Source organism: Drosophila takahashii, chromosome 3L (assembly GCF_030179915.1).
Source record: "Drosophila takahashii strain IR98-3 E-12201 chromosome 3L, DtakHiC1v2, whole genome shotgun sequence".
In the NCBI taxonomy this organism is placed as follows: Eukaryota; Metazoa; Arthropoda; class Insecta; order Diptera; family Drosophilidae; genus Drosophila; species Drosophila takahashii.
Genome location: NC_091680.1, coordinates 13,446,788 through 13,518,365, shown reverse-complemented (window position 1 = coordinate 13,518,365; position 71,578 = coordinate 13,446,788). Strand labels below are relative to the sequence as shown.

The 71,578-nt window shown below is 38.2% G+C and overlaps 7 protein-coding genes and 1 non-coding gene across 9 annotated transcripts; 4 read left to right on the top strand and 4 right to left on the bottom strand.

Moving 5' to 3' along the window:
- Positions 1-33,795: 33,795 nt before the first annotated feature.
- LOC108057307 (uncharacterized) lies at positions 33,796-36,227 on the top strand. The gene is made up of 4 exons (XM_070215733.1): positions 33,796-34,364; positions 34,427-35,961; positions 36,013-36,045; positions 36,112-36,227. Exons 1-4 carry the CDS (start codon positions 33,857-33,859, stop codon positions 36,187-36,189), a joined length of 2,154 nt encoding a protein of 717 aa, XP_070071834.1. The 5' UTR covers positions 33,796-33,856; the 3' UTR covers positions 36,190-36,227.
- Positions 36,228-46,888: 10,661 nt separating this feature from the next.
- LOC108057330 (uncharacterized) lies at positions 46,889-49,039 on the top strand. The gene is made up of 3 exons (XR_011418699.1): positions 46,889-47,410; positions 47,475-47,697; positions 48,736-49,039. It is a non-coding gene; the product is annotated as an uncharacterized protein (transcript).
- Positions 49,040-50,317: 1,278 nt separating this feature from the next.
- LOC123002354 (uncharacterized) lies at positions 50,318-51,032 on the top strand. The gene has a single exon (XM_044395960.2). The coding sequence runs from the start codon at positions 50,318-50,320 to the stop codon at positions 50,870-50,872; it is 555 nt and encodes a 184-aa protein (XP_044251895.2). The 3' UTR covers positions 50,873-51,032.
- A 153-nt stretch (positions 51,033-51,185) lies between these two features.
- On the top strand, positions 51,186-52,620 carry LOC108057332 (uncharacterized). Its single transcript, XM_017141545.3, has 2 exons — positions 51,186-51,838; positions 51,902-52,620. Exons 1-2 carry the CDS (start codon positions 51,376-51,378, stop codon positions 52,576-52,578), a joined length of 1,140 nt encoding a protein of 379 aa, XP_016997034.3. The 5' UTR covers positions 51,186-51,375; the 3' UTR covers positions 52,579-52,620.
- An 8,733-nt stretch (positions 52,621-61,353) lies between these two features.
- Positions 61,354-63,942, bottom strand: LOC108057311 (uncharacterized). The gene is made up of 2 exons (XM_017141512.3): positions 63,767-63,942; positions 61,354-62,611 (listed from the first exon to the last, which is right to left on the bottom strand). Exons 1-2 carry the CDS (start codon positions 63,912-63,914, stop codon positions 61,428-61,430), a joined length of 1,332 nt encoding a protein of 443 aa, XP_016997001.3. The 5' UTR covers positions 63,915-63,942; the 3' UTR covers positions 61,354-61,427.
- A 545-nt stretch (positions 63,943-64,487) lies between these two features.
- LOC108057308 (uncharacterized) lies at positions 64,488-65,063 on the bottom strand. Its single transcript, XM_017141507.3, has one exon. The coding sequence runs from the start codon at positions 65,061-65,063 to the stop codon at positions 64,488-64,490; it is 576 nt and encodes a 191-aa protein (XP_016996996.3).
- A 93-nt stretch (positions 65,064-65,156) lies between these two features.
- On the bottom strand, positions 65,157-66,469 carry LOC108057318 (uncharacterized). 2 transcript variants are annotated; one of them, XM_070215819.1, is made up of 3 exons: positions 66,390-66,469; positions 66,208-66,336; positions 65,157-65,524 (listed from the first exon to the last, which is right to left on the bottom strand). In XM_070215819.1, exons 1-3 carry the CDS (start codon positions 66,451-66,453, stop codon positions 65,157-65,159), a joined length of 561 nt encoding a protein of 186 aa, XP_070071920.1. In that variant the 5' UTR covers positions 66,454-66,469. The 2 variants fall into 2 exon arrangements, with proteins under 2 accessions (XP_070071920.1, XP_016997008.3); XM_017141519.3 differs by lacking the exon at positions 65,157-65,524 and adding an exon at positions 65,601-66,124.
- Positions 66,470-67,354: 885 nt separating this feature from the next.
- LOC108057320 (uncharacterized) lies at positions 67,355-71,365 on the bottom strand. The gene has a single exon (XM_017141524.3). It carries the CDS (start codon positions 71,357-71,359, stop codon positions 67,409-67,411), a length of 3,951 nt encoding a protein of 1,316 aa, XP_016997013.3. The 5' UTR covers positions 71,360-71,365; the 3' UTR covers positions 67,355-67,408.
- Positions 71,366-71,578: the final 213 nt, after the last annotated feature.

Sequence of the window (71,578 nt, the reverse complement as noted above, 5' to 3'; positions counted from 1 at the left end):
CGGCCAATGCGGCAAACGTTGCAAACAAAAGTTTTCTCTTTATGAGTGTGTGTGTGATTGTGAAATCACGTATGTGTTGGTGAGTGCGTGTGTGTGATTGTGCAAGGGGGCCATAAAACAGAAATTAGTTGCAATTGGAGTTTGCGCTTTGCTTTTGCGTTTTGGTTTTGTTCCGGTTGGATTGGTCTGACCGTCGTCATGTTGCATCCAACTGTCCCACTTCCCACTTCCTCCTTTCTCCACTTTCCCCCCTTTTCCAGCTGCAGCTTTCGTTTCCGGTTTGGCTGGGCCAAAGGGCAAACTATCCCAAATATCACATACTAATTTACAGACTTTTTCGCCAGCTGAAATTCGTTTTATTCTTCCTTTTATATTCCCGCAACATCAACAAAAAAAGGGGGTCAAAACAAAAGAAAAAAAAAAATATTGAACATAGATTTTTGTGGGTTTCAAACTTGCACATGCTTGAATATGAATGCGCCGGAAATGTGTGTTAATAGAACGGAAACGGAAGTGCCAATCCAACGTTCGGTCTCGAATTCAATTTGAGTGGCATAATTGCCATAAAACGTATTGAATATTCTTGTGTAATTGATATCGTTAATTGGCAGCCAGTTAATTAGCAAAGCTCATTTTTAATTAAATTATTGGTTATTAATGTGATTGCATAGAACATGTAAAATCTTAATTGTTTTCTGACTTTGATTGAATACAACATTTTCTTTAAAATATTTCAAGCGACATAAGGTTCAAAAATAAATCGCCAACTTAATTTCAAAGGAGATTTATTCAACAAATTTAGGTAATTTTCATTGTCACGGCTTTAGGCGAATTATGATATTTTTGATATTATCAGGTGTAATTGGTTTACATGTGGCATTTGGCCTAATTACAAACACTATACCAAAAATGTAATTAAGTCTGTCAATACTGAAGATTAGGGATTAAATTGAATTTCGTTTAGATATTTGCAAACATGTTTCGCGATCTCATCTTATTGGTTTTATATGGCCACTGAAGTCCTAATACATATATTGTCCAGCATATCTATTCACTTCTGGTTGAGTGGCGAATCAATAAAACCAGAATAAAAAAGTAAACGGCCGTCATACCGCAAAAAAAAAATACATATGCCCCACATTGCAATCAATAAAATTGAACAAATATTTTCTACGCCATTTTAAATTGACACAATCAACAAATCAGAAACGGTGTCCATCAATACGATGTTTACAGTATGCAAAAAATAGAAAACAATTTTGGCCCTAAATTTGTTGCTCTTCCATTTGCCTAAAATATGAATAAATCAAAAACGGCTGCTATGCGATTCACTGTGCCAAAAAATAGGCCATCTTTCTTGTCATTTTTTTTTACCTTATATCACAACCGGATCTTGATTTGTGTTTGTGTGCTCCTCACACAGATGCAGGCGAATTTCGAATCCTTTTCGTTTATTTTGTGCGTGGTTATTTTATATCTGTTGGTAATATGCACCTGTGCTCACTTTTCGACCGTATTTTATTTATATATTTTATATTTATTCAATATACGTTTTACTTTGTTTTATGACTTGACAACTGGCAGGTGGACCAATTAGTTGGCCTGTTTTTTTGGGCAAAATATTTGTGCAATATTTAAATCATTTTCGAACGCCCAGAATTGATTTATGTGCGCAATTATTGCTTCAATTGAATTCTGGGTCACCTGGACTCAAAGCCAAATAAAAACCAAAAGTATGAGTGACAAAGAAAAATAAATGAAAAGAATTGTCAAGGTATTTATTCATCAATCCCAATTCAAATTCATTTTCGCATTATAATTTAAATACTTTTGTATCTCTGCAATCACTTTGTTAAATCCTTGTGGCCATTTCGTAAATATTATTTATTGTTTGACTACATTTTAGTTTATTTTTATTTTTACATAAGCCTGGTTTATGGTTAAAAAAATCAGGCTTTTGATGGTGGCCGCTTATCTTGTTTTGTTACCGTTCAATTCCATGCGGAAATCAGCTTAAAATATTAGCAAAAATATGTACAGAATTGTATATACATAAATATGAATGGCCATCGGGCAGAGCTGGCTTTCAATATGCATTGCAAACAAACCGTCATAAAAAGCGTTTTATATAAATAAATAAAAACGCGCTTAAGAGCTTAGCGTTTTAGCTGTATCCCAAACCAATACTTTTTCCTCAATGTTTACTGTTTGGTTTCCTTTTTTGATTTCGAACACACTGTACAAATAAATCGAAAGCTTCTTAAAGTTTTTAACAGTTGATGGCAAACTCAATAGCAGGTGGCATTTAGAAGTACTTTTTAATGGATTCAAAATTGTGCAGTCCATTTAACAGCATTTTGATTGTTTATAAACAAATTTTATTTAAATTAAATAGTTCAGTCGAAAGCCGTTCCCTTTATAAATTTTATTTAAAAGCATTCTATTTCAGTTAATAATTTATTTGTATTTGTTTACAGAAAACTTTCCTTAAACAAATTTATTTCATTAAATACTCCCATTACGTGTGTTTGCTCATAAAATAATTCACGCTTATTAACTCATTATATAAACCTTTTGCCTTTCAATATGTTTGCTTTTCTGGCACTTTAGTTTCTCTACCGCTTTGTGTCAATAGTGAACTTGGCTCACACGGAATATCCCTTTATAAGTGGTTACCTACACTTCTGAACTTTATTTAACTCATTTAAAAAGGGCGTTCTGCATTGTTTGCATAGATAAAAACGTCTTTTTCACCCTGAGCTTGCACTATTTAAGTGTACCCACATAAATGAATAAAATGAATACGGCCGCCGCAGCATTTTGTGCAACTAATTTAATTTCGCTGCGGTTTTTTTCTACTTTTCCTCCTGTTTTCCTCTTTCCACTTTCCACGCTTTCCACTCCACAAATGACGCTCGCTTATGATGTTGATTTAACTCATTTTCCCTGTTGACTTTCATGCGCGTAATTTTTATGTCAACAACCCGCATGATGTGGGCTTTCCACTGCGCCCTCTGCTCGTTTCACGGCTTTTCCACTGGTTTTCGCCAGCTAAGCGGGTTTTAATGAATGAGCCACAAATTGGCTAAAAGCTGCGGCATGATTATTTTACGCTCCTTTCTCCTTTCACCTTCCAACTATTGGCTAGGGCCAAAGGTCAAGAGTTGTGACGTCAACTTTCGCCTTGTGTAATTAGCATAGGTGCTTCAAAACTTTTAAGATCAAAGTCTTGATTTTCGAGGGTGACATATTTAACTGGCTGAGCATGTGAGCAGGTGTTCACGTTCACTTCGCTTGCATATTAATGAGAAATTTAATTGGATTTGGAAGCAATGAATTTTTAATATCCAGCTACGCAAGTACTTCAAAGTAAATAAACAAAGCACACGCATTCTCAGTGAAAATAATAAAGTACGTTAATAATCAGAGAAAAAATAGAGGAATGAAGTAACCCCAAGCTCAACTTGCTCCGATTAATTAGAAAACTAATTAAAACTACGGTGTACCCTTAAGGGGTGAAAAGGAAATAACAAAATAATTGCAACTATGAGTATAAGGAAATATTACTAGTGGTCGACATATGTTAAGAATTAAATCGGAAAATTAAATAGAAGATAGCTCCTTTTACCCGATCGAAGTATGTGCAAATAACACAAGAAGGTGTTTTTATTACGCATTAAAATTCCATTCCATAAACCCTATTATTAATAGCTTCCTCAGCACATTTTCCATTTAATAAAATTCATCAAAAAGAGAACGATTTCCCACACCTATTAACTGTTGCTCCTAGTGATAATATCCCAAAGCAGAAGCTTTTCCTGTTTATGACAAACATATTTATTAAATGTGGGCTCACGTATACATATATATGAGCGAATAATGAGAGCAGCGTTCTGAGCTCGTTTGCAATTTGATATTTACAGGAAACGCAATGGAAAATTGTCAAGTGGCACAAAATCAAAGCACGCACAAAATTATAATTATTTTATGTGTGGAAAATGTGATGCATACCTAAATAGAAAACAACGATATAAAGTGGCGGAACGAGGTGGGTTATTAGAATTTCAGGCTTACTCTGAATTCTTAATATTAACTATAAAAAAATTTAAAATTTAAAACTGTAATAAATTTAAGTGGATATAAAAAGTAAAATTAACTGCTTTAAAGATTCGAGTTTTATCATTTTTTCTTGAACAGGTAAAAATATATTTAATTTTGAAATATCTTTATTTATGTTTTTATAATCAAATGCTATTAAAATTAAATAAAAGAGTTTGATTACCGGTGCGTTTAACCATTTGACAGCCCTCGCAGCTCTGTTGTGGCTTTAATTTTATGAAAATTACCGGAGTGTGGAGCGTTTCTGTCCCACACAAAACAGGATGCGAATACGTGTGTGCGGAATGGAATGGAATGGCCGGTCCCGGGCTCTCGCACACCCACACATCTGCAGCAATTATCTACCAAAAGCAATTGTTGTGCGATGCCGCTCTCGTGCATCTAGTGCATGTAGGCTTAATTGCTGCTTTTGCTTTTGATATGCAAAATTATGCACAGTTTATCAACGCTGCGATGCGTGCTTTTCCCCATCTCCCTCCCCCCAAAATCCCATGCCGCACTCTTTGAGCCTTCATTTCCACTTTTATGGCTCGGCCATTTTCCGCTCACGCAAATTCAAATATTGTTTTCCGTCATTTCAGAAAAACACGACAATGGAACCGAAACTGAAACTGTCATCGCAAATGCATTTTGGGCGTTGGTCTCCTAGATTTTAATTGAAAATTACGCATACGCCACGCTGGGCATGGAGAACCCTGTGTGTCGGCCGATTGTGCATTCGAAATTATTTGTCGTAAATCTGATTTCGGTGATTTTAAATATTCCACTTCACCGTTTATGTAGCGTGTAGTTGAGAATCAATTGCCCAGTTTTTGTACAATAATTAATTTAAAACGCAATCACTAAAAAAGTTTGCTTTGATGATAGTGCAACGAAATATGAAGAATAAAGTGTATTACAACGTTGTATATTTAGCAGTTAATAAATTTAAGAAACAAAAAAGCTAGAAGAAAAAATATATTTGTACTTGGTTTGTCATGCATGCATTTTTTCAAATAGGAAGTATTTTTTGCGTTGTAAATTGGCTAAAATTAAGCCCCGTGAAAAATATTAAAATCGTAATATTAAATTTTTATAAAATATAGAATATACGATTAAATGTTTCGTCTAAAGTGGTTTATATTTTTTATGTTTGTTTTTTTAGCTTTCAGGAGCATTATTTTGTTTTAAAAAAATCTGGGATAAAGTTTTTTGTAGAGATGGTTAATTTTGGAGAGGAATGTATAAAACTTTCAATTGAATAAATTTCCAAATGGTAAGTTAAAGCAACATTTTAAAGAAAAGGCAATGAAACGAAGGAGCCAATAGCACTTAACCACAACTTTCCATTTCGAACGGAGCACTATGATCAGGGCTAAAACTCCGTGATGCAACAAGTAACCGAGGGCTATAAAATCGTTACGGAAAATTAAACAACTTATTGCGGTTTCTTTTTTGCCCGCTACACTTTCCCTGGAAGAAGAACTGTTGGCAGTGCTGACTCTGCGCTCTTTAATTTATGCAAATTTCATGCTACGCGTGGCGCACCACCCAGCCACCCCAGAAAAAAGAAAGCACCCGAAACCCCACTGGGCGGTGGGCGCTGTGTGTGACACAATTTTATGCCACTCAACATGTGGCAGGGACGCAGGAAAAGCAAAAGTCACATTCAGCTGCAACAATGCCACCGCTGAAAGCTGCTCAAGTGCCAAATGTCTTTGGACTTCAAGTTCTGGCTCCCTTTTTTCGCCACTGTAATTTGCTGCAATTGCGGGGTGCTCAAAAAATGTATATTAGTTGAAATTTAATTTTCTGTTTGCTAAGTTGACTTTACTTTTTTTACCCCAGCGCTGCAGCACTCGTATTCTCTTTGTTTGTGTGGCGAAAGTTTGGCAAGTGGAAATTATGCAAAATGCGTGGGGAGCTGCAAAATAATATTACGCATACGCCAGGTGGGTGCTGCTAGCGAGCTGCATGCCTGCCATGTGCCGGCTGAAAGTTTCCCGCTATGCTGCATGCAGTTTTGCGGCTGTGGCTTTGCCGTGCAATAACTTCAATTTCATTTCGCAGCACATTTTTCATGTAATGGATGGCCCGGGGGGTCTGGGTGTGGATCTAGGATCCAACTTCTGCTTATAATTCAATTTTTGAGAATTTCTGCCAAAGAAGGTCCGGATGCCGATCGTGTGCGTGTCTTCATTAGCACCAAAGTTGATAGAAGTGGATAAACAGTGAATTGCAATAAGGAAAATATTACTGCTGAAGGGATGAAATAAAAACTGACAGTATAATGAGGAATGATATAAATGATAATGGGAAACAGAAAATGGCATAGTAAAAATAAATATCTGCATATTGAATTCAAAGATTCCTATTAAATATTTAATTGTATGGTTTAAATTGAAATAGAAGAGTTTCATATAAAACATTATTATTTTAAATTTTAAATTTCATATTTTCATATTTAAAATAAATAAAAACCGCACTAAATGAAAAACATACTGAAAAATATTTAAATTTCATATAAAATCGTTGGACTTAATACTTATTTTTTTAGCAATGTATAAATAAGATATTTGAGTGCTGCTTTCAATTTCCAAGTCTCGTTAAAAATTATATTGCCACCTTAATTACTTTACGTTCAGATTGTCCCATTCCCGAAATCTGCGATTACCTGCCTCATAAGTCAAACGCGTTTATTGGCTCTTCCCTCGTTTACGACCTCTAATCTAACGACTTTATTAATGCACCAACATCGCGCACAGACAATTGAACAATTTTGAAAAAGTTCGAGCCCCGGCTTACAAGGGATTGCTTCAAGTTCGTTAATTGTTAATTTGCCAACGCCAAGAAATGCAAACAAGAGACTTCATTTCGCCGTGCTTGATATATGAGCACGATGGGTGTAATGACTTTCTTCGAGTCTCCGCCGGGGCTTTGTTCGCCTAGATGAGGATCTCGAGATTGAGAGATATCAAATTAAGTGCCCAAATGTTGCTTTATAACATTTTAATGGCCCGGCCTGCCCGGCCCCAAGTTTTAAAATGTCATAAAATTTTCAACAAGTCCTTTAACTTTTCCTTTTTGGGCTGGGTGCTCCTAAGTGCATTGGGTTCAATTTGGAAACTGCTTCGTCGGCGATAAGCGCCCAAGCACTTAAAATGCTTTATTTCCACTTCAGCTACAAAGCAATTTTATTAGCTTTAGGAAATTACAACAAAGTCGCCTCCATTCTCCGTTCCCGACGACGTCAGCAGCTGCAGCACAAAATTATGATGACTTTTTAATTAAGCAACGCGAGCACAGACAACAACGAAACAAAAAAACACAAAATTGTCGCCAAGTGAAAAAGCTAAAATTTCTGACGAAATGAATGAGTTGAGGGGGGATGGGGTTGGTTTTCCAAGGATGATAATGAAAGTGTGGGGCTCCAGACATCTGCCATTTGGCTACTTGGCTGCGTTGTCGGCCCCATTGTTTTGTCAGTGCCACGTGATGCGAAAACTCACAAACAACGGCCAACCGAGCTGGTCAAGAGCAGAACCAACAGCATCAGTGGACCATTTCGATCCAGATTACAGCCCGGATTCAGCAGGAGGGCGGACCACTGAAGATGCAGATGCACTAGTGCAAATTCAAACCCAAACCCAAATGCCGAGCTGCACTCGAATGTCTGGGGACGGAAACGCGCCAGATAATGCCCGACCGACCGTCCTTGTCATTGTCCTGTAAAATAACTCTATAATCCCCAGTCTCGTTGCTCGTCTCGAACAACAATCATTGCCAGCTGTAAGTAGTTGCACAAACGCCGCCTCCTTCTCTATGAAGTCAAACAATGAACATTCATTTGATGTTCGCTCTTGTCGTTTTGTCGAAGTGAAGAGAACTTCTGGCCGGCTTTTTCCAGCTTTTTTAGCCATTTTAAGGCAATTCACTGCAGTAATAATTCAAACAAGAAATATACAAATTGCTGGAAGATTGTATACTAAAGAATTTCGCCTTGAGCAGTTAATGAAAGGGCATATCAAAGCAAGAAATTGGAGCAAGATGTTTTCGTCTTTTCTTTTGATAGGGAAATTAAAATCATCTCAGTAGAAAATTCGTTAGGATTTTAATTGCTTGTTTATATATTTGATATTTTAATGAAACGAGAAATCACTTAGGTCAAATAAAAATGTTTTATTCGAAAAGTGAATGTTCAAAGTATGAGTTTTGTTCTACCCGAAATGTGCAAATAATGAAAAGCAAGAGTTGCTTTGCTGCTTGCACATATCCATCTTTTTTGCACTTATGTAAGCTGAGTTGTTTTTTAATGCTTTTTGGATGTAATAAAATCAAATAAAAACACCTCTTAACGAGGTAAAAAACTAGTGACGATCGCACCTTCAACATACAAAAGTTCTGATATCAACATTTGTGACGAAAAATTATTACACTCGTCATTAAATAGACTTTCTAATATTTTTTTATTCGGCCCGCCCTAGCAGACTATTCCAGCCTTTTTCCCTTCACAGGCATTTTCTATTGCAGCGTGCCGAATAAAAAAATATTAGAAAGTCTATTTAATGACGAGTGTAATAATTTTTCGTCACAAATGTTGATATCAGAACTTTTGTATGTTGAAGGTGCGATCGTCACTAGTTTTTTACCTCGTTAAGAGGTGTTTTTATTTGATATCAGAAGTTTTTGTTTGCTTACATTTGCTCTCATAGGAGCTAATATATACATTTAAATTTAAATTGGTCAATCATAATTTGTAAGACATTGTATTTAAACAAATTAAGTTAAAAAGGCGTTTAAGTATTTCAAAATACCTTTTAAACGAGGTATAGCACATGTCGGTACCTTTAGTAGTGTAGAACTTACAAACTAACGAAATTTAGCTATTTTTAGCTTTTTCCCGCTAAAGTAGCGGCTTTTTCCAAAAGTCGTAGAACAAAAGATTCCTATATGGAAGTCTTAAGTGCAAATTTACTGATTCCATGACCCTAAAATACAGTTCGGATACCCTCCCACAAAATTCAATACTCAGGGAGCGTTAATTGTTCGAGCTGGCAACAGTGGCTATTTTCGTATAAAAATAACTTTTAAACGTGACTTTTTACAGTAATGTGTTATATACCAAAATTTAAGGAATCTCAAGGGCTACACAGTTTAAGGTTTTAAAGAAAATCGTTAGAGCCGTTTTTGAGAAAAATAAAAAAAGCTAAAAAAAAAAGGTTTAAAAAATTGTCTTTTGTTCATATTTTTTTAACTATTACATTTACACAAATTGCATATAGAAGGCGTTTATAGCATTTCAAAATACCTTTCAAACGAGATGCAAGCACAAGTCTGTAGCTTTAGTAGTATAGAAGTTACGGCTTTCCAAATTTTAGCTATTTATAGCTGTTTTCCCGCTAAACTAGCGAGTTTTTCCAAAAGTGGTAGAAGAAAAGTTTTTTATATCGATGTGATGAACGTCATATCAAATTTTCAAAACTTAAAAAATCATTTGATTTTATTTCAAATCATTTGAATTGATTTGATTTGATTTGAATCATGATTTGAAATCAAATGAATCATGATTTGAATCAAATGATTTGAAATCAAATCAATTCAAATCAAATCAAATCAATGATTCAATGATTTCAAATCATGATTCAAATCAAATCAATTCAAAGATTTCAAATCATGATTCAAATCAAATCAAATTTGAATCACGAATCAAATTCAAATGATTTGAAATCAAATCAATTCAAATCAAATTCAATTGATTTGAATCATGATTTGAATTTGATTTTATTTGAATCATGATTTGAAATCAAATGAATCATGATTTGATTGAAATCATGATTCAAATCAAATTCAAATGATTTGAAATAAAATCAAATGATTTGAATCATGATTCAAATCAATCAAATGATTTGAAATCAAATCAATTCAAATCAATTCAATTGATTTGAATCATGATGTGAAATCAAATTTGATTTGATTTGAATCATGATTTGAAATCAAATTTGATTTGATTTGAATCATGATTTGAAATCAAATTTGATTTGATTTGAATCATGATTTGAAATCATTGAATCATTGATTTGATTTGAAATCAAATTTGATTTGATTTGATTTTAAATCATGATTCAAATCAAATCAAATCAATTCAAATGATTTGAAATAAAATCAAATGATTTGAATCATGATTCATGATTCAAATCAAATCAAATCAATTCAAATGATTTGAAATAAAATCAAATGATTTGAATCATGATTCAAATCAATCAAATGATTTGAAATCAAATCAATTCAATTAATTTGAATCATGATTTGAAATCAAATTTCAAATTTGAATCATGATTCAAATCATTTGATTTTATTTCAAATCATTTGAATTGATTTGATTTGATTCATGATTCAATGATTTCAAATCATGATTCAAATCATCATTTGATTTTATTTCAAATCATTTGAATTGATTTGATTTGATTTGATTTGATTTGATTCATGATTCAATGATTTCAAATCATGATTCAAAATCATGAATCATGATTTGATCAAATGAATCAATCAAATGATTTGAAATCAAATCAATTCAAATCAAATTCAATTGATTTGAATCATGATTTGAATTTGATTTTATTTGAATCATGATTTGAAATTCAATTGATTTGAATCATGATTTGAATTTGATTTTATTTGAATCATGATTTGAAATCAAATAAATCATGATTTGATTGATTCATTTAATTTCAAATCATGATTCAAATCAAATTCAAATGATTTGAATCATGATTTGATTTGAATCAAATGAATCATGATTTGAAATCAAATGATTTGAAATCAAATCAATGATTCAATGATTTCAAATCATAATTCAAATCAAATCAAATTTGATTTCAAATCATGATTCAAATTAATTTCAAATTTCATATCATGATTCAAATAAAATCAAATTCAAATCATGATTTCAAATCATTTGATTTATTTGAATCATGATTCAAATCATTTGATTTTATTTCAAATCATTTGAATTTGATTTGAATCATGATTTGAAATCAAATGAATCAATCAAATCATGATTCATTTGATTTCAAATCATGATTCAAATAAAATCAAATTCAAATCATGATTCAAATCAATTGAATTTGATTTGAATTGATTTGATTTCAAATCATTTGATTGATTCATTTGATCAAATCATGATTCATGATTTTGAATCATGATTTGAAATCATTGAATCATGAATCAAATCAAATCAAATCAAATCAATTCAAATGATTTGAAATAAAATCAAATGATTTGAATTATGATTCAAATTTGAATTCAAATCATGATTCAAATCAATTGAATTGATTTGATTTGAATTGATTTGATTTCAAATCATTTGATTGATTTGAATCATGATTCAAATCATTTGATTTTATTTCAAATCATTTGAATTTGATTTGAATCATGATTTGAAAGATTTAAAAGCTATAAACGCCTTCTATATGCAATTTGTGTAAATGTAATAATTAAAAAAATATGAACAAAAGACAATTTTTTTTAAATTTTTTTTTTTAGCTTTTTTTTATTTTTCTCAAAAACGGCTCTAACGATTTTCTTGAAAACTTTAAACTGTATAGCCCTTGAGATTCCTTAAATTTTGGTATATAACACATTACTGTAAAAAGTCACGTTTAAAAGTTATTTTTATACGAAAATAGCCACTTTTGCCAGCTCGAACAACTAAAGCTTCCTGGGTATTGAATTTTGTGTGAGGGTATCCGAACTGTATTTTAGGGTCATGGAATCAGTAAATTTGCACTTAAGAGTTCCATATAGGAATCTTTTGTTCTACGACTTTTGGAAAAAGCCGCTACTTTAGCGGGAAAAAGCTAAAAATAGCTAAATTTCGTTAGTTTGTAAGTTCTACACTACTAAAGGTACCGACATGTGCTATACCTCGTTTAAAAGGTATTTTGAAATACTTAAACGCCTTTTTAACTTAATTTGTTTAAATACAATGGCTTACAAATTATGATTGACCAATTTTAATTTAAATGTATATATTAGCTCAATCAAATCATGATTCATTTGATTTCAAATCATGATTCAAATAAAATCAAATTCAAATCATGATTCAAATCAATTGAATTTGATTTCAATTGATTTGATTTCAAATCATTTGAATTTGATTTGAATCATGATTTGAAATCATTGAATCATTGATTTGATTTGATTTGAATTGATTTGATTTCAAATCAATGATTCAATGATTTCAAATCATGATTCAAATCATGATTCAAATCAAATCAAATCATTTGATTGATTCATTTGATTTCAAATCATGATTCATGATTCAAATCAATTCAAATGATTTGAAATAAAATCAAATCAATCAAATGATTTGAAATCAAATCAATTCAAATCAAATTCAATTGATTTGAATCATGAATTATGAATTTGATCAAAAATCAATTGATTTGAATCATGAATCAAATTCAAATGATTTGAAATCAAATCAATTCAAATCAAATTCAATTGATTTGAATCATGATTTGAATTTGATTTTATTTGAATCATGATTTGAAATCAAATGAATCATGATTTGATTGAAATCATGATTCAAATCAAATTCAAATGATTTGAAATAAAATCAAATGATTTGAATCATGATTTAAATCAATCAAATGATTTGAAATCAAATCAATTCAAATCAAATCAATTCAATTGATTTGAATCATGATTTGAAATCAAATTTGATTTGATTTGAAATCATTGAATCATTGATTTGATTTGAAAACAAATTTGATTTGATTTGAATTATGATTTGAAATCATTGAATCATTGATTTGATTTCAAATCATTTGATTTCAAATCATGATTCATTTGATTTCAAATCATGATTCAAATCAAATCAAATCAATTCAAATAATTTGAAATAAAATCAAATGATTTGAATCATGATTCAAATCAATCAAATGATTTGAAATCAAATCAATTCAATTAATTTGAATCATGATTTGAAATCAAATTTCAATCAAATCATGATTCATTTGATTTCAAATCATGATTCAAATAAAATCAAATTCAAATCATGATTCAAATCAATTGAATTTGATTTGAATTGATTTGATTTCAAATCATTTGATTGATTCATTTGATCAAATCATGATTCATGATTTTGAATCATGATTTGAAATCATTGAATCATGTATCAAATCAAATCAAATCAAATCAATTCAAATGATTTGAAATAAAATCAAATGATGATTTGAATCATGATTTGAAATCATTGAATCATGAATCAAATCAAATCAAATCAATTCAAATGATTTGAAATAAAATCAAATGATTTGAATCATGATTCAAATCAATCAAATGATTTGAAATCAAATCAATTCAATTAATTTGAATCATGATTTGAAATCAAATTTCAAATTTGAATCATGATTCAAATCATTTGATTTTATTTCAAATCATTTGAATTGATTTGATTTGATTTGATTCATGATTCAATGATTTCAAATCATGATTCAAATCATCATTTGATTTTATTTCAAATCATTTGAATTGATTTGATTTGATTTGATTCATGATTGAATCATGATTTGATCAAATGAATCAATCAAATGATTTGAAATCAAATCAATTCAAATCAAATTCAATTGATTTGAATAATGATTTGAATTTGATTTTATTTGAATCATGATTTGAAATTCAATTGATTTGAATCATGATTTGAATTTGATTTTATTTGAATTATGATTTGAAATCATGATTCAAATCAAATTCAAATGATTTGAATCATGATTTGAAATCAAATGAATCATGATTTGAAATCAAATGATTTGAAATCAAATCAATGATTCAATGATTTCAAATCATAATTCAAATCAAATCAAATTTGATTTCAAATCATGATTCAAATTAATTTCAAATTTCATATCATGATTCAAATAAAATCAAATTCAAATCATGATTTCAAATCATTTGATTTATTTGAATCATGATTCAAATCATTTGATTTTATTTCAAATCATTTGAATTTGATTTGAATCATGATTTGAAATCAAATGAATCAATCAAATCATGATTCATTTGATTTCAAATCATGATTCAAATAAAATCAAATTCAAATCATGATTCAAATCAATTGAATTTGATTTGAATTGATTTGATTTCAAATCATTTGATTGATTCATTTGATCAAATCATGATTCATGATTTTGAATCATGATTTGAAATCATTGAATCATGAATCAAATCAAATCAAATCAAATCAATTCAAATGATTTGAAATAAAATCAAATGATTTGAATCATGATTCAAATTTGAATTCAAATCATGATTCAAATCAATTGAATTGAATTGATTTGAATTGATTTGATTTCAAATCATTTGATTGATTTGAATCATGATTCAAATCATTTGATTTTATTTCAAATCATTTGAATTTGATTTGAATCATGGTTTGAAATCAAATGAATCAATCAAATCATGATTTGAAATTTGATTTCAAATCATGATTCAAATTAATTGAATTGATTTGATTTCAAATCATTTGATTGATTTGAATCATGATTCAAATCATTTGATTTTATTTCAAATTATTTGAATTGATTTGATTTGATTTGAATCATGATTTGAAATCAAATGAATCATGATTTGAAATCAAATGATTTGAAATCAAATCAATGATTCAATAATTTCAAATCATAATTCAAATCAAATCAAATTTGAAATCAAATCAAATCAATGATTCAATGATTTCAAATCAAATCAAATTTGATTTCAAATCATGATTCAAATCAATTGAATTGATTTGATTTGAATTGATTTGATTTCAAATCATTTGATTGATTTGAATCATGATTCAAATCATTTGATTTTATTTCAAATCATTTGAATTTGATTTGAATCATGATTTCAATCAAATCATGATTCATTTGATTTCAAATCATGATTCAAATAAAATCAAATTCAAATCATGATTCAAATCAATTGAATTGGATTTGAATTGATTTGATTTCAAATCATTTGAATTTGATTCATGATTCAAATCAATTGATTTTTGATCAAATTCAAATTCATGATTCAAATCAATTGAATTTGATTTGAATTGATTTGATTTCAAATCATTTGATTGATTTGATTTTATTTCAAATCATTTGAATTGATTTGAATCATGAATCATGATTTGAAATCAAATGAATCAATCAAATGATTTGATTTGATTTGAATCATGATTTGAATCATGATTTGAAATCTAATTTGATTTTATTTGAATCATGATTTGAAATCATTGAATCATTGATTTGAAATCAAATCAATTCAAATCAAATCAAATCAATGATTCAATGATTTCAAATCATGATTCAAATCAAATTCAAATGATTTGAAATCAAATCAATTCAAATCAAATTCAATTGATTTGAATCATGATTTGAATTTGATTTTATTTGAATCATGATTTGAAATCAAATGAATCATGATTTGATTGATTCATTTGATTTCAAATCATGATTCAAATCAAATTCAAATGATTTGAAATAGAATAGAACAAAAGTTCTGATATCAACATTTGTGACGAAAAATTATTACACTCTTCATTAAATAGACTTTCTAATATTTTCTTATTCGGCACGCTGCAATAGAAAATGCCTGTGAAGGGAAAAAGGCTGGAATAGTTTGCTAGGGCGGGCCGAATGAGAAAATATTAGAAAGTCTATTTAATGAAGAGTGTAATAATTTTTCGTCACAAATGTTGATATCAGAACTTTTGTATGTTGAAGGTGCGATCGTCACTAGTTTTTTACCTCGTTAAGAGGTGTTTTTATTTGATATCAGAAGTTTTTGTTTGTTTACATTTGCTTTCATAGGAGCTAATATATACATTTAAATTAAAATTGGTCAATCATAATTTGTAAGCCATTGTATTTAAACAAATTAAGTTAAAAAGGCGTTTAAGTATTTCAAAATACCTTTTAAACGAGGTATAGCACATGTCGGTACCTTTAGTAGTGTAGAACTTACAAACTAACGAAATTTAGCTATTTTTAGCTTTTTCCCGCTAAAGTAGCGGCTTTTTCCAAAAGTCGTAGAACAAAAGATTCCTATATGGAAGCTCTTAAGTGCAAATTTACTGATTCCATGACCCTAAAATACAGTTCGGATACCCTCACACAAAATTCAATACTCAGGGAAGCGTTAATTGTTCGAGCTGGCAAAAGTGGCTATTTTCGTATAAAAATAACTTTTAAACGTGACTTTTTACAGTAATGTGTTATATACCAAAATTTAAGGAATCTCAAGGGCTATACAGTTTAAAGTTTTCAAGAAAATCGTTAGAGCCGTTTTTGAGAAAAATAAAAAAAAGCTAAAAAAAAAAATTTAAAAAAAATTGTCTTTTGTTCATATCTTTTTAATTATTACATTTACACAAATTGCATATAGAAGGCGTTTATAGCTTTTAAAAATACCTTTCAAACAAGATGCAGCACAAGTCTGTAGCTTTAGTAGTATAGAAGTTACGGTTTTCCGAATTTTAGCTATTTATAGCTGTTTTCCCGCTAAACTAGCGAGTTTTTCCAAAAGTGGTAGAACAAAAGTTTTTTATATCGATGGGATGAACGTCATATTAAATTTTCAAAACTTAAGAAACATGTTTTGGACAAACTGACAAACTGACAAACTGACAAACTGACAAACAGAATTAAATTTTCATTTTGGGAAGAAGAAGGAAATCTTATTTTGGCTATAACTTTTGAACGGAGCGTCGGATTTTGACAAATGACCCCTCATTCGACGGGTATTTTCAAAAGGAATACAAATAAAATATTGCGAGGGGGAATTTATCCCCACCGGCCCCAACAGCTCCAAATTTCGAAATTTTCATTTTTTCACTTTCACCGCTCTCTCTCCCAAGCCAATTGATTTTCTTAAAGTCTTGGTATGCAATCCTTTAAGTTATTGCAATACCTTTCGATTGGTGTATTACTCATTACGATCGGACTATCACAGCAGATTTTCAATTTTGCGGCTATATAATAGTAGTCGCCTTCGCACACTCTCCTGGTGCGCTTCGTCACTACATGGACTGCCGTCCATAGTGATTAAGAGACAAACTTATTTATCAAATAAATTTCAAAGGAAGTGATTTTAATATTTTCAAAATAAAAACTGGGTTAGTTTTTATTTTTTGTTAACGTTTTTCGTAATAATTCAACCGAAGTCCCTTGTCAAATGAGTCGGCAATAATATTTTAAGCTACCAAAAGCTGCGTTTCTTTTTTGCCAGATTTTTCCGGAGGCTCGGGTGCGAGAAAACTGGCAAACGGAGCAAAAGTTTTTCGCAAGTTGCCTTCGCATCGGCCCATCCCCATTTCTATCCCCAACCCCATTGCGATGTGGCCAAAAAGCGCTGCGAAGCGGAAATGTCAATGCAACGGCACTTGCACTTCCGCTGCCTACTTTCACAACTTTGCCTGCCGATCCTGATTCGGATTCGGAGTCGGAATCTGTGTCTCCATTGTTCCAGAGCGTTCGACCTGCTGACGTTAGCACAAAATGGAAACAAATGGAGGCTTTCCCTTCGCCCGACCCCCCAACCTTCTGCCCATCTGTCTGCTTAGCAAATTTTCGATGATGATAAATGTGACTGGCGAGAAGGGAAAAACCCTATATTGATAACTTTTGTCTTAGTTTCCCAGTCACCAACGCTCCGTCGCCTCCTTCGATACAGTTTAAAATTGTCAACTTGGCTTTTTCACGCATCATCAATTGGCGTTTATTTAGTAGCCTGCTGGGAGGAGGATGGTCTGCATAGTTTTCTTAGCGCCCCCGGGCAGCTGTCTTTTGTTTGTAGGCCATAAATTCAGCTCGACCAACTGCATAAATTATGGCCAGAGGGGCAGAGGGGCGGAGGGGGTGGTTGGGTGCGTGAGGCGCACTTTATTTTATCACCATCACCAGCAACGGCAACAGATTCTACTTGTGCTCCCGCTCCTCATCCTCTTTTTTTCTCCTCCAGCTGGCAAACGACGATGTCCGTAAGCTGCTTGTGCAATTGCCGCATACTTAAGGTAATCTCGGCGAGCGCTGCGCTTACTTCAAATGGCCATTCATCAGACTCGTTGAATGCAAACGGCAAATAAATGGCAACTGTCGCAACTTCCCGCCCATTTCGCCTGATCCTCTGGCTTCCAGCTCCTCCTCCTTTCCAGCATTTCACCCAACAATGGCTGACTAGCCAACAATTGTCATAGAAAACTGTCGACTCAACATCGCCGGGGCTGCGAGTCAAAGGGTCGAAAGGTCGGCGGGGCAGAGCAATTGTAATTGTAATTGTATGTAGTTGCCCACTTAGCGCTCCTTTGCCTTAATGTCGACTTTTCTTTGGACCTGCACAAATACCATTGTTGCCATTGAAATGTGTTCGAAAACTATTTTCATCTAACATCAAATTGTTTTTTCAAACAATAGCTTAGGGTGAATGCCGCTTAGCTGAAGGAAATTAAATAAAAGGTGCTAAGTCTTGGGATTTTATCGCAGCTTGTTTACTTTTAATTACTTGGTATTTTAATGAATTCTTTTAAGAATTGATGGGCCTTCAATGAAAGCAGTTTAATATTAGTCTTGGGTTTACTTATTCTAAAACATACTTATATGATATATCCTTGGCAATATAAATGTGTCTTAAAATATAATCCCTACTCAATATAAATAGTTTGCAGTATTTGTTCTGAACTCCTTTATGCAAATGTCTTGCGAATGCTTCCTCGAGAAGACGGAAATTGAAGTTCCCCATCCACATGCCAAACTTGGCTACTTTAAAACTTTCACCCCGAGCCAAAGAATACCCCCTCCGGCCAGACAAAAGGTTGCGATAGCCAAATAACCTTGCCACTTTTCAGCAAGTACAGCATATGTGTCTGCCAAGAAAGCGACTCGGGCCAGACTTCGGGCATTAAGCCAGCAAAGCAAACAAGTTTAATCACTCTTTGATGGCCATAATTCAAATTAGTCAACTGGCAAATGGGCAGAGGGGCAAGTGGTTGCCTTTAAGCGGGCTTTAAGTTGACCAAAATTTGGGTCGCCCTTTTGCAGGAGGAGAGTAGGGGATGATGGACCAAAGATGGTGGAGGGGATGGGAAATGGAGACAGAGGGACAATGGGTGCGCGTCTGGCGGAAAACGGAAGCGAGCAATGGCGAACTGCGGCCTAATGTACAGCGCTCAGTGGGTGTGAGCGTTCTGGGTGGGTGGTTGGATGGGTGGATGGCCGCCCACCAAATGGCCTTTCCATTGGGCCGGGCCCAAAGCGGAAGCTTTCAATTTCAAGCTGCAGTGGAGCGGTGGAGAGAGAGAGAGAGAGAGCAGAGCAAGTCGCAGGCAAGTGGCCCAGTATCGGGACGAAGGACCAAGGACGAAGGACGAAGCCAGAGTCTCGGACTGCAGCTCAAAGCAGAAAAAGTAATTTATTTCGTATTGCGGTTTTTAACCACATTTTCCACTTTGTACAACAGCAACGACAGCCGAAAACTGCAGCCACCATCTTCATTCCTATCTCCATGGCTATATAAATTTTACCCAGCTCTTCCATTCCACCCACCCCCACCCCTTTTTGTGCCTGCTCCACTTTCTGCTCGATAAAAAGGGCTCAAATGCGGTTCCGTTTTTCTTTTGCCGTTCGTCGCCTCCTTTTCAGCACATTCCCAGGCATTTTCTTTTTAGCTCCGCACAAAATTTCACCGTTCAAATTGCATTTGACCCAACCTACAAAGAAAAAAAAATTGCAAAGAAGGAAAGAAAAAACCAAACAGAAGAAAAGTGGCTAAGAGGAAAAAGAAGTATTTTCTGTTTCTGGTTTTTGTTGGCCACTTTTTTGCACCTTGCCACGCAAATTGCATTACCATGAAGTTATGAGCGACAAGTGTGCGAATGTGAATCTTTGAGGGCGAGATAGGAAACGGAGTGGTTCGCTAAGCAAGATATATGTGTATTTTTGTATTTTTGCGGCTATATTCCGAATGCCTTCCAAGGACACGGACAACTTGTTTACTGCGATGCTCGACCATAAATGATGCCCACTTCTCTCCCCTGGGTGAACTCTGTCAATTTTGGTTATTTTGTGGATTTATGGAGTGGTTTTTATTTCCACATTTTGTCATATTCAAGAACTGACTAGAAATAAAGTGAGCGAAAACCTTTTCACCACCGAATTTTACATAAATCATATAGGAGTACTTTGAGTATGCTATTAAATTATTAAATTATCTAATTTTCACTTTGGAAGTGTTCCTAAACAAAGCAACATTCAACCATATTGAGCCCTAATTTCCCTTTCATTGCAGACAATGGCTTATCTATTTGGCTGGCGAACAAGAAAACCCCAATCAATCGCCGGTTCAATTGTGGACAGAGCCAGAACAAAGGAAAAGAAAGTAAAATTATTTCCCACGATAATTACATTTGGTCATGTAGAAGACAACAAAGCAGCAAACGGAAACAAATGAAGAAAACAGTGCAGCAGGAAAATCAAACAAAGCTGTGAAAAACTAGGGAAATCAAGAAGCGAGGGGGTTGGGTTTTCCTACCCATTGATTTCAGTGTGAGTGAGCTCGAGGAGGAGCTTTCGCCTGAGTGGAGCTTTTGCCATCGAGCCATTTAATGTGCAGTTAGCAGCAAAGTGGAGCGCAGCGACTTGCGACTTAAGCGCCATCAAAATCGCAGCCACCGCCCCCTCCACACCGGGGGGGCGTGGCAGGTTACACAGCGGGTGGGTGGTAAAGCAAATTCAATTGCCACTGACACGGATGCTGCCAAAACAAGGCCCTCGATGGAATGGGATCGATTTCACGCTTCAAACAGACCGCCAGACGTGCCTTTGGGGTTCTGCCAGCTTTTGTTGCCGCCACCTGACTCCTGGCTCCTGGCTGCTAACCTTGGAGGACCAAGGACCAGGAGCTGGAGTCCTACACGGTCCACTCGAGTGCATTAAGTCCACGCCCGTAATGCACACTCGGCTCCTTTTGCCTTTTGCCACCGGCTTACTTTGTCCCCGGGACTAACTTTGTTGCTTGATTAGCAACACCTTTTCGGTGTATATGGTGTATGGTGCATGCCTCAGCTGCCTGCAGTTCGCCAAAACGGGGTCACACCAAAGTAGCACTTTAGTAATGGAAAATTCCCAAAGTTCAATGGGTACTAGGCAAAATACAAGGGTATTCTCGATTTCTACAACAACCCATCTATGAAGAATATTTTTAACAGGTTTCTGGAATGTATTTTTGGTGTACATTTGAAATGAAAGTGTTAAAAAGAGCTAAAACATTTTTTTAGATTTTATTTTTATAAAAATATTTGAGTACATAGGGGGTGCCAGAAATAGTCAGAATATGTGCCAAAAAGTATGCAGTGGATAAAGGATAGTCGTCTTCCTATATGAATTCATATCATTTTTGGACTAAAAATATATTGCTGCATACTTTTAGGCACCTATGTTTCACCAGCGTTGGTTTCGCTCCCTAAGTATTTAAGGTGCTATCTAATACAAATCCCTTTAAAGTTTTGCCTTCTTTTGTACTTAATGTTGCTTATAAGACTGGAGGCTTCACATAGGTCTTAAGTTCACACAATATAACAAGCTACAAATCAATGCCTAGACCCTGCCCCAAAAACTTTATCCAGCTTCACTCGAGCTATCCAAATTAAGTAAATGCAAATTTGAATTTGGCTTATCAGAAAAGATTGGGCCAACAAAAACAAAGGCGAAAGGGGGGAAATCCCCAAGCAAACCAAAAGGGGAATCCCCCCAAACGAGGCAAAACAGAGGAGAGGAGAACAAATGCAGGCGGGTTTTTAGCCGAGTCAAAAATGTACGCTCTCTCTCTCTCTCAAATATTTGCATATTAATGCAGGCATATTGCGTATACGTACGGGTGTTTCGGGTGTGTGTGCTATGTTTGTGTGAACTGCTGACCCCTTTTGCAATTTCCACCGCTGTTGTTGCTGCTGTAGTTGTTCATCCTTGTGGCACTCGTGCAGACAGTTCAAACATTTACATACAAAAGTAAAAAGCAAAATAAAAACAAAATACAAGCAACAAAAAACGAAAAACGAAGCGAAAGGGATAAAGCAAGGCAACGCATCTGCATTAGGGATGTGAAGAGAGTCACGACTTCGGGCCTGCAAAGGCGTGACCAACTCACACCTGCGTTAATTCAGACGATAAGTGCGGCTGGGCCCTTAGTAAGATTTCTCAAATTTCACTTTAAATTGCTTGGCAGCACTGTGGAAATTGGGTCAGCTGGCGACAGGACATGCGAGGTCCTTCTTCAGTTACTAATTTGCATGAGACGTGACTTTCTGGCGTTTGCCTCGATCAAATCACAGACTTACGGCCATCTCCAGTGCGAATCCTTTGCCGTTTGTGTGTTCGGCCGCATCCCTTTTGGCATATCCTTTTGTAAATTGTTACATTTTCGCACGTGTGAATGTTTTTTTCCCGAGCCGGACCTCTGCCTAATGCGTGTGTGTCGGTGAGCGAGTGTAAATTGAGGAGCTTTGGCTCACCTTTTTCCAGTTTTCCATTTTTCCCCAGCTCGTCCTCAAACATTTTTGCATCTCCAGGTGTGTGTTTGCCACGTTGGCCATTAGGACACTGGCCCGAAAATGTATTTTCATGTGTTTTAATGGACTTTTCGGGTTAAGTCGGATATCATTTTTCCTTTTGCGAAAGCCGAAATGGAACTCATCTTAATTGGTTCGGCCTTTGGAATGGAATTAGAGGTGGATTAGCCAAAAATAAACTTCAATGCGAATCTTTTCGGGAAATATTTAAGACTTTAAAGAAGAAGTTGAGTAAGTACGATGTAGAACCGAAAACAAAGCCATTTCAGAACGCATAAAAAGGGCTTACCATATCTTTTACTTATACGCAGGAAATAAAATTATTTACAAAATTAAAAACATTTTTTTACACAGTATTTACCCAATTAAAAATATATTTAAGTTAATAGAGGCTCACCCTATCACTCAAAAAGTATATGTACCAGTAATCCCAGACAATAGCTTCTTCTCTAGATCGCCCATGAATAAAACATGTCGAATTGCCCTCGAGGCGAACATTTTAATATTCTTCCGCCCTAGGAAATATTTAGAAAATCAGTATTTCTCTGGTCTGAGCCGGTAGACAATATTTCGAATTTCCATAAAACAGATACGAGAAATCCTAGACTCTATCGACGGTGGGGCCATTTTCCAAATATGCAAACTAAGTGCAGAGTCCCCAGACGGGAAATGCTTGCCTATGCAAATGGGAGGGTCGAGGAACAACCCTAGCAAATCAAGCATCCTGAACAACGGCGCCTTCCCTCTCCCAGAACGAACTTTAGTGGCGACCCTCGGCGGGTTGGGGAGGCAGAGGCCCTCAGATAAAAGTCAACCCAGTAAACAATTGAAACCATAGTTCATTCTACTCTTTTCCCCACAGGTATAAGGGCTGGAATTAAAATCGAGCGGAGAGCAAAAAAATATGAATGAACAAAGGATAGGACTGGAGTGGCGTCATGAAAGTAAACTAATTAAAATGTAATGAATTCGAAAAGTTCTTCGGCATTCGGGGCTATAATTCACCATTAATGCAGCCAACAAAATTCACTTGCAGTTGTGGTTGTCCTGCTGGCTGCTGGCTGGTTGCTTCTTGCTGAATTTACGACCGCAATAAAAGTCATGGAAATAATCCTAAATTCGAGTGATAAAAACATGCGAGTCGCCGGTCGAATGGCATAATGTTGTGCTAAAATTTTAAACAGCCAGCGCATTTATTTATGCGTGCTAATGTGCAATTTTATATCCAGCTGGGCGTGTCTCGGCCTCGAAACAATCGACTGTCAACGCCCAATGGGCCCATAAATTCGAAATAAAATTTCAATATTCAATAACATTATTTTTTGGCAATTGATTACCGAGCGTTTTGTCAGCCTGCATGTTTGTGACACATAACCTAATGGCAAAGCAATTTAAGTCGGATTTAACAAGAAAGGAAGCTAGCTTCGGCCAGCCGAAGCTTATATACCCTTGCAGATCATTCCTATTAATTAACAAATCGCAAAAATGTTCAATTTTCTAATATTTCTCATTAATTTTCCGATCGTTCCTATGGCAGCTATATGATATAGTCGTCCGATTTTGATCAAATTAAAATTGAAATTCGGAAATATTTAAAAAGAGTCATATCCTAGAGTAGAAGATAATACAATAAAAACCAAAGAAGCTAGAATTTATTTCCTATTACTTTTCCATTAATTTTCCGATCGTTCCTATGGCAGCTATATGATATAGTCGTCCGATTTTGATTAAATTAAAATTGAAATTCGAAAATATTTAAAAAGAGTCATATCCTAGAGTAGAAGATAATACAATAAAAACCAAAGAAGCTAGAATTTATTTCCTATTACTTTTCCATTAATTTTCCGATCGTTCCTATGGCAGCTATATGATATAGTCGTCCGATTTTGATTAAATTAAAATTGAAATTCGAAAATATTTAAAAAGAGTCATATCCTAGAGTAGAAGATAATACAATAAAAACCAAAGAAGCTAGAATTTATTTCCTATTACTTTTCCATTATTTTTCCGATCGTTCCTATGGCAGCTATATGATATAGTAGCCCGATTTTTTAAATAATTAATTCGAAATTCAGAAATATTTAAAAAATAACATCCCCAAAAGTAGAAGGTAATATTTCAAAAAACACCGAAGCTAGAATTTTTTAAAGTTTTTTTTTTCCGATTGTTCCTATGGGAGCTATAAGATATAGTTGTCCGATCCGGTCGGCTCCGACATATATACTACCTGCAATAGAAAGAAGACTTTTGCGAAAGTTTTGTCCCGATAGCTCAAAAACTGAGAGACTAGTTTGCGTAGAAACAGACAGACGGACAGACGGACAGACGGACAGACGGACAGACGGACGGACAGACGGACATGGCTAGATCGACTCGTCTTGTGATGCTGATCAAGAATATATATACTTTATGGGGTCGGAAACGTCTCCTTCACTGCGTTGCAAACTTCTGACTGAAATCATAATACCCTCTGCAAGGGTATAAAAGGGCAAGTTTTTTGAAAGAATTAAATTATTCCAAATAACTACTAATCGTGAAACAATTTTAGTGAAACAAAACTGAAAATTAACATCGAATTTTCCGTTTTCAATTGTTTGCCAAATTATCATGCATGTTTGTTGTCTCAGTGTTAATTCTGTTGAACGTTAAACATGAGCCACTTCAGTGGTTTCACTTAACCCTCTTAGTTGCCTTGGCTAACATCGATGTCGAAGTGTCAAGTGTACATGTTCAGCAAATATTAACATGCCCATGTGCTTCTAATTAATGCATTTCATTTTGTTGGTGGACACGCTGTTCCCCTTTCCACAAAAGTAAAATTTTGTTAGATAAGTTAGATAAGATGGTAAAAGTTTTGTGGATAGGATATTTCATTTCTAGTTATCCACCCAGCGATAAATGTGCCAACATATCATACATGACCAAATTATGCCCTATGGTCAAAAATTTTGCTCGTTTGCGGTTCCCAGCAATATTATAAATAATTAATTTATCCATGCAGCCCAATCGCCCCAAGCCATTCGTGATAATTATTTTGCCAGCTTACAGGCAAAGTGTAAACAGAACGTCAGCACTCCAGTTTAAATTAAATGGGTTATCTGTTGGTCCAGCGGTTGAATATTTAAACTGTAATGTTAAGTAAATTTCAGTTAAAGTCTTTAAGAAATTTAGTCTGATAATTTAATCAAATTCTTAGTTTTCCTGCCAAGATTTAATATTTTATTGTAGCTGGAAACCATTTTAAATTAATTCTCGCCTTCATAAATATTTCACTTTCCTGAGGAGAAATACCTTTTTGCTGGCTGCAAACTTTAGTCTCTTCTTGTTTCTTTTCAGGCCAGGCCATTTGATTCAATATTTTTTTTCCCCAATTTCTGTACGTCTTTTTTGCTGCAAACACTTTTTAATCAATTTCTACTTTGATAAATATTTTCTTGGACAATTGCAGTGTTGTTGCCCGAGGCAACTGCAACACTTGAGTGTTATTCTGCCTTTTTTCCCATTTCTTTCTTGGCTCACACTTTTTAGCCTTCGTTTTTCCCCGCTCTCCTGCTTCTCCTGCTTCTCCTGCCACCACAACATCCAGCTAATCCAGACGATCCAAGTGAGCTGGCACTTTCCGAGTGCCGCAGCCTCTTTGGCATCCACTTCTGCTGCTCCCCCAGCATCTTCCCATCTTCCCCAACGCACATTGTCACAAAATATGACAGTTGGGATGGCACAACGTATATCACAATCGCAGGAGGTGGAGATGGCGGACATATTCCCTGGCACACTTTTTGCGGGTGTGGGTTTTTTTCAGGGGAATGGGGGAAACAAAAAGCGCAAGTAGCCATGGCCAAGTGGAGAAATAAAAAAATTCTACCCACTGCAGAGAATGTGATAAACTATGACAGTGTTCTTCTCGGGTTCATTGGATCACTTTTGGGGTTGGGTCCACGTTTTCGGGGGCTGCACAGATAGCAGAAATAGAGGACAATTGCTGTGAATTTGTCACGTTTCTCTTTGGTCTGACGTTGCGAGTTTGTAGGCTTAATGTGGTGGCTTTAAGGTCTGCGAGGAGTAAATAAATTTTGATGTATTTTTAAGGTGATTTAAAAAAGTATTTTAAATTTATTTGATTATATTAATGGTTATATTGCAATGGTAAATTCAAAATTAAGCATTTTCATTGTTCTTCGTACTTATTCCTGAATCCTGATAGCTTAATTACCTTGTAAGCCAATCCTAACCAGCTTTAACTACCCAATTGAGTTAAGTCACCTTCTCCCTCCGCCCTCTCTGGTGTAAATTCCAAGCATATTCAGCATTCTTATGGGATGAGATGGAAGTTAAGCGTCACTAAGACCCCCATACGCAATACTCCACCGACATCATCATCCTCCTCGGAGTCTGTTGCATTTCGTGATTGCATGATTTGAATTGCTTGGGACAAAGGCGCTGGGAAAAGGGGCCACAACAATTGGGGCAATGCCGATGCTCAAAGGAGTCCCTCCTGCCGACCCACTTGGCCATGGAATATAGCCAAACTAAGCGGTTTCTAATTTGCCATTGCCAGCGCTCAGGCATTCAAGCAAATTGTAATACAATTAGCGTCATTTACATGCCATTTTGCAACGCAGCACACACACACACAAGCAGCTTAGGCCACAGGACACTAGACTCTGAAGCTCACAGGATATTCCTATCCCCATCTCCCCGTCCATCCCCCCATTTCCGCTGCGAAATGTCCTGCTCTGCTGGTATTTTCCCCGCCCTGACGCTTTGTGGCGTTTTAATCAGCTGTCAGCTTATTAAATAATTATTTCCCAAGACGTGAGTGCCAAGATACAAATTGATTTGGATTATATCCTACACAGAAACAAATTGATCTATGTGTATACATTTAATCGTTTTCTGCTTACAATTAAATCGGTTGGTCTTAAAATAAATCCAAAGTAATTACAAAATAAGATCAAAATCTGAGTTGGAAGATTTTTTATAATAAATAAAATATCTTAAAAAAAACAATTAATTAAAAAATAATTTTAATAATGTAAATAATTAGAAATAATTAGGTTAACAAGATTTATATTAATTTATTTTAAGCCTGCAATCTGAATGCCACTGCAGAGAAACCCCGCTTTAGCCCCGAATTCCCATGAGTGCGAGAATTTAACTCCCATCACTTTGGCTTAAAGTGTTTACGGCTTATAAAAAATAGATGCACTTACGTCCACTGACCACCGACATTCTGCAGAGTTCGTTGCATGGTGGGTTTAAGGAGCAAAGGCAGCTGCAGCCTGCAGAATGCCAACTCATTGTGGTGCGGTGGCTGACGAGAAGTCCTCGTTGCTGTTAATCCCTCATTCTCACATGGCATTAGGCCACATCTGCACCGGGTAGCCTTAAAGCGGCCAAATTGCAGTTAGCTTGCTCTTGGCCAGCCTGTCACACAAAAGGCAATGCAGATGCTTCGAAGACCGAAAAAAAAGAATTAAGGGGAAAATCTCTCCATGTGCGAGAGTGTGGAGATAAACAAAAACCGAATTAGTCGTGAAAAGCAGAGTGGCAAAACATTTATTTTTTCCTTTTTTTCCCACAGCTGTTGTGCTTCTGCCTTGCTTCTGGCCAAAAAGCCACAAAACCTCAATGGCTTTCAGGCTCGGACAGCTGCTGTTCACTTTCCTTTCTGCTCGCTTACTGACGTTACTTTCAAGTCAAATTGAGTGCCCCGTAAAAAATACAAAGAAGAAGTGCCACCCCTGGCTGACGGGAAAAACATTTAATTTAATTAGAAAGTGAGGAGAATCTGAAGATTGGGCAAGGAGCATCTTTTTTTTTTAGCTAATAAGCGGCATTACATTCTCCTGCTGTGCGGCACAATCTAATCAAAATCACGTCAAATTCCGAGACTCCCGCAAAGTTTCCACTTGTGTTTATGCAAATCGCTGCAAACTAATTTAAGGTTGGCATGACAGCCGCAAATTAATTCAAATTGAGTGATCACCATAAAGCAAACAGCACCGTAGTGTCCGCCACGTAGGGACAATGCTGCATGGACCACGGACCGCAATCCAATGGCAGACTAATATATGCCGCAATATATATTCCATAATATATTCAATTGTGTGGCACTCACAGAGTCACAGTTTCGCAGGCAGGGGACGGCTTTCGGGGTCACGCCACGTTCAGTGGGTCAGGTGAGGTCACATAAGCTGGAGGACCACAGAGCTCGGCAATGCCATAAATAATATACATACATCATTCAAAAATTCAGCGAGCCATTCTATTTTACGGCATTCAGTTGAATGCACTTTAAAACTATAAGTGATTTTATTGCCTTTTCAGGCGTGGAGATAAAAAAAGAATGGTTTGGTTAGAAAGTCTCGAAGTATGAGTCCAAAAAATACAAATAATGTGCACTCAGTAGAATTAATTTTATATGCAATATTATAATTTTAATATTTTGTAGTTTCATTTCTATACCGAAAAGACTTTTAAAAGTATAAATTTAATACTCATCTTATTAATGCAAAATTTTACACTCAATAGTGTAGAATTCATGTAACAATAGTTTCGTTTCTGTGACTATTGTTTTTTTGGGTGTGATTAAAATATTTTCAAATATTTATTCTGAGATTTAAAAATTACCTAATCTATTTCTTACTTAATAAATTAGTAATATTCAATACAAAGTTAGGAACTTCGTTCAGTTTTTATTAAATATTTGTTGCAGTAATATTTGATATTTAGTAAACTTAATTATTCTTCTAAGAGAAAATACCTGTAAGCATTCCTAGAGCCGTAAAACTTTTTCACATGACAAATTATTCTCTTTTTCAGTCGGACCGTATCAGTCTGTCGCTTGACATTTCCTGCCTTTCTAAGGACCCTCCACCAGACATTATTGATTCCAGCCAAACGAACTGAGTTCCATGTGTCAAATTCGACTTAACTGTTGCTATTGGCCAGCTGTTCGCCCGCTGGCCTCCTCTATTGAGTCCGATGATGGACGTCGACAGACATCTTACAGGAAGCATTTGTCAGCACACTGGCTGCGTGTCAGAGGTTCTGTTTCTGTGTCTGGCGCGCAATTTGTGTCACGCACATCTCGGCGACAGTTTCGGCCACCCAAATCCAACCTGGAGGCACTGCTAGTGGAGTATATAGACCCGACTCACGGCAGCTGGACGATAATCAGTCAAGCTATTGAGCCGCCGTGACTTTTGTCGTCCATATCTTTTCCCGGCTACTTCTGCTCGCCAGTCACGTAGCCCAAAGTCGCCATTTTTGTTTGATTTATTTACCTGCCCAGCTGGGCAACTGTTAACTGTCATCTCCGGGCAGCCATTATCCAGACGCCATCGCTGTAGCGATGATGATGATGATGTAGCCATGTAGCCATGTGGGGAGCGTCTGAGTCGGGATTTGGCCAACAGCAGCTGCGTCCAGGCTGCGGACCTGTTTTTGCCATTCGCTGTCACTCGCCACGCATGCCAAAAATATCTAAGCGTCATGGCTCACTGAACGTGGTCGTCAGGTGAGCGAGTGATGTGTAAAGGGTGTACTCTTTTTTAGGAGTTTTTTACAAAACTAAGTTTTACCCTAAAAATCAAACGTATATTTAAAAAAATAAAACTCAATTCGGAAAAGTTAGCATAATTTTTATAGTACTCTTTTTTAGGAGCTTTTTTTCGAAAAACTAAGATTAACCATAAACATCAAATGTATATTTTAAAAAATAAAATTCGATGCGGGATAGTACTGTGGATGAGACGACTGTAGAATTTTTATAGCAAACTTTTAAAAATGTTATAAATAATTTTAAAACGTTTTAAAAAAAATTCGCATTCCTCCTCATTTATTTAAATTTACTATTTAGAATAAACCAACTTATTAAATAAATGATTTAAATAAATCTTAAAAAAAAATAACTGCAAATATCTACCCAAGTGTATTAAAAGGTGCGAGACTGCCTGTTCGTTTTCCCATCACTACAGGTGAGCGATTGGATGAGTGGGCGGGTGAGTGATTTTTTGCGCTGTCCGGTGTCTTGGTTATCCACTGACATGCATGTGGGTTTTGTGGCTTTGCGTACCACACGGCGTATGCGTGTCGTCTATTTGTTATGCTCTTTTAGGGCGCAAATTCAATTTGTGTCCTAACCTCACTTGCCACAGATGTTTGTTTATTCAATGACCCGCCCCGGACAACAACATCTGCTTCGTGCTCCTGCGACGCAGGGACTCTTCTGAAGGATCGATCCAGGATTCGGCGGTTGATATGGGACTGGACATGCATTTTTAAAGAGCCCGGTGTCCAAGTTGGCCGCAGAGATAATATTTGGGGACTTCGAGAACCTTTTCGTTGAATTAAAAGGAATTGAAAACTTTGGTCCTCTCTCAATTTATGAGTTTGCTGAGGAATTTATTCTATTAATTGGCACGTGCTGCCTGCATAATGCGACTAAAAATTAAGTATACGCCATGCGGTGCCTTGTGGCCATCTCTGAAGAGTGTCCGAGCCTTTTGGGCCATTTGCATGATGGGAACAGCTGGCTCGCGCGCTGATTGCAGCAACAAATTGCAAAGTTATTAAGTTTATTAAAAACCGAGGCAAATACAAAACAACACACAATGGCAACAAAGACATCGGCGAGCAAGTTGTGAAAGGCAATGTAAATTCCATTTTGCTGGGCGCTTAACTTTTGCTTCGGCTTTGGCTATTCAGTTCTGTTCTGCAGCAATTCTGCATAATTTACTCGAAGCATTTTGCAAACAATGCAATGCTGACCCTTCCTGCAGAAGTAGAACTTGATTCAGTCGCAGGCGTCTGCAAGTTGCAACTTGCAAGTTTTTCGCTGATGCTCGTTAATGTTTGGCCAGCTTCCGAAAACCCCCTCACCTCCGCCCCTGGACATCAGTCGCTTTCATTACGAACTAAAACAACGGCAAGCAGAAACAACTGCGAAAGGAGCAGCACCAGCATCCTTTGGGCGTCCCTAGCTCGTTGTCACTTGCTACTGTTTCGAGCCATTCGTGGCGCATGTCTGGCCCTTTCTGATCACGGGCGTAGTCCAAAATATTCCAAATAATCTAGCTTAATTTTATCTTAAATATTTTATAGCATACAAATATGAAAAATTATTTAGTTTAAAATAAAATATTAAACACGAAACAGAAATTACAAAATTAATAGATAGTAGGGTTTATTAATATTCGCTTATTTTATACAATTTGTATAAAAATCATATTTTTTAAAATTTATTAAGGAATTTTATTTGTATTTTTCTGAGATTTTCCCTTTGCTCCGTCTATGTTCCAGTTTTCCTCGTTATGAATTTTGCCAATTTGTTGCTGTGACTGCTGCTGCCTTGCAATTTTCAGCTACACTCCCACCCCCGTTTGCCGCGCCATTGTCTCGGCTATTTTCGCTTTTAAAATGTCCTCAAGTTTTTTGGTGTAAAACTTTTCTGTGATGTTTGTTTTAAATTATTTTTAATGACTCACTATTTTCGCCAATTTGTTGCGCTTTTTGTTGCTTTTCATAATTGCTTGTGCAATCGATGCCTCCAAATGCTGACAAGTTTGTACATTTGCAATTAGGTCAACGTGTTTTTGTTAAAGCCCTTTTAAACTGTCAGGTTAACAAATGAACTGCAACTTAAGACAAAGTTTTAAAAATGATTTCTCAGCCCCAAGTAAATATGCAGGCGACGGGCTCCGTTTTCAATTTGCAATGTCCCGTTTTGCAAATTGCTGCAGCGCAGGACGAAGGACTAAACGCCTGGATGCTGGCATAAAGCCGGCTGGATGAAGTAAAAATGCGAAAGCTGATGCCACGGTCTCTTCTATAGTTTTCCAGGTAAATTTCTGCTCACATTTTCTACATTAGTCAGCATTAAAAATTTATTTGCCTTGAGTAGATTACACGCACCCACCACAACACTACGGGGTACGTAAGGATTTGTCGGGGGGTTGGGACAACAAGGAGTAACGGCTTCTAAAGTTTCTCCATTTCTTTTTTTTCGTTTTGTTCCATATTCCCTCCTAACCGCGTACCATAAGATAGAGATGTAGGGAGTACGAGAAAAGTGGCATAAAAAAGGGGGAAAAGGCAGAGAAAAATGCACGCTTCCTGAGACTTGCGGTGGGTGAGGTTTTTGGGTGGAGGGGGTGGTGGGCAAAACAAATGAGCTGACTGCAAATTAAGTGCAGCTGCCAGTTTCACTTGGCCGCGGCAACTACTTTAAACAAACTTTAACTGCGCTTTAAGTTTTCATTCAAAAGACGCCACGCAGATCATAAATCCCAGCGATGGCCACAACTTTTAAATGATGATGTCCGCGGGTTCATCAGCATAACGAGCACTGCATTACCACCAAGCAATCACAACTTTCAGATTTCAAGTCATAATTATTTTGGTTTATTGCCTCGATTACCAATTTGCAAGATAAGAAAAATATTGATTATTAACTAAAAATATTGGAAAAAACTGCAAACAGAAGCTTTTGCAAGCGAAATTGTGCGAAAGTTGCATAAGTATAAGTATAAGTTTATACGTAAATCGAAAACTGTGTTGTACGTTTAAATATGCTTCAAAATTTGTATAATTTTGAAATAATCGATATATTGTAATTAAGATCAAAGGCCAGTAATTGAATTATGGGAGGGACTTTGAAATGAACACTGTTTAAATAATCATTTTAAATAAATAAAATAAAAGAAAAGTAGTTATTAAAAATCTTATTTAGGTCCACCCCAATGTGTATACATATTTATATACGACAGTTGGAGGAGCTTTTTTGTTTGGTGAGGCTATCAGCGAGGTGATAAAATGAATATGTATTCAGTCATGAATGCTCGACAAAATCAATACCCTGTCTGGTGTTTTTCATACTCTAGACCCCAGGTTTATTTAAAATAATAAGATATATATTTATTTTATTTAAAAACAATTAAAAATCAAGGGTGGATTTAATAAACAAATGTATAACAGCAGCTATAACTTAAAAAGTCAAATGACTCATTGTCAAGCCGAACATACCCCTAACATATAGGTTAAGCATATAATGCCGTTCCAGTATAATCCCCTCTAAGCTAAACAACCAGTGCATTGTACGATATAGCGCGGATCGAACGTGCTTCTCGCGATCTATTGGCACCGGTGAAAAATATAAGTAGTATGGAGACTCCAAAGACTATAACAGACATTACTCACTACGATCTGTTTCGCATTCTCGACATTATAAAGGCAGACTGCGAAATGCAAAATGCCAATGAATCTATGTACGCCATCAAGTATGCTGATATCTTTAATCTGGCGGTCACCTGCAAGATATTGCGACGAGTCGTTTGGGACTGGTCGAGAGAAATGTACGACCGCTTGGAAATCGATCTGCTGCATGTGATGCCCCTCAAAAAGTGGACCGTCCAGTTTATTGAAATTCACGAAAGTCTAAAGAGAGCATCGCAGAAAAAGAGAGACCAGTACATGGACATTTATATTAAGGCGATGATGGGGAATCCCCTTCTCAAAACCGTCATACTGAGCTATAAAACTGAGAAGTATATCCGGGAACACGAGAGCATATTCGATGAAATAATAAAGGGGCTGCAGGGAAAAGCTAAGCGAATAATTCTGGATCCGGAGAGAATGCCAAAATGCAAGGAGATCATTGTGGATATAGCAGGCAAATGGATTCTCACTTATCGAAAATTAGTTCCCAATTAAAAAGTATTATATAAATTGCAGATCATCAAATAAGCGGTCTCGGACAATTTCGAAATATTTCCAAACTGAGCATAACAGCTTCTTTTGAGGTGATCGACTTAGTGGAATTCTGCTGTAATAATCCCTCACTGGTTTCCTTGGAAGTGAATGTAAATCGGTTCAGCGACCAAGGAAAGCTCACTCAAATCGTTCGTCATTGTCCCAACTTAAAGCAATTGAAATTTCAGCTAAATGATAATGTATGGGATAATGGCTACGTTGGGCTAGCACTTTTGCAAAAGCTACAGCATTTGGAAATCGAAAAGCCGCCAGTTCCAGAGGAATTTCATTTTCTGTTGCCCGATGAGGAGGAAATGGAAATAGATGAGGAGTTAACATCGAAACGTTCGCACAAGCCGCAGCAAATGGATGCGGAAGCGGATTTCACATCGAAACGTTCCAGAATGGATCCCGAATACGAGTCTCTAATCGAAGGAGTCTCAAATTTGGAACAATCCATTCCCGTCCTTCAGCTTCTCAGAGCTTTCAGCGAAAAGAAAAAATCGAAATTAATCCGACTATGCCTAAAGTTCGATATTGATGACGAAATGGCTGAGGTCATTGGGAAAATCAAAGGTCTGAGAATGTTGGAGTGCGGTTTTTGCGATCCCAAAAGCATTAGGCACTTTGTAAGGCACCCGACACTCAACCGATTGAGCATACTGAATAGGGGTCACCTAGTTACGGACGATATTGCTGAAATACTAAGCAAACAAGTCACCATCTCAAGTTTCGATGCAAAAATGTTTCTATCAGTCAGGGGACACCTAGGTATTTGGACAAGGGATGCGGAAATATATCGGTATGTTAATTTTGAACCTTTCGTAAAACTGGAAAACCTTAAGACCATTGGACTGTCTAACGAAATGCTCGTGTCAATGGAATCGCAATTGTTGCGGTTTTTGGAGCTCGGTGTGCTGATCAAGGCTTCCGATTGTGAAATTTCCCTGCAACCTCAAACAAGGGAACTTAAAATGTTTTACAGCAGGGACTATGTACATGAAGAGTTTCCACTTCCATGGGTAAAAAATGTGCGCTCCTTTAAAGTTCTGCTTGCAAATATGCCAACCCCTCATCTTTTCCTCAACTTATCTACAATTAACCTAAAAACCATGCAAGAGATATATATAGGTGCACCATACTCAATATTTGCTATGCCCAAAGACGGTTCCCTTAATAAGTCCGGGGTTGAGGCTTTGGCCACCCTAAGATGTTTGAGGAAAATTACATGTGGGCTTCAAAAATTTATTTACATCCTGCCCCTCGCTGAGCTGAAAGATCTGGAAGATTTGGTAATTTTATCGGAGCACCATCCCAAGGATGTATACTTTCCGAAGTGCCTGGAACCGCTTCTCAAGAACTGTCGCAAGCTAAACTCTTTTCAAATAAAAGTTCCCGTCAACGGAATAACAAAAAAGTTTTTTGCAAGCCTTCAGAATGCAGTGGTGAAATACAGGCAGGAAGAAATAGATATTATCATATGCTTAAAATGCCAGCCTTATAAAACACTGAACGAGGTAAGTATGCTAACAAACGTAGAGACCCCTTATAAAATTCTTCGATTTCAGATGGCAACTGCGCCGAATTTAAAAGAAAAACAGGTTGGTTCTTGAAGATCCAAAAAACCAAGCTACTACTTAAGAAAAAATCTTATTATTTAATTGCAGATCAAACTTATTACCAGGCAGTTTGAGCTTATGAAGCTGACAACTAAATATATTGAAAATGAATATTTGCTTGATTGAACAAATAAAGAGAATTTAGGGACTTTTATATGATTTTATTTACGAGTTCATGTTCGAAATAAATCATTTCAAAATTCCTTTGTCTAACTGGAAAGTGCCATAAATTTTCTTGAGAACCAACTTAGCCCGGCCATAACGACAATTAAATAAATTCAATTTGCACCTGCCGACAACATTATTGGATTGCAGTTCATACGGACGAAATTAAATAAATTAAACACATACACATGCAATCGCAGACATTTTCCTGTCGCACCGGAAAAAGACAAGTATTTACTTTACAAGTAAGTTTGCATTTTGATTAAATTCAACAAGCTTGTCGCTTGCTGGAAATAATTCGCTTTCCTTGCCTGCAGAAGGGCTGCACTTTCCCATCCCCCTTCCCCTGCCCCTTCCATCCACTCACCCGAATGACAGGTGTTTATTTTCGGGAAATGCAATTGAGCGGAATTTCATGTCAGCTGAACTGCGGCTTAAGTTATAATTAAATAATGACACTTGGGAAATCGAATGCTGGCCATGTGGGACGTGGGACTTTTGGGTCCTTTCATTTTCCCAAAATCAAATGAAATGAGCAAGTGGAGAGTGGAAATAGTAAAATATTTGTAGTATTTAGGGATTTTTGGGGGCAGTGATTGGCAAGGTTTTGCAATTGCAATTTTTAAGCCAGATACAAATTGGAATTGACGTTTAATAGACAACAGCTGTGTGCGCCTGTGTGTTGCGGTGTTGAAAGTGCCTGGGGCATTCTCGAATGCAATGCAAATTGCGTATACGCAGTGTGTGATGCGAGTGGCAATGTGCAAACTAAGCAGCCGAGCAGAGCGGCCCTGTTTTATTTACGCACTGAAAACTCGTTGAAAACACACAAGCTGAGCGCCATCGCTGGAAAGAGACAATGAATGCTAAATTATTTAGGCCGAGTGCATTAGTGGCCGACTCCTGTCGTCCTGTCAGGACACGAGGACACAGGGACAGACGCAGCCACACTGGCATAATTTGTCAGCTGTCGGGCAATTTTGTGAGACTGCTGCTAATTAAATATGCCGACATATAGACAGAGGGCGAGCATATCTGCAAAGTAGTTGAGTGCCATGCAAATAGCCAATCCAGACACAACTTGGCCAATCGCAACGGCTCGAAAGCCAATCCTAGTGCGGACCTCAGCCCAGGTTAAGGCAAACAATGGCCCAGAAAGCACAAAGAACTTTCCAATCAGCCGGGTCACTTGCATCCACTCTTAATCAGACAATGTCATCGGATGCCCAGGCACTCGTCTGTGAAACCAGATTCTTGTGGCTTTTTCGTTTGCGATTAATTTAGGTCCGGCATTAAATATACACGTATTTGTTTTATTTGTATCAGTTGGATTTGGATTTGGTTGTGGGAGGGGATTTCACAACAAATTTTGTGTTGCATATTTTTTGAACACCACAATTCCTTGTACTTTTCACCCGAACGAAGGTTATTATCATTCTCATTAGCCTCAAAAAATCCTGAGACCTTCTCTTGACGGAAGATAAATCCGATTCGCCTTTCTTCCCTGGTAAGTCAGGCCGACTGATATTTAAATTGGTAACCGAAACCCGGTCATACATCGCATTCTCATCTCCGGCCCGGATAATCTTTATTGTTTCACAGTTCAGTGACACAAATTTGCAATTGCAATTGAATGAATTCTCACATTTCGGGTGCGGGTTTTCCATTCACACACAGCGATAAGAGTGGCGGGCGAAAAAAACTGCAGGAATATATTTATATTGATGCAAAAAGCACACTATAAAGCCCAGGCCGTGGCCTATAAAATACATTCAAATATATATCTGCTTTTACGGCTCTCGCGCTCTCGAAAGCCAGATGTACATTTATTTTAATCAAGGATGCCGGGGTCAATGCATTGTCCGATATTTATTTAAGGCATACGTCGAAAGTTTATTAAAATACATTATACAAAAGAGCAGCGCTAATTATGTATTTAATGCGAAAAAATATCATCCCTCAAGCCAGGCATAAATATTTGTGCACTTAATTACAAAATGCATTGCGAAGAATTATGAACTCGCATTTATCGGTTCGCTGACTTTGGGCCTCAATTCATCCGTTAAAGTCGGCAAGTGAACTTTATTTGGTTTTAATTATTTAATTGGAATTGAAAAAAATGAGTGAACGGTCCCATATTTTTCAGCTCTGTTTGCTTTCATTAACATAAGCTTACCAACGAGGATTTTTGTTTATTAACTTTTTGCTGATTAAATGACACAAATGGCTTATAGCTTTTTTTGATGCTTTGAAACTATGTTGCAATCAATTAAGTGGGTCAATAGTAGGCCTTGGTGGTTATTCACGAGCTTAGCACCCTTAAATATTTATTTTCGAGTTTAAAACCGGTTAGATACACTTGTGAAACTCTCATTACTGCTTAGCCGTAGATGGGAAACCCTATACTTTCCGTTCCCTGGCGACGGTTGATTTGTTACAAAGAACGAGAACCCTTCTGGGCAGATTCAATTAAACCGTTCGCTTCGGAACCTCCGGGTCCGATTGGCCCGTTACCCGCCCTGCCAATTATGTACCTTTCTGTGCAACCAATTAGCCATTTTGTGCGGGGTCCGTCGAATACACCTGGAACAGTGTCGGAAACTTCAAACCGCCACTTTGAGTGTGAGTGGAGTGGAGTGGAGTGTAGGGCCTTTAGCAGTAAACCAATTATTCGGGGTCCCAGAAGGATGCCTCGTGTCGCTCCGTTGTCAATTAATTGGATTATTTATGTGTATTTTGCCGGCAACAAAACGCAATCACTTTGCACGCGTATGACAAAATCTCAGAGCCCCGAGAAATTCGCCGACGCAAGTCTGTCAAACATATTGCGTGCCACATAAATTTCAGACTTTGGCCCCTGACATTAATCCGGGCAATGTCGCTGGTTTAAAAGCATTCGAGAATTAATTTCTCTCCGCCTCGATATGGGTCAATTAATCGTACAACAGCTGTTAAATGCATCGATGGACAAGGCCATTGAGTTAATGAGAGACAAACATTAATGTATTTTTTCCCATTTGCAGTCATTAAAATGCATACCAATTCAGCATACGCAATGACTTTTTAAGTAGTAAAGCTATTTTTAGTTGAAAAAAAAAAGCTTTCTAAACAGGCGCAAAAAAGTAATAAATAGTATGGTAATTAAAGCCGCAAAAAAATCACAATTTAAAAAGACAATTTAAATAAATGGTTTTATAATATGGTAAATTGCATTAAAACGAAGGATAATAGTTTGCCAATATTCAATAAACAGAAAGGGTACAAACTTTTTGTGACTAGAAAACTCTTGGTATAACGCAAATGACTTCTAACTCCATTTTGCCAACCACCAACTCCCAAAAGTCAGTAGATGAATGTCACTCATTGATTGCAGAGCTCTGTTTCTGGTTATTGCTGTGAAATGTTCTTTGGCAAATGCACTTCCTTGGCAAATATCACAGGAATGGATCTGACATTAAGAACTACCATCATGCCAAGGAGGCCCCAGGATATAGGATATGCGGGCGGACAGGATGTGGGAGGAGGGCATTTAGGGCTTGACAAAAACCCTAGTCAGAACAGGATGCGACACTGATGGCTTTGTGTTCGATAAATGTCAACAAGTTGAGCAAGTTTTAATTGAAACACTTCACCAAGTTCTGCATCTTGGCATCGAAAATTTGCACGACATTTTAAAATGTTTCGAAATATTCAATTACGAAATAGTCGGATAGAGCAGTGCACCATGTCAAGCCAGTTCAAGTGTCAACAAGCCAAAGGATTTTGCCAAAAACTTGTGAACTTCTGCCCGAGGGCAATGCAAGCTAAGACTGTAAACAGTGAAAAGGTCACACGGTTTTGTTTGGGCCTTTGTCAAACAATGCAATTACATTCTCAAGTTCTCAATGACGGCAAGAACAAGGCAATCAATTTCATACACTTGTGGAACAAGTTAATTACACTGGTCGATCAAAAACGAGTACCTAAATATAAAAAAAAGTTATTTAATATTAAAACGTGTTTTACTAATTATAACCGTTACTTATAGAGTATATCATAATGTAAAAAACATTTTTGAAATTGGACCATTCATTATCACTCATATCACCATCTCCCTCGCACAACTGAGTAATGGGTATCTGATAGTCGAGCTATTTGGCTATTCCTTTTTTTTCTCCCTTGTTTTATTTTGCACTCTTTTTGGCATCTCAAGTAAATTGATATTTTTTTTATTTCGCTATAGGGAAATACCGATTTTATTCCTTAAATCAAACTGGTTCAATCTTAATCGATTTGAGTAAATGCTGTATAAAACTTTTCCCTATCTTGGTAAAAACTAAATATTTTATAGCTGTACTCAGAAAACCTTCTAAACGATAATGGAATTAATAACTTGAATTGGTTATAAAAGATAGGCTTTTGTAATACATAGAAAAACCAGAATGAGGCAGATTCTTTGATAAATGGAAAAGTTTAACCGACAAACAGTCAGCAAAATCTAAAATAGAAACAATAATTTCCGCCGCCATCCCTATCTTCTCCGCCGGGACACAATGGCCGCTTCCTGTCCGCTAACTTTTTCTTCTCTCTGCAGCCCACTTCCGCCACTCTTGACGTACTTCCGTCTCCGACAGTTGCCATTTTGTTTTCCCCGTCCGTCTGTCCCCGTCTGTCCGCAATCACTGTTTGTTTGTCTTGCGCCCTGCTTACTGTCACTGCAAAACGAGAGAAAAGTCTGCGACTTCGCAGATTGCCCAACAGGTGCCATCATTTCGCTCTTGTCCTTGTTCTCCCATTCTAAGAGCCTTTTCTAATTATAAATTGTTTTTAGCTTTAAGTGAAAAATTATGCCAAATTGTTTCTGACACATTTCATTAACAGTTCGGAGTTTCGCATAATTGGAAATGCCACTCCACCCCCAAAAACGGTTTTACTTTTAACTTTTTTCGGCTTCGAACCCCGCAGGGTCTTTTATACAAATGGGTGGGCAAAATATAAATAAACCATTTTCTTTTAAGATTTTTTTTTTGTTTTTCGGTGTAGGTAGCCCATTTTTAGGTTGAGAAAAAGCAAGTCGATAAGCTTATCCAGAAATATTTTATAAAAATAATAATTTGTGTGATTCAGCTTAAGCAACGCTTTAGAAAATAAAAATTGGACCTTATTATTTCCTACCATTTCATGGTTAATGGACTGAAGAACAGATTAGTGCTGCCCAAGGCCTTCGACTTGAACTCCTCCAACGAAATTGAGTTATGTCGGCTGTGGATAAGGAGTTCTAAATTATTTTTGGACTTGATATCTTCCAGTACTTTAGAAGCTTTCCAAACAAAGTCAGGAGTAATGTTGTAGTCAAAGATGCGTAAAAACCGCAGATCTTTGCACTGTCGAATCACTTCTAGATAATGCGAAGATATATTGATGGGGTGGAGGAACATAATTCTGAGGATCTGCAAAGTGGTGAGCGCAGAAAGATATTTCACCAAATCGGGGTCATCAAAGCTGCAATCCAGGGCCTTAAGTGATTTAATATTGACCAGAGATTTGGCTTCATGTTCAGCAACGATTGGTCCCTTGATTCTAAGCACTTGCAGTGCTCTTTTTCTGGCCAGGTAATCCAAAACGATTGTCAGGGACTTTTTCGATTTATTCAAGCGATCCACGTAGAAGCTCAGTTCTTGTAAGTCTGGCAAAAGCTCTAATATTTCCCTAAGATTGGAGCTGCTCACTTGTTCAGAAAGAATAAGCGTTCTCAATCTAGTTAGAGATCGGCAGTATTGCAGTAAATCCCTCGGAGAGATTTCCACATCTATGGAAATAACCTCTAACCGATTAAATTTTCCAAAGCTTTCTCGACCTTTACATAAAAAAGAAATAAATTGGATAAAAAGTATGGGTACATCATTGTTATAAAACTCACTCGGTGCACATATAGAAAGCTGCTTCAAATTCGGTAAATCTTGCAGGGCTCTTAGTAAAAGTTTAATGATGGGGTGAGGATGTATCTGCACTAACTTTACATACTCTAGATGTTCCATATTCTGGATAAGCTTGCAGAATTTCGAAATGACATTAAGGCTTTTCTTCTTTGAGTAATTATCGTTAAATGAATCCACCAGATCATCTGCAAACAAATTTAGCGTTCTTACACTTTTTGGAATAATGCTTAGTAGCGTTAGCTCCAGGGGATTAACAAAACCAGTAATAGAAAAATTCGCATATTCACGTCGCGATCAGACCAGAAAAACATCTCGAAATCTTTGGCAGGTGTGCGCGAAACTGATTCTTCCTTTAATGTCCACATACTGCAAAATGATCTCAAGACAATAATCGTCGAGTTGAAAAATTTTAGTGTCAACCATTCTGAACAACTACTTTTCTTGGAATAGATAAGTTCTAAAAACTGCATATGAAAAAGTAATATTGCAATGGCAAATAATTTTTTTGCCTCAGCACGATAAGAAAAATTAATCATAGACAATTTTACAGACCCTATCTTTACCACAATAAAGATAGCGTACACTGTGGTTAAAAATGGAGAAATAGTTAATAAAGTAAAAAAGTAATATGATGAACTTTTGTAAGTCGCACAAGTGGAACTTCCAAAGTCATATTTTATTTTTATTGCTTGCAATAAATAGTGTTGAAACAAGTCACTTAAAGCGTGCTGAAAAACGGTTACAGCTGGTTTTCGAATTTAAATGTTTAATACCTACTCTTAACAGGCATTTTAAAATTCTATAAATATTAAAAAATATCAACAGGCCAGGACGCACACATCCCACACACACGAGCTCTCACCTGGAAGCATTAACTTTTATTGGCACGGCTCTACTACTGACCTACTTTATATAGCAGCGAGAAGGCTCAGCACACACACAAGCACACACTCGCACACCTGCTGACAGCCCACACGCATAGGAAACACCTATACAAATACAAGAAGGAAAGAGCGGAAAAGCCGTGCTCAGCAGGCGTGCTTTGATCTATGGCCTGACTGCCAGGCATTTTCCTTTTCGCACGGCTTTTCCGCGAAGGTCTCCGCCAGCCGCAACTGTAAAACTTTTCATCGAGCAGCGGCAAGTAATTTCTTTGCGTTGCACGTTAATTAAATTAACCCAGCAGGAGGTCGAGGCACCGAATTGAGAAAAACCAAAGCAATCGACGACTCAATGTCACTGGCCAAAAGGATATGAATGTCCCCTCGATAAAATGTTATACTTCTTTATATATAAAGAAGTAAATGTATACATTTAATTAAAATATAAAATAAAGTAAATATCAGTATTTAATTTTTAAATGTAATAGTCAGTGATTAAGAATTTTTACACATTCATTTAGTATAAATATTTTTGTTTAGAAAATAATAAATATTTATACGGGTTTAGAACTATTATTTTTGATTTTTTAAAACTACTATAGTTAATAGGTGAGTCAAAAACTTGACAGATATATTTCTTTAATATAACCATCTTACTGCGTAAGCAGAGATTTAATAAAACATTCCTAGGATTTAAAGTCTTCCGAGTGTCAGATAAGAATCGCAAATCAATGTCATGGCCGACCCAAAATGCCATAATTTCGACTCACTTAACCCGAAGCACGATTAAAAGCTAAACGAGAGCCCGCAAGCCATATTGTAAATCAAAATTTATAGACCAAGACAAATATTATATTTCGCATAATTCGCATCGATCTGCGCCTGCCATGAATATATATCATACAGCACCCCCCGTAAGAAGATTGGGGCGGGAAAATAATTTTAAATAATTCAAAGCCGCAGACAAGAAACTTTGAGTTGCCCAGGGGCAGAATGCGCACATAAATGGAAGTAGAGTATCTTGTGGATACATGTGTATATGCGATGGCATTGGATAATAGTGTCTTGCAGTCAAAGTGCGTGTATGCAAGGAATTATCAAGTGTTGTCAACACAAGCACACGCACACAGACGCGTCGGCTTCGGTCCTTCAAAGGACCCCCGGCCACGGAGCTTATGTAAAGTGAAAGTGTGCGCGGGCGTGTCATAAGAATGGAATACACCCACCCACGGCCAAACACTCTTGTTTGTGCGATTGTCTGTGCGACAATAAACGAACTTACACATGCGAGAAATGCGTCGGGCAAGGAAACGACCGGAAAGGCATACATAAATAAGTTTCCGGATTAAACGCCCACCTCCTCCGTCGCCGCTTTCTTGGGCGGACCTCCACATCCACCTCCACATCCCCGCAAGTTGGTGCAATAAAACCGAGATGGAACCCGGCTCGGGCACAAGCATTACGAGCAAGCCAATCTGAACTCATATTTGGGGGATTTTCATCACGCACATGAAAGGCAGATGTGCGTTCATTCGGGTTAAGCGTTTTCTGACCATCTGTACTGCCCACATTTAAAGTGGTAGGATAAAGAACAATTTCTTTGGGAAAAACCCAAAAGTGTTTTTTATTTAATTCATTTATTAAATTCAAAAATATCTATTTGATTCCCACCTATATCACATAAAATTATTATTTATTTCCCTCCTTAAGTAATTTAATTTTTATTTTTCTCTCACAAAAATAAACATTGAAATAAAACAGAACATTCTTTAGGAAAAATATAGTTACTTAAGTTTTGTATCCTTCTTGGCAAAAAAAAGCCCACTAGGTCATTGGAAATTAAATGGCTTATGAAATGTTGATGGGACATCTTATGGTGTTACGTAATGCCCAAATTCCATAAAGTGTTTTATCTCACCATATTTGAACATAAAGCATTTGGTGTCATGGCGGTTAACGCAATTTCTTTTCAGCTTGCTTGCTGGCTCGCCAAAAATATATTTCATTTTTATTCGGCTGTGTCCCTGCACGTGGTCCACATTCGCATTCAATATTCAAGAGTCTCAACAAATTACTTGAACCCTTTTCATAGCCCGTTGGCTGGCCCCAAAGGCTTTAAGTCATTTGTCAAAAAGCGCAAAAACGGCTTTTCAGAAAAACAAAAAACACTCACAGGGTTAGGAGCCCAGTGCCACTTTCACACTTTCTTACTTATGCAAATGTCGTATTCTCATTCGCCCATCAGAGACAAGACAAACGGATGAAAGTGGGATAAAACATAATACAATATCAGGGGTCTTGGCCTGCGGCAGGGACTAACAACACATTGCCTGTCATCTTTTCGCACATTAGGCCTACTTTATTTCTTGGCCCTCCGTCTGATTAAATTACACACATTTTTGGACAGGGGACAAGCGCTGACAGATCATTGAAGCGCAAACTGACATCCATCCTTGTGGGTAAGTAAAAATCAAAATCATGTCAGAAACACGAAACCAATCTGCTAACGAGCACATCAAAAACAAGAATGCAATATTCATACAACCTCAATGGGTTATACATAGTCAGTAAAATAAACCTACCTATCTACGGTTAGATTACTCATTTCCTTTCATTTAACCAGCCGGATTTAATGGTCTCAATTTGCGTCAACTTGCCTGAAAGTAAGACCAATAAAAAGACAAGACAAAGGCGAAGACCTCGAACCAGCTATCAGCGATGTACCAGAAACCAATAGCCCGAACATTTCCCCTAATTGTGTAACAGAGCAGGCGAATTTATGGTCCCAACTATTAAATGGTCCAGCCCAAGCTCCTTTAGTGCTGGCATTTTATGACCAAAGCTTGGTAAAAAAAAGGCGGGCCCAGGATGTGTGCAAGGACACGGCAACCGCGGTTCCTGAAGGTAAGTCGTTCAACCAGCACATTATAAACAAGAGAGAACGCTATAGTCGAGTGCCCCGACTATCAGATACCCGTTACTCAGCTAAAGGGAGAGCGAAGGAGATAATTGGCTTAACTCGTGGGTTAAACTTTGATCCGCCGTAACTTTTTAACGAATGGTCCGATTTAAAAACTTTCTTCTACATTTCGATAGGTATTGATAAACACAATAAAACTGCATTTTTACTTTTCCGAAATATTGAAATTTTTAAAATCGTATATAAGCGATTGTGGGCGTTAGAGGGGGCGTGGCACCCTTTTGAAACAAACTTGCGCTGCGTAGGAACTCCTAGAATCTGCATGCAAAATGTCAATCTTCTAGCTTTTATAGTTTCCGAGATCTCAGCGTTCATACAGACAGACAGACGGACAGACAGACGGACAGACGGACAGACGGACAGACGGACAGACGGACAGACGGACATGGCTAGATCGACTCGGCTAGTGATCCTGATCAAGAATATATATAGTTTATAGGGTCGGAAACGCTTCCTTCTACCTGTTACATACTTTTGCACGAATCTAATATACCCTTTTACTCTACGAGTAACGGGTATAAAAATTCAATTATAAGCTTTTTATAATGGTTTGGGTCTGCACACCTGGACAAGGGTGTCCCTCTCTCTCTGCCTGTAAAAAATAACTTGAAATACACACAGTTGCGCAAATAAAATTTGGTATATAAATGTAACCTACAAATTTTAAAATAAAATCTTACCCATGACAGTTAATTATTTCAATTAATAATAATAAAGATTTTATTTTAAATTACAACACAATTCTTTTCAATGTATTTATAATCTTATCTAATCGTAGCTGATTATTTGACCTGATAATACGTTGAGCAAAGAAAAGATTATTGATTTGCAAAAACAGTTTCAACAAAACCTCCATTGGAAAACTTTTATAAATTCACGCGGTTCGGAAAAAAAAATACAAACTATCAAAATGACTAACATATCTATTATTGATTTAAACGACGATTGCCTATATTCAATTTTTGAGCAAATAAAAAAAAATTGTGAAAATGATATAAGAGGAATTCCAGACATGGTTCGATATAAGGATTTAATTTGGTTTGCTATTAGTCATGATAATTTGCATTCACAGTTTAGAAACTGGAATTATAGCCTGTACATAAGACTTAAAGTCGAAAAAATGTATTCGATCTATTCGATTTATTCCACCTGTCGAATCATATCGCTTAACTTTTATGAACTCTACACTAGTCAGAAGAAGTGCACCTTAGTTGAAAAGGAAGCATTCTTGTATATACTTTTCATAGCTCTCGAAGAGAACCCGAGACTTACGCAATGCTTCCTGAATTACAATCCTCCTGACTTACAATTCTACTGTCCAGATCATAAGGAAATATTTGAACGTACCATGCGAATTCTAAATGAAAAGAAATGCCAAACAAATCTAGTCCCTCAAATGCCAAGTAAATATATGGAGAGTTTGTTTTTAACATATGCATGTAAGTAAACGCTTTTTTTTTTACATAGGTTATTCGGCGGGAAATCTGGAAATTGTTCACAACTTGCAGAGTCTTAGCCTTCACGCGCCAACAAGTGCCTATGATGCGATGGAATGTCTCAAATCGAATTCAAACCTCATCGAACTTGCATGTACAAGCAAAGATATGTACGGCAGACTGGCAGATACTACACCAAACTGCCGAAATCTAGAAACGTTGACTCAAAAGAAACCGGAAACGGATGCCTGCAAGCACGCACCACTGGCCAAAAAAGAAATACAAATTTCAAAAATTACTAACACTTCTATTACACTGTGCAGCATTTTTAGTGCTTTTTAAATTTACCTCGATGGATGCTATATTTTTGGATTCGTTACGAATTCCCAAGTTAAACTGCGTTTTCCAAAAGTTCCCCGACGCAAGGATTCTTAGCAAAAGGACCTCAAAGTTCGAAAAATGCTGAAATTGGCCAACTTTGCGGAGCTCTCAGAGGCAAATGGATGCATGGTTTGATTCGATGTTAAAGTTTTTAAAAGATACACCCTTTATCTTTTAAACCCCATACTTAAAAAATTTTTAAGATTTTTTTAAGGCAGAAACAAATTCTAGAAAACATAGTCAAAAAACATAAAAGTATACAGCTGCGGTCAAAATGGTAGTAGTGTTGCCGCCCTGTGTATTTAAAAGTTTGTTGTTGTAATTGATCTTTTCCTGGTAATATTGTATTGATTATAATTTTACTATTAAACTAATTGGATAAGAAAAAATTACAACATCAAACTTTTAAAAACACAAGGCGGCAACACTGCTACTATTTTGACCGCAACTGTATGTTTTTCAGTTGTTATTTGGAATTTATTTCTGCCTTAAAAAAATCCTAAAATTATTTTATGTATGGGGTTCGAAAGATAAAGGGTGTATCTTTTAAAAAACTTTAACTTCGAACCAAGCCATGCATCCATTTGTCTCTGAGAGCTCCGCAAAGTTGGTCAATTTCAGCATTTTTCAAACTTTGAGGTCCTTTTGCTAAGAATCCTTGCGTCAGGGAACTCTTTGGAAAACGCAGTTGAACTTGGGAATTCGTAACGAATCCAAAAATATAGCATTCATCGAGGTTTATTTTTGATGCTGCATAGTGTTATTAATTTGAACCAATATTGCCTATTTTTAATTTTTTGGCATATAAAAAAAAATTGTGATAAAGAAAAAAGAGTAATTCCAGACATAGTTCGATATAGGGACTTGATTTTGTTTGCTAATACTGCTGATAATATCCATTCATACTTTAGGACCTGGATTAAAAACCCATACTTGCGACTTAATGTCGAGCAATTTAATTCATGGAGAACTCCCATCATATCAGTAAACTTTTATGAAATCTACATTAGTCAAAAAAATTGCTCTTCATCTGAAAAGGTAGCATTCTGGGATACTGTTTTCATACTTCTCGAAGATAATTCGAGACTTACTCAATGCTTCCTGAAATACAATCCTCCTTTACAATTCTACTGTCCAGATCATATGGAAATATTTGAAAACACCATGAGAATTCTAAAAAAAAAGAGAGGACTTACAACTCTAGTCCTTCAAATGCCAAGTAATTATATCGCTAGTTTGTTTATAATATTTTTATGTAAGTGAAAACTTTTTTTTTTGAATATAGGTTACTCGGCAGGAAATCTGGAACATTTTCACAACCTGCGGAGTCTTAGCCTGTATGTGGCAATGAGTGCCTATGATCTGATGGAATGTGTAAAATCGAATCCAAATCTTATCGAACTTGCATTCCATAGCACAAATATGTACGGCAATTTGGCGGATATTACACCATACTGCAGCAATCTAGAAATGTTGACCATTCAAATGAAACCGGAAACGAATGCCAGCGAATACGCACCACTGGCCAAATTGCCGAAACTAAAGACATTTGACATTTTCGGCTACCCGGAAGAGGGTTCACTCAGGGCGCTGTTTAGATCAATGGTGGTGAATCGTTCAAACGATTCACTAGCACTTAGAATCCAGGAAGCAAAGCTTGGATCGGAAGAAATCGAGGAACTATCAAAAGTATGCTCTATTGACAGAATAAGCTGCGAACTAAAGCCCACTCGGTCATCAGCATCTCTTAGTCCAATTGATTTGCCGAATATTCTTCCCTTAAGCTTGGGAATGGAGCCAAAGGGGCACAGCATCCTACACTTTTACAGCTTTGATATTTTGAACAGTATGGGTAATATCGGACTTTTTATCAAAAAAGAAATGGACAAAAACATTATTATTAAGTTGAATGAGTGGCATTCTTGTTTCAAAAATGGACTAAGCCCAATATTGCTCGAAAAAGAAAAGCTTAAACAAAGCCTTTCCAGGATTACAAATATAAATAGTCCTGAGCGAATTGCAAAAATAGCAGCTATTTCTTTGCTGGGTTCCTTGCTGTCACAGATTCCCTCTATTGTTCATAATATACAACTCTTGACCAAAATCAGAGAGCTAAGGGAGCTTGAAGTGAAGGTCGAGCTTAATATTGAAGATGATCTATGGCAAGTTATGGATCCTAACGAATCGGTTACTCCAAAAGACTTAGAATCGAATATTGTGATCGATTCTGATACCCAAATAATCATTGTTCTCGTTCAACTGGCTTACCTTAAGGACATATTGAAAAATTCAAAGTTTGCGAATATAAAGAATAACATTGCTATAAATAAGTATAAATTCGAACTCTGTTTTGATATTCGATTTAGGGAGTGCTCAGTTGCTTCCTAGAAAAACAATTCAAATAAAACTTCTAAATACTAACTAAACAATTTAATTTTGTAGTCCGAAATTTCGGTTAACCCGTATGTTTATTCTGATAATTCTTGCAAAGCCATGACAAACTTCCACATTCAACTGCTGTCCGACAAATGCGTGGTTCTCGTGGAGGCCCCGGGTCACGAGTCGGAGATCTTTCTACCCGAGATGCACCAGACTGGCATCGTTCTGGAGAACATTATACGTAGTCGTCGGCCGATTCGAAAACACGGATTTTGCGAGGAAGCAACCCAGGGTCAAGGTCAGATCATCCAGCGCCCTCAGATTCGGCGGCGAGTGACGACGGCGACGGATGGTCTGGCCCCCTGGGATGCTTCAATCGACGGGGGTCCATTCACGAGAGCCGCGGAAGAAGAATCCAGCTGCCGGCAGTTTTCCCTCAAGCTAATCTCAAACGGCAGCTTGGTGCTCGTCGAGTGCCCACCCCTCGAATCGGAGATATTTCTACCGAAACTTTGCGGAAACTACATCGCCATGAAACGCATAGCCGGCCAAGAAATGGTGAAAAGTTCTCACCTGCGATCCAGTCTCCACATCCTGGCCATTCAACCACCCAAGACCGACAGTCAACGGCTTCATCCTACAAAAAAACGAAAAAATCGCAAAATCTAGACAAGAAGGTGAACTCTAGGGCAGGAGATAGGAGTTAAGATAAATTCTTAAAGTGATGATCTAGATTGAAAACACATTTTGTGTGTGCTATATTTTCTGTACCAAATTAATCCGAAAATACTGCAAAATTTTTATAAATTAAACATTTTTTGTTGAATAATCTTTTCAAAAAGACTTTAAGAACTGGAATGCTAAAATAATCAATTTATTAAGCTTATTCGAGCTAACCGATCTAACCGCTTGATGGCGCCAATAAGCACAAAGCTCAAAACTTGCAAATCAGCTGACGCAGCTTTCACTGCCTTCAACAATGCACATATTGCCCCAGGTCAAGTTTAAGTATACCCGGCAAACTGGCTTTCCAGCCAATTGCTGACGAGTACGTATCTAATCTGAGGGAAATAACACAATCTTACTCATAACTAAAAGTTCCGACGTGTCTTGTGGAGGCGTACGATTAAAAGGGGGATTTTAATTTCAGTTTTATTCCGAACGCTTCGAAAATGAGTGCCACAAATATCGAACAGCTCCACGATGACTGCCTATACTATATATTTGAGTATTTACCCACTGAAGATCGCATTACTTTCGCCCAAGTGTGCCAAAGATTTCGTCAGTTTTTTGTCAATCAGTGCGGCAGTAAATACAGCGAATATACCCTCGATAAAGACAGTTCGCGGATAGATCTGATACAATTCTGCACCTGCCGGGAATTGGTAACTTCCTTGACCATCGATTTGGATCACTTCAATACGGCCAGATGCTTTCGGAACTATGGATGTATAGCGCCTGAAAACTGCTTTGCTATTCTGTGTCAGACTTTGACTGGCATGATTTCGTTGGAGCAATTGGTGGTGAAACAGATGTATTTTCTGATCACACCCATTGTAAAACCCTTCGATCAAATCCTAAATGCCATAAGACATTTACTGAAACTGAAGAGATTGGAAATTCATGCTATAGATGGTAAGAAAAAATTAATTATAAAACTGAAACTTCTTTATAACTAATACTTCTCATTTCTTACAGACTGTAGCCTGGATCGCCTGAGTCAACTGCGGCACCTCGAAGATCTGCAGATCCTCGTACCAAAAATTCCACTTGCAACTCTCGTGAAGTCCTGCAAATCCAATGGCAATCTGAGCAGCCTTCATCTCGGCTATGCCTGTGTTCAGAAGAACTTGAGAGATATAGTGCCGCATTGTAAAAACCTGGAGGTTCTCAAGTTCGGCATGTCGTCGAATTCTGCTGAATATCTGCCACTTGCCATGCTTCCCAAGCTCAAGGAACTCTCTTACTTCGGAATTCGCAGAAGCGGCTCCTTTGAGCCACTTCTTTCGGCTCTGGCGGTCAAATCGCAATTGACACACCTGTCCATAGACGGGGGAAGCCTCACTCTTCAGGAGACCTGCCAGGTGGTTCGAATCCAGAGCCTGAAGCACTTTAAATGTTTTTTCTCAACGACAGAGTGCGTGGAAATGCTGGCCAGTCTCGAAAATCTGGAGGAACTATGTCTCTCGATGTCCTGCCCTCTGGATATTTCCAATTCGCTGCTGCCAATCATTGCAAACTGTAAAAATCTAAAACTTCTTCGAATTGCCATGGGTAATGTGAATACAGAGATTCTGGGCGATGCCATTAAACTAAGAAAAGCTGGAGCAAAGGAAATCACAGAAGACCTGCCAGCTTTAATAGTAGATAAATAGATCATAAAAAGCATATTTATAAGTGTAAATATATTAATTAATTTTTAAAGTAAGCTTTTTTAGATATATAATTCATATTTATATCACTTACATTAAATTTTATCTGTTTTACAGTCTGTGTCGAAAAAACTAGTTATAAATAAGATGAAAGGCAATAATATGCAGCAGTTTTTTTATTTTATATTATTCGAAAGTGACACTTTGGCTTATACGTCCTAAGGCAGAACCTTCCCTTTTGAAATATAACTGTTTTTACCTTCAACAAAATGTTACAATTCACTTATGTTGTGATGACAAAATGTAATTAAATGGATAAAGTTGCTAGAAGTAAGTGATTTTCTCAAGCATGAGATTATAAAGTAATTGGCTAAACTTTTTATTTGGAGTCTTGAGTTATTAAACATAATACATATTGCTGGGGCTGAGCCTAATTTTCGTGAGATCTAGATTTCCCTGCCTTCGTGTGGAGAACACTTTGCCGCTCAAAGAACTTTAAAAGTATGTCGCAAAATTTCGCATACTCAAGTGCCAAAGCAAGAACATGATATGAGTATCTCAAAAATAGTTGTGCAAGTTGTTCGCCCTTCTGGGAGAATGATGAAAAATGCACTTTGTAATTCTCGTAGCTCGTCAGTGTGGCACATGCAACGTCGCCCATCCGTCGCCCGGCACTTATAAATGTCACATTAGAGTCTCATTCTCGGGGACGGGGAGAAGGGGACTCCCGGCTCGTTATACTTCCGCCCACCGGCGGCAATGGGCGTGGCTCTTCCTGAATTTGTACTCACAGTTGCTGTTATATGAATTTATATTCCTGTCACATACACATTATTCGTGGGATTCCGTGTTCGGCAAATGGCAACACTGGTCCTTGACAACTTGGAAGATAAAGTGGTTTATTTTGTAGTCCACTTCTATCCAGCGAGCTTATTGTATTCATTATAATTAATTCGAAATGACAGGATTTTAGAAAATCCAGCCTTTGTATCTGAATTTGGATCACATAGTGAACCAATATAAAAATATAAAAAAAGTCTAATCTCAAGTCTCAAGGACTTGCACTTTAAACTTCCATGTTGAATTTGCGTAAATAATTCAACTGTTGCTTTCGCCCTTTTCAGTAAAAATAACCATATCCCTGCCATCAGTTAAACCCTTTTTGTTTGTTGTCTCCTGACAGAGCATTTAACGAGAGCGAGCCATAAATCTTTTCGGGCCAGCCGTCGCCACCTATAGACTGTGCCAAATAGATTGAAATACATTTTCGCTTTTATGTTTCTGGGTTTTCAGGATTTTTTATTCCCCTTGGACTTCATTGAGAATTAAAGTCTGCTCCGTTGGGGATTTGGCGGCATCAGAAGTCCTTGTCTGGCCGGCAATTTGTCAGCCGGGCGATAATCTGAACGGGAGTGGGACTACGAGGAGAAATGTTCTCCTTAAAGCGTTCTAATGACCCCATTGTAGGGTGTTTGCCAGCCCCAACAACCGGAGCTTTCACTTCCTATATCCGCTCCTCAAGATTGCCCCGGCAAACGTATCCATTCGAATCTCCTTTGTGAACGCTTCAATTCAATTGATTTCCAGTAACGAAAGCGATAAAATTCGAGGGCGATAGAGCCGCTCACACATCCTATATAGATTTATATATTGTTTGCCTATGTGTGGCTTGGCCTATATATATACTTTCCCATTCGCATTGTTGCGCTGAGATTTATCATTGATTGCACTTGTACGGACGCCTCGAGGCCATCAAATTTACACTTGAAGTGTCTCGGGCAAACGGTTTTCCTATTTTGTCACTTCGGAAACCCCAGTTTCCCTCGGCCAACCTCAAAACTAGGGCCAGTTCATTGAACCGTGAAGTGTAAATCATTCGGGGCTGCCTTTAAAATTCCTTGCTGTGCCCACCGAATTATTAGATGAATGGCATTTTATTGTCGCACATTTTTGGGTTAATCCGATTGCCAACAACAAACAAATCAATTACAGACATTTGATTAATTTTCCGGTATTAACCGGATTATGCAAACACGTTTAATAAATCATGAAATTTAATCAGTTATATGATATACACAGAAAAATACAATCGCAATTTTCATATCTGCGTTTAAAGTAGCCTATCTTAACTAGTTAAAATTAATTTTGGTTTAGCTCCAAAATAAGTTCACAATATTTATCCATATTTATCCTGATTTTCTAATTGGTAATTTTTTTTCAGCACAGTTAATTCAAGGATTGCTTTGACTTATACGTTTAAGGCACACCCAATTGAAGAAATGGCGAGACTGAGCCATTTCTCTGATTCAAATGCAAATTACCCAGAGCTCCCTAGCCTTAAAGTTCTCCACTTGCAGGAGCAGTAGCACCACAATGAAACTGAATGATAACAATTTGGTTAGCATGGCAAAGTCGTTTCCAACCCACCAGCGGTTGTTGCCTCACCGTTGCTCCTTTCGCCGTCTTGCAGCACGATCGCTTTTGGTAATCTTTTTACCGCATTTTTGTGGCCCACATGGCTGCAGGCTGCAACCGCACCACACACCGACATGCCAATTGTGGCCAAGACGGCGGGACTTTTGGGCGGGCCAGAAAGATGATAAAAAGCGCAGCGCCGAATGCTCCTCAAGCACGGAGTAAGGTAGGAAAAGTGAGTGTTAACCCATTTGGCAGGCGGTTGTTGTTCTGCGGCTTGTTACATATTTTAGCAGCCAGTGTTTTACGCCGTTCTTACGGCTCCCTCGAAGTCCCACTTGATTGCCCGCAATCATTTCACTTGCACATGGCCCTTTTATGTGCTTCCAGAGGGTACAATTGAGTTTATAGTACAAGAAGGTTATAAGAAATATTTTAAAATATTTAAAGCCATAAAAAATAATATTAAACAAATGAAAAGATTCATTTCAAGTAAAAGTAAATGTTCAAAAATGAATCGTTTGTTTTTAATATATTTTATTTTAACCAGGGACTGTAAATTAGAGCCCTGCACGAGTATACTCGAAATGCCCTTTGACTCAAATTTCAGAAAAACAGTTCGAGTAAATCAGCTCATAGAAATTTTCGGATCAAGTAGCTCAGCTCACACATTTTTACGTTGAGCTGTTTGTTTGATCGAAAAAAAGCAAGTATAGTAGATCATAGATCATGTTTAGTAGATCACAAACAAACAAACAAACTCTAGCTCAGAGCTGTTTACGAGTCTACTCGTGCAAAAATCAATGAAATATATGCTAAGCACTTAAAATGTTAAAATCAGGAACCGTAAATAACAGTTATTTGTGATTTCTATTTTAAAAGGCCTACTGAGATTTGTACAAGTTTTAATCAACAATTTAACTGGTTTTTATGCACTTTATAGACATAAACAAATAACAGTTAATTTGCTTTCAGATTTGTTGAAATGCATATACTTTGTGGACAAGAGTAAAAAGAACGTTATTTTTTACGTTTAAAACCAAATATCACAGTAGTCTTTTTAAAATAAAAATCACAAATAACTGTTATTTACGGTTCCTGATTTTAACATTTTAAGTGCTTAGCATATATTTCATTGATTTTTGCTTAATTAACATTTTACTTTAAGCGAATTCATAAACTTTCAGGCGACTTTACGCCATCGAGGACAATGGCAAACCCTTTGATCTCACCTGGCGACGACAGCCAGTAAGGTACGACATTATCGTTGCTTTTTACGGTTAGGGTTAGGGTTTTCAGATGGAGGCAGCTATACATAAATATTCGCACATATTCAAATTGCGGCTGTGAGCCTGGCCGGAGCACCCTTCCTGTGTGTGTGTGTGTGTAGGTTGGCATCTAATGGTTTTATGCCTTTATGCCAGAAACCAATTTATTTGCCCATCCTCTTCCTGTTCCTTCCTGCTCCACATCCTGATCCTCTGGCGTCTTTCGGTCGAGTGGCCCAGCCTCAGCCTTTAAAGTCGAACCATAAACAAGAGAATAATAGAATTTTAGGTGAAGGCAGCTCGAAACTTTCGACCATCGTGGGTCCAGTGATGGGGAAAGTATTGCATCTTTTATTATTGCCAAGTTACTGAGAACTATCTCAAAAATGTAATTAGCTAGATTAGATATGGGAAAAATAAATTGGAAGGGTAAAAATAAAACTTATTGAAACGAAACTAATGTTTACACTATATCTTCACTATTGAGTATCAAATTTGCATCAATAATCAATAAAGAACTGAAACTACGAAATATAAACCACATTATATTATAAACCACTTTTTAATATTTAGTATGAAATTAATAATACATAGGACCGTTTTCATGTCCGGATATTACATTTACAGTAGGCTTTAAATCAAGAATTTTCCAGGTTTTATCCGTACTTTAAATTTAACATCCGGACGAGAAATCGTTTTAAATCATTGCTTAATACTTAAACGGTGTTTTTGGGTGTAGTAAAATCTACCTTAAAGTCGTAAAAAATGTTAGCATGAGACAACCGATAGGACGGCCTAGAAAATCGAATGAAATTAGAGAATGCAAAAGCTACTGCTCCAATTTGCTGCAACCATGACTGCAGTTCTGCTCCTGTAATGGGAATGGAAATCAGATCTCGAGCTTACCAGTCGCTAGTGGCTCTGGCTGACCAACTAACAAGTTTCGGATCCGGCTTTTGGACACGACAGGGGGAGGGGGTCAGGAACAGTCCCCATTAATCAAACACCTCAATCAGGGGACTACCTGGCCGCACTTTGGCAGTACTCAAAATTCAATTTCGCAACCACGACGGTGATGTAGATGCGGATGCGGGCCGGGATTTTGTGGCCGGAGGGGACGTTGATGACCTCATTAGCTTCAAGTTGCGATGCTCCGACCCTGACTTGCCCATTTTCCACTCACTTGCAGTCGCAGTCGTCGAGTGGCAGTAGCAGAATGAGAATCCACTGCAAGCCACACACTTTAGCCTACTTAACGACTTTGTTAGCCATAAATTCCGCTGGCCAACAATAAGGATATTGGATGTCAACGTCGTCTTGTCTTGCCGGGCACATTCCCCACTGTAATTTCCAGTAAAATGAAACGGAATTTCCTCTCCCTCCTCCTTTCTACATTCCTGCATTCTCCAATTTTCATATTTTCCTCTTATTTCATTTGCATTGTGTGCACGTATTTTATTCACTTCTGCTCGTTGTTTCGCTTTTTATGCCAGGCCAAAGGAGAGCTGGTCAAAGAGAACAAAATTGTTGCTCAAATTGAGGATATAAAAATCCAATTTGAACGCGGACTACAAGGAAATAGAGTTTGAAGGAAAGAATTTAATATATATCCCATAAATCAGCCATGCCAATTATTTATTTTGCATTAATCTATAATAAACATTGCGGCCCCTCATCACACATCGATTAAAGAAACAAAGCCCCAAAAAAAGGGGCGGTCAAAGGAACCTCAATTTCCAATATAAATCAAAACGTTTACAGCTTCCTGTAGGTCCTGTGTCCCCAATCCCCAATCCCATCAGCCTTTACGCACATGTAAATAAACCCAAAAAGCAGGGGAACATTTTCATTGTTTGTTTATTTTTTATACCCTTGCAAGGATTTGCAGCAAGTTCGGGTCAGGTCGTAGCTCAATGTATGTATGTAGTTTATCGCCAGGACGGAAGGAAGCAAGACCCGCAGCGGGAAATAAATTCAGACGGCAGCAGGAAATTATTTATATTATTTTTTTTATGCGTATTGCTACTTTTTTTTATCATTTTATTTGATACATTTCTGTTGTTTTTACTTTCTGTTTGCTTGCCAAATATTTAATATGCATTTTAATCAAAATAAAAAAGGAGCCGACTGGAGCTGGCCTCCAACCAGGAGGTGGCAATATTAAAATGTACACAGAGGCCGAGCGAAAACCCAAATATAAATTATAATTTCCGCTGGAGGCCACAGGACATATCCTTCTGGCAGCCACCGCCGGCAATGACATAAAAAAGAATCCCGACAACATCTGCGTGAAGTGCGTTCAATTATTCGACTTTTTTCCGTTGGTCGCTTGTATCCTTGCTCCTCTTGGCTGCCAGCTCGCCATCTCCATGGAGCGGATAAACTTTCATCAAGTCAGTGAAAGAAACGAAACAAACAGCAGCAGCAGAGCAATTTGTTGTATTCTGTTTTTTTCTCCCAATTTCAAGGGAAATGTTATTGCCACTAAAGGAAAGTCGTCGGGACTTTGGACTTTGTGCTGCACTCCATTCCGTATCCTAAAGCGGTATACAATTGCTACAAATGTTTGGCAGCTAGCAAAAGGGCATTCAATTTCCAGGAAATGTGAGCGACGTTTGAGTTTTCATTGTTTTCTTTTGGTGGCAATTTATTTGCATAGAAATCAGTTTTTAATTGGTTAGTTTTTGAGGGATTTGAGTGGCATTTTTGGTGTATTTTACTAACCTTTACTTAATGTTTTTTAAAGAACTTGATATTGTTAATAATAAATTGTTCAAAAATAGTTATATGTTAATATATATTTTTAATTATTATACCCTTGCAGAGGGTATTATGATTTCAGTCAGAAGTTTGCAACGCAGTGAAGGAGACGTTTCCGACCCCATAAAGTATATATATTCTTGATCAGCATCACAAGACGAGTCGATCTAGCCATGTCCGTCTGTCCGTCTGTCCGTCCGTCTGTCCGTCTGTCCGTCTGTCCGTCTGTCTGTTTCTACGCAAACTAGTCTCTCAGTTTTTGAGCTATCGGGACGAAACTTTCGCAAAAGTCTTCTTTCTATTGCAGGTAGTATATATGTCGGAGCCGACCGGATCGGACAACTATATCTTATAGCTCCCATAGGAACAATCGGAAAAAAAACTTTAAAAAATTCTAGCTTCGGTGTTTTTTGAAATATTACCTTCTACTTTTGGGGATGTTATTCTTTAAATATTTTTGAATTTCGAATAAATTATTTAAAAAATCGGACTACTATATCATATAGCTGCCATAGGAACGATCGGAAAATTAATGGAAAAGTAATAGGAAATAAATTCTAGCTTCTTTGGATTTTATTGTATTATTTTCTACTCTAGGATATGACTCTTTTTAAATATTTCCGAATTTCAATTTTAATTTAATCAAAATCGGACGACTATATCATATAGCTGCCATAGGAACGATCGGAAAATTAATGAGAAATATTAGAAAATTGAACATTTTTGCGATTTGTTAATTAATAGGAATGATCTGCAAGGGTATATAAGCTTCGGCTGGCCGAAGCTAGCTTCCTTTCTTGTTTTTTTATCTTTTTTAACATCATTCAAAATACGAACCTTAAATACTTCTGATGTTGCCTTAATACCTAAATTTAAATGAATTTAAAGAAACTAATTAAATTTTAAATAAGTTGTGGTATTTCTCGTAATTTGCCCCTTCTGGTTTTCTTGAAAGCCAAACCAGAAATTTTCCAACATTGTGTGCCCCATTTGATGATTACTGTCCACCAGTCTGTAAGGGATACTTGAGCAAATATTGCTTACCGCACAAGCCAGCATAAAAACATAATTTCAGCTCGCCCCTTTCCAAATGCCGACTCTGACCTAAGCGAGCGGAAAACGGAAAATCGGAAAAACGGAAAAGCGTAAAGGAGCAGGGGCGGAGCACGGGAGCCAAGTGGAAAGTGCGCTTCAAATCAACAAATGGAAATGTATCGAAAGCACAGAATGGAGGGGGAAATATTCATGATAATGCCAAGGACACAGCTCCACGACGGGAAATGCCATGAAAAACCCAGCGGAAAATTTAAGAAAATTCTTCACGGCAGCCTTTTTGTGTCGTTCACTTCGCGTTGTGCTGTGTTGTGTGTGTGCGTGGCCCAGAAGAAAAAGGATTAAATCAATGTTGTGGAACAAATTGTGTTTTGTGAGCGCCATGAAGGTAATGCAGCCGAGCCGTATTTGATATCCTCGTTTCTTCCACCGATTTTGCGCTGCCGCCAACAAGGCAAACGCATAACGAGGGTATAGCATTTCCGATTCGAGCTCCCGAGTGGGTGTGGCCCCGCCCCCGACATGACCACACACGATGTCCCATTTGATTTTGATGGCGTTAAGCTCACACGAGCGTTAATAATCTGAACACACACGGAACCGGCACAAATGAATCCAAGAAGAATGGGCAAGGACGAAATTAATGGAAATTAACTTGTTTGATTTATGAAATCTGAAGGCGGTTTCTTTAGCCATTTAAAGTCTGGTAGTATTAAGATATTTAAAACTAATTTGAACATAATCTGATATTTAAATGTACAGCAAAAACATATTATTTTAAATACACTTCTTTACTTTTTGTTTATTTAATATTTTTTTTTATCCACTTTTTTTTAAAAGTATTCCTTATTCTTTACAACGCAGATGGCAATTCAATATCATATTCAATTAAAACATTTTTCGCTTGGTTAATCAGCCATTGTTTTTTTTATCAGTATTAAACATAGATATATAAATATTTAACAATTTAAAAGGCTAAAAGCCATAATATTAATTTGAAATTCTTTTTTAATGATGTAAAATGTTTACATAAATATGATAAACTTCGTATCTACTATTTTCTACCTTGATTGAAATGCTTTAAAATTAAATTGTATTAAGTAACACGTTTTTGTATTTAATTGAAATAAATAATTGTAAATGAAATTCCGTTCTTCAAGCTCAAACTTGTTGTGAAATATATTGACACACAAGAATATATTTAAGATCTTTTCATTTACTTCTTTAAGTTAAAAATTTCTAAGCAATGCTGAATCTTTTTCACAGTGAAACATTTACGCGGTTACACGCACTCCACTCAGTCTTTATTGCACTCACTTAAAAGTAAACCCCTGCCGGAATGGGCAACGCCCCTATCTAACCGAGCAGCTCGTCCACCTGGAGAAGGGGGCGTGGCAGCTCTCCGACAGCCCGGGCCAAATCCGCCACCGAGCAGGCATACAGATAGCCCTTCTTCAGGTTACCCTTGGCGTTGCTTTTGTGCATCCAGCCGAGCCACTCCACCTGCTCCTCGACGGGATCGCAGATGATATAGGACTCGTGGATCTGGGCGAGGGTGGCGTGCGGATTGTTGACACCCAGCAAAGCGATTCCGCGGGTCGGATGGCCATCGTCGATGAGGACGCGATAGAAGAGCTGGGGAACGGCCAACACCCCGTTGTTATTGGCATCGGTGGTCAGGTGAAGGCTTTTGCTGCCGGCCAACTTCATTTCGCCATAGGTGCCCGTATACACGCTCGCCGAGATGCCCGAGCTGGCCACATATCGTCGGGTGTGGTCCTCCAGGACGGCCCACTGACCCCCATTGAAGCTCTGCCACTGGGGCGCCACGTTCACGTAGTTAAAGCTGCTCCTCTGCTGACTGGCATAGATGAGGTCCGCCTTGGCGGCCAGATGACCGCGGGCCAGGAACAGCCCACTCTTCACGTCGATGAGGCCGAGCGGGGCCATCAGTTTCTCCTGGCTCTTGTGCGAATAAATCCTGGCCATGTCAAAGCCCGCGAAATGGCCGGCGGCGCTGAACTTCAGGCGTTTCACGTTTTTCTGAAAGTGCACACTGGCCGGCGTCAGCCGATGGCGGGCGTAGTGGGTGCGCAGGTGATTCGGGTCGTGGCACAGCTCCATGGTGGCCACAAATCTGCCATCTCCGGTGTCGTAGCCCACGCGATACAGGAACGAGGTGCTGGGACTCGAGGTGACATCGCCATCCGCACAGCGCCTGTCCAAACGCTCCACGGTGTAGGGAATGGAGTGACTGCAGACCAAGTCGCGCAATTTGATTTTCGCCCCCTGCCACTCGAAGGTGTTGTCCTGCACACACTTCACCCGAAGCGACCGGAGTTCCGCATCCAAGGACTCGCCGTTCAAGGGGGCAAAGGACTGGCTGCTGCAGTGCAGCTCGATGCTGGCGCCGCGGGGAATCTCCAGGTGTCCATCGGCATTGGGCAGCCAGTAGAGATCCGTGCCGGGGCGAAGGTACAGGGGCTGCGCCTGGTCGGGGCGGGGCAGGTCCTTTTGCACGTCCACTCGGCAGGGAGCTCCTGAAATGGCAGGCAAGTGTTTAGGTGTGTACTGCTTTCATTGGCATACTTTTTGGCGTCAAAATGTTATCATTCATGGTGTCTTAATGCCTCTGGGTATCGATTAACTAATTAATATATTATATTGTTGGTATGAAAAAAGCAAGGCAATATGCCTTGATATAATAAAAATATTATAATAATACAAATATTTTCTAAATATTGTAAATGTAACAAGAAAGGAAGCTAGCTTCGGCCAGCCGAAGCTTATATACCCTTGCAGATAAAGCAAACACCTATAGTTTAATGCTCACTCTGTGCAGTTCCAGGAATTCCAGATTCAGCGTGCCTATTATTTTAATTACCTACAAAGTTAGAGTGAATTTTCTTATATTTGTTTGAATATTCCTATGGGTGCCTTAAGATATAGTGGTCCGATCCGGCTCGCTCCGACATATGTACTACCTGCAATAGAAAGAAGACTTTCGGGAAAGTTTCATCGCGATAGCTTTAAAACTGAGAGACTAGTTCGCATAGAAACGGACAGACGGACAGACGGACAGACGGACAGACGGACAGACGGACAGACGGACAGACGGACAGACAGACAGACAGACAGACGGACAGACGGACAGACGGACAGACGGACAGACGGACATGGCTAGATAGACTCGGCTATTGGTGCTGATCAAGAATATATATACTTTATGTGGTCGGAAACGTCTCCTTCACTGCGTTGCAAACATCTGACTGAAATTATAATACCCCCTGCAACGGTATAAAAATGTCAATATATACGTCACAAACATAGCTTAAGGCCACAGCAGCTATAGATACTAAAAAACACCAAGACTATGGGCAATTTAAAATTTCCTTTTAACCAGACAATAAATAAATAAATAAAAATTTTCTAAATATTGTCATTCATTATGGAATATTTCAATATTTTAAAGAAATAGTTATTCAAAGTCATACTCAAAGAAAGTTTACAATGTTCATAAGTAAATACAGTTGGAAATATAGTTTATTGACGCAGATGTTTTAAATTTGCAGATACTATTTTGACAAATTTTTCTCTTAAAATAATCTTGAATTCATTTGGAAATGTGAAAGCAATATTAGCTCTCTTCAATGCTCGCTCTTTGGATATAAATATTATTATTAACGTCCACTTACCTCGCTCAAATGTCGCTCCATCGATTTGCAGTCCATCGAGATCTTTAATGATTTGACCCACATCTGGAGCAGAGGTGATCGCCTCACGTGCCCGAATCTCTCTCAGAATCACGATCCCCAAAATCAGGCCGATTAACTGAAGCTTCATTTTTACTACAACTCGACCGCTGAGGTTTCTATCTGCCGACTGAATACTTCGCTTTGGTGAACAAGTGTTTTTATATTCACATCCAGTTCTCTTGATTTCTCTCTTGGCAGCGTCAAGCTGTCTGCCCTCTCTTTCCATTTAGTAAACAATTTTGTTGCTTTTTGTTTTCAACTCTCAGCGAGAAACAAGCGGTGATAAAAGTATTGACATTTTCTTGGTTTGTTTTATATTATGTGTGTAAAATGCTTCCGAATTCTTCGCATACGGATGAGTATACGAATTCAGGTCTAGGTTACTTAAAGTTCTTTATTTTTGTTGATCAACTTTCTTTGTGAGTTATAAATAAAATGAGATTTATTTCATATTTATCTCAAGACCCCGTTTTTTTTATTCTATTTACAGCATAAAGATCATCAATTATTTGTGACATTTTGCTTACTCAACTTACTCAAATACTGATTCACCGAAAAGGGCAGAACTTCACGATTCATTAGGCTAATTATGTATTATACAATCAAACATTAAACTTTAGTTTTATTGAACATTTATTTAAACTTTCATTATACAAACAGTCTAACCATAAGAATTGTAATCGTTGTAATTGTTATTAGTACCAGTGTTATTATTGTAATTATTGTTGTTATTATTATTGTTGTTGTTATAATTGTTATAGTCATAGTTTGGCCGTGCTGTAGTGTACGTGTTGTAGGGATTGTAGTTGTTGTAGCTGGGATACGCACCATTTGCCCCGTAATATTGATTGGGATTAACTCCCGACCCTGTTGCTCCACCAATTCCCATCGGTAGGATTACCAGGGGCTCGACAATAATACTAGTCCCACCCATACCACCAACACCTCCTCCCATCGGAATACCCGGACCCGCCTGGGGCATCATTGGCATCATGGGCATGGGTCTAGCCATCGGTGGTCCCATGTACTGTTGTTGTCCCATATAGGGCGGATAATACGGACGCCCTGGTACATTCATGGGAATGGGTCCAGGAATTGGCATCGCTCCTGGCATTGGCATTGCTCCGGGCATTGGGGACATGGGAATCTGTCGAACCGATCGATTGTGAAATTTTACGATTGTAGTTTCAGTATCATTCTCGAGATCTATCATCGTTTGACCATCGTTTGCTGACATGTTAAAATGACAAAAGTAATAAGATTCAAGAAATTAAAGCTAAGAAATTAATAATATTTAAATAATGGTAATAGAAATGCTAGTCGAATGATCTCAGGAGGAACCTCCCGAAAAAGGTAAGTTAACATTGTAATAATAGGTGGTATAGTTGGGTAGATAGGGACTGTAGAATGATGTTGGAGCTTTCCCTGTGGCACGCTCATTGTAGTTCATATACGACGGATAGGACATGCCTACTGAGAAGTAGAGCTGAGGATTGGATGATTTTGGAGGTCCTTGCATGGCATATAGATTGTTGGCCTGATATTGAATCGGGTATTGTGGGTTATATTGTGGTATAGCTTGGCGGGGCTGCTGCATCGGAAGCGGACGTGGTGGTGGTGGATACCCAGGTGGCATTTGAGCTGGCATTCCCACCGGCTGATAGGACATTTGTGGCGTTCGCCGAAAGCGCTGGCGAGCTATTAAATACACAGAAAAAAAAATTAGATGCTCAATGAATAGGTTTTCTTTTAATTTTGCATAGATTTTACATTTTTAGCCAGCTAATGTGAGGTATATTAGGTAGTTATTGGTCGACGAGGGATTTGCTGATCTAGCCAGGGGATATCCATATTGACCGTACGGACTTGAGCGCACCCTGGGATAGCAGTTGTAATAGCAGGGCGGAGTGGGCGGAACTAATTGTGGACCATTCCTAGTTCGCGCCTGCGGATAAGAGGGTAATCCCGCTCCAGAATTGGGAGTATAGCCCGGATAATTGCAGGAATATGGGTACAGAGGGCTGACGGCACAGGGAGGACTTTGTGGCCGATTTGGCCAAGGATTCGGTTGCTGCGGCTGTTGAGAGCCATCCTGAACAATAACCAAAACATTCGCCTGCCGTTGCCCCGAATGCGTGGCGAATTTATCGGAATTGCCGAGGTCGGTCAGCAGCTCAAAGTCATTATCCCTATAACTAGTCCCATTGCGATTCGTGTGAGTGCTGGGTATGATGATGCTACTGCGGGTGTTGGCGATGGTCAGTGTGGTGTCGATGGAGAAATCGCTGGCCAGCTGATCTGAAACGGATCAGTGAAAAGAGCCAGGTTTCAGATGTGAATGAGAACAGTGAAATCCAGTGATTAAACAATCTGAAACGAACCTGTTTTGCACTCCGCATAAGTTCCACATTGCTCGCCCTCTCGTTGATCTGGACTTTCGCAGGGAACTCTGGATACAATGCATTTTTGACCAGCTATACAGGCTATATCCTCACAGTTAAGACCAAATTCTAAATCGGTAATGGGTAATTTTTATTTCCTTTATCCTGAATCACCGACTTACTCCTGTATCCTCGAGCAATGACTATCATGGCCAACAACAGTTGTATTCCGAATATTTTCCTCATTATCCAGCTGTGTAGATTAAAAAATTGTGAAATCAACTAAACTGCGTACTGAAAACACAGTCGAATTTATATCATTTCAAAAATCACGCTTGAAGAGCTGCGATAATTGTTATTTGCAAAATTAAATCACCGAAATGTAAACATTAAAATAACAATTGAAAGTTAAGGCTTAATAGTCAGAAGTATTTAAATTAAAGTTTACTAAATAAATATTACACTAATCACCAAACGGTCTTTGAACTAAACGAAGTTCAAGGCATAAATAAACATTGGGTAATAAACTAATAAATATTTCCAGCCTTGATATTTGATATCACTGATTAATTATGGCAACGGTAGATAGTCACAAAACCCATTTTTTAATCCCAAGTACTCGAATGATTACTCGACAAATATAAATCAAGACATGCGTGCTATCTCTTATATTTGGTACCTTTTGTTTACCGCCCCCAAAAAAGTCCATTATAATCATTAACCAACCGGGCGTATACTTCATACGCTTTGGGACGATTGCGTTGCGATAAGATAAACAAAAGAAACCGCACGAGTAATACAAGGTAATTCCTTGGCGGCGATAAGTAATGTGAAAGTCACTGCCATGGGAACTTCGATTCGGGCCAAGGGACCGCCTTTTGGGCCACTGGAACAAAAGGAGGAGGAAAATCCACCGGCAGTGGAAAACGTGCGGCACGTGAGCAAATAGCCCAATGGCAGGGTAAATAAATAGCTCTGCTCGGGCCATAAACGATAACGCCGAGCATTTGATAACCTTACTTTTATCAGTATGTCCAACATGCAATAAAATCCGAAAAAAGAACAAAAACGAAACGTGATTTCTCACTTTTATGGCCCATAACAACTAAATTTAAACGTGCTTTAAAGCCAGGAAAACAACATTGCGATTAGGTAATATTTTTATTGGTTTTAAATTAAGAAATTCGTATTTTTTCTAGCCCTAAACACCCAGCACTCCTTCAACCTGCAGTTCATCGAGTGGCAGGTCTTTTACCACGGCAATAAAGTCTTCCACAGTGCAGGCATATGAATAGCCCCTCTTCAGATCCTCTTTCGTCCAGCTGACCCAACTCAACTGATCCCCAATATCCTCGCAAATAATGTACTCCCTTTCGATTTGCTCTAATTTAGCATGAGGATTGTTTACGCCGAGTAAAACGATGCCCTTTCTACTCAAGCGATCGATAACCACGCGGTAGTAAAGCTTGGGCACCGGGATCAAACCATTGTTGTTCTCATCAAAGTCCAGATACAGCTCTTTCTCAACCCCATCCACATCGGGCAGGGTGGAAACACCCCAGGTGCCCGTATAGCAATCCGCTGTCATGTTCTCATCGGCCACAAACTTCCGCACACTATCCTCGATCCTTTCCCAGTTGCCACCATTGAAGGTCTGCCACTGGGGAGCCGCGTTCACGAAGAAGAAGGAGGCCTGTTGAGCGGCCCCGAAGACAAAGTCGGTTTTAGCCGACAGATGACCGCGGGCCAGGTAAACATTACCGCTGATATTAAAGTACGGTGAGGCATCCGTGCCCAGGATCTGGGTAACCGTGATATTCTGCTGGACCTGGGTGTACAAGGTGTTCACATCCTTGCCGCCGTAAAAGTCGCCGGGAATGAAGGTCGGCCGGGAAACAGATCGCTGATACTGGGCACTGCCGGGATACAAAACGTGATGCACATAGCGGGTGACCTCCGTCTCTTCATTATGACAGACATCGTAGGTCTGCAGGAAGTCATCGGATGCTAAGGCTGAGAGCTGGAAGCCCACCTCCAGGAGATCAGTACCTCCATTACAGGAACGACCAGTCCGACGAGCCGTATAAGTTGGCCACGAGGTGCAGACAAAGTCCTGCAGGTCATACAAACTGCCCATAGAGAGGAAACTCTGTTGCTGCCAGCAAGTGGAATTCACAAAGGTATAACCGGAGAAGAGTCCAGTAAAATTCTTGATGCAATGGAACTCCAGAGCTTCTCCATGTTTCAGCTGCACGAGGCCCTCGTGATTGGGTTCCAAATATCTGGCATGGCCCAACTCACTTCGGATCACAAATAAAGGAGCCGGATCTTTGAGATCGCCGTTCACTTGAAAGCTGCACAGCTCATTCTCCAAGGACTGGTTGTTCAGACCGAGAATTCCAGTAGTCTCCAGTTGATCCGTGGGCAGGTCCTTGACCACCTGAAGGAAATCCTCCACAGAGCAGGCATACGAGTAGCCCTTCTGCAGATTCGTTTTATCCCAGTCCAACCAATCCAACTGAGCACCGACATCCTCACAGATCACATAATCCGCCAAGATCTCAGCGAGGGTAATGTGTGGATTGTTTACTACTATCAGAACAATTCCCTTACGACTTTCCTGATCGATAACTATGCGATAGAGTATCTTGGCCACTGGTAACTGTTTGGTTTCCTCATTCAGGTAGAGGGGAGTTTGGACTCCTTGGGAATTGGGTAGAGTGGAGATGTCATAGCTGCCGGCATGCACACTCACATTCAAAGCTGAATCAGCCACAAATTGTCTTAAACTGGTTTCTACAGCTAACCAATTTCCAATATTGATACTTCGCCACTGGGGAACTGCATTGATGTAGAAGTGAGTGGCCCTTTGGGCGGAACTGTGCACGAAATCAAGGCGACCGGCCAGTTGTCCCCTGGTCAAGTAGAGATCCTTAGTGCTATCGAAGTACTGACTGGCATCCAATCCTAGGGCAGAGCTAAATGCCTGCTCCTGACGCGATTGACTATAGAGAACATTGACATCCTCACCGGTGTAGAAGTCACCTCGCAGATAACCCGGTTGAGCAACTCCCCTTTGATATGCCACATTGGCCGGGGTTAGTTCATAGCGAGCATACTTCGAGATCTGCTCCTGCTGATCGTAACAGAGCTCCACGTGACTTAGGAAACCGGCGGCCACATCAAAGCCAATCTGCACCAGATCCGTGCCACCCGGGCATGATTCCCCGGAACGGAGTGCCACATAGGTGGGCCAACTCTGGCAGACGAATCCTCGGATATTCACCCGCTGTCCCTCAGCCTCGTACAACTGATCACCCAAACAACGAGCTGTTAATGCGGTATACCTATTGAAGGGCGATACCAAAGCTCCAGTGCAATGCAGATCGATGGAGGAACCTTCTTCTACTGTGTAAACACCACTTTCATCGGGCAGCAGCCAACTAAGGGCTCCTTGTGGCGTTAGCAGTGGAGCAGGGTCCTTGAGATCACCATTTATGCTAAACTTGCAGGGATTTGCAATGGGTGAGGGTGTGGTGACAGGAGGATTTGAAGTGGTGGAAGACGATGAAGAGCTCGGTTCTTCGGTGGTAGAAGAAGCAGTTGAAGAACTTGGTTCCTCAGTTGTAGAAGAAACAGTTGAAGAGCTTGGTTCTTCGGTGGTAGAAGAAATAGTAGAAGAGCTTGGTTCTTCGGTGGTAGAAGAAACAGTTGAAGAGCTTGGTTCTTCGGTGGTAGAAGAAACAGTTGAAGAGCTTGGTTCCTCGGTGGTAGAAGAAACAGTGGTGGAACTAGGTGTAGTTGAAGGTTCTGTGGTTGATGTCGGCTCCTCAGTAGTTGTAGTACTCGAAGGTTCCACAGTTGTCACCTCGTCCAAGCCAAGAACTCCATTAGTATACAGATCTTCCAGCGGCAAATCCTTGACCACCTCGATAAAGTCCTCCACAGTGCAGGCATACGAATAGCCCTCGTGCAGATCCTCCTTGTACCAAGTTAGCCAGCTCAGCTGATGGCCAATGTCCTGGCACACGATGTAGTCCTTGAGGATTTGTTCCAACGTCAAGTAGGGATTGTTGATGCCAATTATGACGATGCCCTCGCGAGTAAACCGATCGATGACCACACGATAGTATATCTTGGGCACCGGAATCAACCCATTGTTGTTCTCATCAAAGTCGAGATAAAGCTCCTTCTCCACTCCATCCACATCGGGCAGGGTGGAAACACCCCAGGTGCCTGTATAGCAATCGGTGGTAAGATTGCGATCGGCCACGAATTTCCGAACACTCGTCTCCACCCGCTCCCAGTTGCCGCCGTTGAAGGTCTGCCACTGGGGCGCCACATTGATGAACAGGAAGGTCGAGTGCTGGGCGGCCCCAAAGATCTGATCCGTTTTGGCTATCATATGTCCGCGGGCCAAAATTCGATCATCACTATAATTAAAATACGGCGAGGCATCCATTCCCAGTATATTGCTTATCGTGATGTTCTGCTGCACCTGGGTGTACTTCGTATTCACATCCCTTCCCCCATAGAAATCTAGTTCGATGAAGCTCGGTCGCGCCACTCCGTGCTGATAGTCGTAGCTCGAGGGGTAGAGCACATGGTGAACATATCGCGTGGCCTCCGCCTCGGCATCGTGACAGAGTTCGTAGGACTGCAGGAAGCCGCCGTCCTCCACCTCGAATCCCACCTGGACGAGATCAGTGCCGCCATTGCAATCTTTGCCGGTTCGCAGGGCCGTAAAAATGGGCCAGGCGGTGCAGGAGAAGTTGGCAAACGGATAGATGAGATCGTCGACTAGAAAGTACTTGTTCTGCAGACACGTGGCCGTCACCTGCGAGCGATTCGCAAAGGGCGCTGCAAAGCCCACACCTGGGCAGAACATATCCAAGAGCTCGCCATTCAGCAAACGCACTGTGTCCGTGGGATCGGGTACTATTATTTCATACGAATTGTGACGCGAAAACAGAGGAGCCGGGTCGTTGAGGTCACCGTTGACCTTGAATTCACAATCACCGCGTACTGTCACACCCTCATCGCCGTCGGCCAAGGTTTTCGGCAGGATTCTTGGCAATCTTCCCGATACTTTTTCCACACTACTGGCCGCCAGCAGCGCCAGGATTAAAATCGAGCAGCGATTGCTCCACATCGCGACGTTTCAGTGCACGTAATGCCAAATTTCGGACAGGCGTAGTGCCCTCTTATATGGCCAACTTATCGCTTAGATTACGTGTTTTATGGCCAGCGATTGTAAATATGGCCGTAAATATCACAAAGTTAAGAACCGACAAACGCAATCAATGCTAAGCTGACAAAAACGTCAACCACTTCGCGAAAGCCACTTCAAATTTCCCCTGATCGCATCTAA

Bases quoted from the DNA above. Each gene is read 5' to 3' on its own strand.
- LOC108057307 (XM_070215733.1), top strand. From the start codon at position 33,857: ATGGAGACTCCAAAGACTATAACAGACATTACTCACTACGATCTGTTT. The intron at 35,962-36,012 runs GTAAGTATGCTA...CTTCGATTTCAG, and splicing joins CTTATAAAACACTGAACGAG to ATGGCAACTGCGCCGAATTT. The intron at 36,046-36,111 runs GTTGGTTCTTGA...ATTTAATTGCAG, and splicing joins CGAATTTAAAAGAAAAACAG to ATCAAACTTATTACCAGGCA.
- LOC123002354 (XM_044395960.2), top strand. From the start codon at position 50,318: ATGACAAACTTCCACATTCAACTGCTGTCCGACAAATGCGTGGTTCTC.
- LOC108057332 (XM_017141545.3), top strand. From the start codon at position 51,376: ATGAGTGCCACAAATATCGAACAGCTCCACGATGACTGCCTATACTAT. The intron at 51,839-51,901 runs GTAAGAAAAAAT...CATTTCTTACAG, and splicing joins GGAAATTCATGCTATAGATG to ACTGTAGCCTGGATCGCCTG.
- LOC108057311 (XM_017141512.3), bottom strand. From the start codon at position 63,914: ATGAAGCTTCAGTTAATCGGCCTGATTTTGGGGATCGTGATTCTGAGA. The intron at 62,612-63,766 runs GTAAGTGGACGT...CTGCCATTTCAG, and splicing joins TGGAGCGACATTTGAGCGAG to GAGCTCCCTGCCGAGTGGAC.
- LOC108057308 (XM_017141507.3), bottom strand. From the start codon at position 65,063: ATGTCAGCAAACGATGGTCAAACGATGATAGATCTCGAGAATGATACT.
- LOC108057318 (XM_017141519.3), bottom strand. From the start codon at position 66,453: ATGAGGAAAATATTCGGAATACAACTGTTGTTGGCCATGATAGTCATT. The intron at 66,337-66,389 runs GTAAGTCGGTGA...TTACCGATTTAG, and splicing joins CATTGCTCGAGGATACAGGA to AATTTGGTCTTAACTGTGAG. The intron at 66,125-66,207 runs GTTCGTTTCAGA...GATCCGTTTCAG, and splicing joins TTATGCGGAGTGCAAAACAG to ATCAGCTGGCCAGCGATTTC.
- LOC108057320 (XM_017141524.3), bottom strand. From the start codon at position 71,359: ATGTGGAGCAATCGCTGCTCGATTTTAATCCTGGCGCTGCTGGCGGCC.